The 72,089-nt window shown below is 37.8% G+C and overlaps 3 protein-coding genes across 3 annotated transcripts in view; 1 reads left to right on the top strand and 2 right to left on the bottom strand.

The window, feature by feature from the left end:
• LOC129100780 (spermatid perinuclear RNA-binding protein-like) overlaps positions 1 to 9,089 on the top strand; it is a 65,116-nt gene extending 56,027 nt beyond the window's left edge. The window contains exons 12-18 of the mRNA XM_054610262.1: positions 3,268 to 3,476; positions 4,957 to 5,106; positions 6,509 to 6,643; positions 7,999 to 8,139; positions 8,242 to 8,365; positions 8,702 to 8,752; positions 8,857 to 9,089. Coding sequence (XP_054466237.1) covers positions 3,268 to 3,476; positions 4,957 to 5,106; positions 6,509 to 6,643; positions 7,999 to 8,139; positions 8,242 to 8,365; positions 8,702 to 8,752; positions 8,857 to 8,942 — 896 coding nt within the window. The 3' untranslated portion in view covers positions 8,943 to 9,089. The remainder of the gene's footprint in view (positions 1 to 3,267; positions 3,477 to 4,956; positions 5,107 to 6,508; positions 6,644 to 7,998; positions 8,140 to 8,241; positions 8,366 to 8,701; positions 8,753 to 8,856) is intronic.
• Positions 9,090 to 41,347: 32,258 nt separating this feature from the next.
• On the bottom strand, positions 41,348 to 42,416 carry LOC129100875 (probable G-protein coupled receptor 21). The gene is given in 2 exon segments (XM_054610415.1): positions 41,348 to 42,383; positions 42,385 to 42,416. Coding segments are annotated over 2 exon segments (1,068 nt in total).
• A 14,823-nt stretch (positions 42,417 to 57,239) lies between these two features.
• On the bottom strand, positions 57,240 to 70,637 carry p2rx7 (purinergic receptor P2X, ligand-gated ion channel, 7). Its single transcript, XM_054611138.1, has 13 exons — positions 70,347 to 70,637; positions 68,921 to 69,068; positions 68,748 to 68,819; positions 68,582 to 68,654; positions 67,217 to 67,313; positions 65,952 to 66,032; positions 65,202 to 65,337; positions 63,246 to 63,382; positions 62,064 to 62,154; positions 61,637 to 61,702; positions 60,167 to 60,271; positions 59,918 to 60,025; positions 57,240 to 58,571 (listed from the first exon to the last, which is right to left on the bottom strand). The coding sequence occupies exons 1-13, from the start codon at positions 70,460 to 70,462 to the stop codon at positions 58,059 to 58,061; spliced, it is 1,743 nt and encodes a 580-aa protein (XP_054467113.1). The 5' UTR covers positions 70,463 to 70,637; the 3' UTR covers positions 57,240 to 58,058.
• Positions 70,638 to 72,089: the final 1,452 nt, after the last annotated feature.

Here is a 72,089-nt window from a genome sequence, read left to right as displayed (position 1 = left end):
TTTAACTGCCTGTTTTATCCCGTCACTAAACGCCTGCTGACTCCGTATTCAGTACTCTGAGACAGTAGTGGTGGTGATAACACAGCTGAGTGCATCACCGACTCCCGGCCGCTATTCTTGGATTGTGTGTTTGGCTAACAGCTAACAGAACTAGCAGTATGCATACTGCTGAGTCCCTCTCGGCTGCAGCTCACTTTAATTGTTTATTGTTTTGGACTGTATTTGGCTAACGGCTAACAGAACTATCGGTGCGTACACTGCTGAGCAGACAGACAGACAGACAGACAGACAGACAGACAGACAGACAGACAGACTGCATGCTGAGTTATTCTTTGTGTTTTGGCACAAATGTATGAAGTTTATAGTATGAAGACTTTGAACCAGCTTAAAGCTAATATCTCTCTCTCTCTCTCCCTCTGTCTCTCGTCTCTCTTTCTCTCACCCCTGTTTCCTCTCCAAAACATCTTTCTCTCTCTCTCCCTCTCCCTCTCTCACCACTCTCTGTCTCTCTCTATCACCCCTGTCTCCTCTCTTTTCTTTCTCTCTCTCTCCTCTCCCCACCCACTCTCTCCCTCTGCTGCCCTCCTCTCTCACCCTCTCATTACCCTCCTATCCCTTCTTTACCTCTTCCTCATCCCTCTGTCTCTCTCTCTCATTCCTTTCTCTCACCCCTGTTTCCTCCCCAAACATCTCTTTCTCTCTCTCTCTCTACTCTCTTTACTCTCCTCTCTCTCTCTCCTTTCTCTCTCTCCCCACTCTCATTACCCTACTATCCCTCCCTTCCCTCTCCTTCATCCCTCTCTCCCCCCCGTCTGTCTGTGGTACAGTAATTAAATCTTTCCTCTCCGGGACGTCGACCGTCCCCAGAAACTCTCCTCTGCTTCCAGGTTAAAGCAGAGATAGAGAAGGATTAATACTGCAACACACACACACACACACACACACACACACACACACACACACACACACACACACACACACACACACAGAGTGCATTAACACCTCCCCCTCTCTTCCTCCCAGCACCTGTCCATCAGCACCTTCACATCCATCTCCATCCATATTCATACTGAACCACACTTGAGTCTTTAAGTGTCTGTCGGAGTCGATGCTCACAGCGACTGCAGGACAAAAGAATAGTGTGTGTGTAGAAGTGTGTGTGTAGAAGTGTGTGTGGGTGGCTGTGGCGTAGTGGAGAGCAAGGTAGTTCTCCAATCAGAGGGTCAGTGGTTCGATACCCGGCTTCGGCAGTCGATGTGTCCTTGGGCAAGACACTTAACCCCAAGTTGCTCCTGAAGGCCATCGGTGTGGACTGGATGATGAATGTTAGTTAGAGTCTGATGGTGGCACCTTGATGGTAGCCTGTCATCAGTGTGTGAATGGGTGAATGATATGTAACATACTACTGACTGTAAGTCGCTTTGGATAAAAGCGTCTGCTACATGACTGTTATGTGATGTGTGTGTGTGTGTGTGTGTGTGTGTGTGTGTGTGTGTGTGTGTGTGTGTGTGTTCTCTCAGTGACACCTGTTATACAGGAGAGGACATCTGTGGGTGGCCATATGGAAAGAATTGATATGTCTTTAATTATTACAGCATTATCTTTATTATATATTTGAAGGTATTCACTGTAGTATTCTGACCTTTATAGACAGAAATGTGATAATTTAAAGAAAAAAAGCTTTAAGTTTGTGCAATATTTTATCAAATGTCATCGTATTTCAACTGTATGTTTGTTATTGCAGCTGAAATACATTTCTTAAATTATTTTATTTTATATTTCATATATTTTATATTCCTATATTTTAACGTCTGTACTATATTATATATCTTAGATGCCGTTTTTTATTTATATTTTTTCCGTTTTATTTTTTATTTTTAAACAACAAAACAGAACAAATGAGACAATCAGACACATATGGTCAAATTAAACAACAGAGATTATCTTGGAATGTTGTCCCAGCATAAACACATATATCCCTAAATAATAATGATAATATAAAAATAACTAAAATAAAACGTTATGTGATTTGTTCTTTACATAGTTAATGAGCTTTCTTGTAGCACGAGATCTAAGATTTTATTTGCCAACAAATGTCTCTCTCTAACTGTAGTTTACATTTAGTGCATCTCTTCCAAAGAAGCAGAACATGTCTACTGAAACAAGAAGCTGATGAAACCCGTCTTTATGGAGCTGGGTTTGTAAAAAGGACTGTCCACACACTTTTGACATATAGTAGTTTTAACTCCTTTGGTTTCTTTTGGAGTAAAACAACAAATCTGATAGGCTTATTGAATGTTAAGGTACTGTGTGCAGTTAACTGACTTTATCACAGGATTGTATGCAGCAGTAGTGTTGAATTATATTGTTTTTAAACCAGTTATACATTCAGAAATAAGTCTAAATGTGTGTTAACTTCTAACCATACAACAGCAGAACATCAGGCCCTCTGATTCAGAAGAGTTCCCTCCAAAGAAATCATTGCTGAAGGCAGATTTGATCAAATGCAGTTTATGTTTTATTTCTTTAGACAACAGTAACATTCATTCTTTTGGACTTTTGGAGTCTCATTTTAATTCAGTTCTTCTCTGCCTGTTATATTAAAGCGTTAACAGAACAAACGAACGCTTTTTGTATCTCGAAAAGTTGGACTCGCATTGGAGGGAATGAAGTCATTTATGATGGAGATTATAGATGTCGCCAAGTGTCACGGTTTGATTTCCAATTCCCCGTGAGATATCACCTCACGTCTGCTTGATGAGCATTAATAAAGAAATCTGCCCATGTTTTACTAAATATACAGTTTTTTCTATGGATGCTTTTTATTAAGCTGAATCTTGATACCTGGAATCATGACGTTTATTCTTCCCACATGAATCTGATTCATTCAACTTTACCTTCACTTTTCTGTTTGGAAATGATTGAACTAGATGACTCAATAACACTTCAAGAGCGTGCTAATTGATTTTCATACTGTAACGAAGAGAAGGGTAGCTGCTAACGGCGGTTAAACCAGCAGTTCTACTTTGAATATCATTATGAGGAGTTTGTTTGGGTCGATATTGACCTTGAATCACTCTTGAATGTCGTTGTCCTTCCAGATTAATTCAACTGAATGTCACATGTGATCTCTAAAGATTACATTTACGTTGATGTAGAGGTTGTGAAAAGGTTTTTATACAGTTTAAAAATCACCTTGAAAAGTTTTCTTCACATAAATCCAAATGTATGTTAAAAAACGCTAACATGTGTGACCTTCCTCTTTAGTGCTGGACTGGAGGATGACGGATCCAAACCACCCCATGAACGCTCTGATGCGTCTGAACCAGATCCACCCGGGCCTCCAGTACCGCCTGCTGTCCCAGTCCGGCCCGGTCCACGCTCCGGTCTTCACCATGTCCGTGGAGATCCAGGGAACCACCTACCAGGCCACCGGGAACTCCAAGAGGACCGCCAAGCTCCAGGTGGCCCTCAAGGTAATACGTTTAAAACTGTCACATGACACTTTAAATAAAAAAAAAAAGGTTATTTAAATGTTGGAGATTTAGTTTAACAGGAAGAATACAGCATAGTATCGCAATATTTTTTACCGAGGCAATGTTATATAGATGAATTTATGCCAAGTATGGATCTTTTATTATATATATACTTTTAATTAGGCAAATACAGATTAAACCTGTTGGTAACAATTGATATTTCAGTCCACTAGATGATTTTTCTTTATGGGGAAGTTGTGGGTAAAGTCAGCGGGATTCATTTATCAAAATAGAGATGGAGTGTTGCTCAGTCCGTCTGCTTGACTGTAAAAAAAACTATTTTGCTGCAATAGAAATGATTGAAAAGAGATGGATTTTTTTATCTTATGACTGCAAACTGATGTTGAAAAACTGCATTTTTTGCAATCGGAAAAAGTAATAAATCTCAATATATAGCTGTATATGTTATCCCGATACTTAACGTATCGCAAGATGTTTACATTGAAGATCGTATCTTGAAATGAAGTATAATGATAATATTGTATCATGGAACTGTAGTGATATATAGCTATAGTTTCACAACCTCTGGATTTAAGCAAAAGAAAAATTGTATGCAATGTATTTGCATCAAAATCATTGCAAATTTACTAGAGCAGTCACAGAAAATAAAAGTCTACTAAATTGAAAGAAGGTTTTAAAAATGACTCCTTATAACAAAAGCTGATACCCAATTATTTCCTACACACTGCCTTTACACAATATGTATTCATCTAGTATACAAGAAATGAATATACTATAATAGGAAATGACATAAATCGAACCGTGACCCTAGAATTCATCATCACAGATAGAAAGCTGAATGTAACACTGGGTTTGTTTTCTTCTTCATTTGTATGTTTCTGGAGCTGTTTCTCCACCAAACAATAGTTTTAGACTTTGTGTTTAAGGTATTTTCTTTCCTTAAAAACTCTCTTTCTGTGTCGCCTGCCCTACCTTTAGATATACATAAAATACATACATACATGGAATAAACATGCCTGACTGAAACGTGTAATCATTCTTTAGCAGCTCTTCCTCTCGTTGTCTTTTTCCTGCAGCTCGTCTCTCTCTCTGTTCTGTGTGGAGCGTCGGGTGTTTAACACAAACATCAATTTCAACAAAGAAAAAAGAGACAAAGAAACTCTTTTTATTTATTTTTTCAGATCGATGAGGGAACAAAAGTCGATGTTCTTTTCTGTGACAAAGTTTTTTTTATTGAACTTGTTAAGTTTGACTGCTCATGTTTTCTGTTGTTCACACACATTGATTCATTCAGTTACTCATTCACACGTCAGAGCTGCCCAGTACACCCAGTACACCCAGTCTTTGTGCTGCTGGTGGTGACGGTGGTGTTGATGGTCACTTAGCATGTATTAGTGCCTTGCTCGAGGACAGCTGAGTCATAGATGATGGATGTTAAACTCAGCGTTTTCCCCCTCAGGCGCTGCAGGCTCTGGGATTCGTGCTCGGCGGCGACGGAGACGTGGACTCGCTGAGCGCCGACGAGAAGTCAGATGGCGAGGGCAAGAACGACAGGATGTCCACCAGCTCCAGCTCCACCTCCATCACCTCCTCCACAGACACGCAGGAGGTGGGGAGAGCACACACACACACACACACACACACACACACACACACACACACACACACACACACACACACACACACACACACACAGATCATTAACAAGTACATGTGAGGTTGGGCTGCAGCACAGACGGACAGCGGAGGTTCCTCACTTTTGAACGGATGCCCCTAAAATATTCATCTTTTCTTGTTCTTAAAGAGCTTGAATGCACTAATTGCAAGTCTGTCAACTGTTTGTAATGTAAAATGTAATATTTTTATTCTTTCTGAGGTTTTTCCATCGTGAGAATAAATTATAGATTAATATATATTCCTGCAGGAATCACTGAATATTCCAAGGTTTTGGCAGTAAAATAGTCTCTCATTTCATTAGATATTCCGTCTTTTACTGAACAAACTGATCTTTTTCATGTTGGAATGTTTGGTTAAAAAAAAATCTAAAATAATAATCTGTATTTTTATAGCATTTTAAAAACAGGCAGTGCTCAACAGAATAACGATACAAAAGACACAAACTGTAATGATTAGATTCAACAATATTTGTATTGCATAAAGTGCAGTTTAATGTCCTACAGGAAGTGCAAACAGCACAGTAAGGTGTAGATATTAATGTCTTGGTATATAAATATATACAGTATCAATCTGAAAATAACTGCAATCTGGAAACTCTTTACAGACATTTCATATACCCAGTAACTTCCTTCCTCCTCTCAAGTTCAAGTTATTTATTGTCATATGCAAACAGTGAAAAAACACAGACGCTAAATCTATCTCAGGCTCCCTCCAACGATGCTCATTAAGTATGTATAAAAAGAAAAACATGTAAGACTGGAAAACATCAAATAGTAAATAATTTAAATTCAAATATAGAATATAATAATATGTTTTTTAAAATATGTGTTTTATAATAAACTTGATTTGTAAATCACTTTTCACAAAAGTGTTACAAAGTGCTAAAAATAGTCAGTTAAAATAATAATTATTACAAAACATTGCAACATTAAAAGAATAAAATAATTTTGTTCTTTTATAACATCATAAAAAAAAAAAGCCAGACCTAATTTTACCTTATCACAGATAAACTGGTGTTGTTTCAGCCAATAAGAAACAAGTAATACTGAAATGTCAAATATAAGTTCATCACTGACAAGTCCGTTGGTCGTTACTAATCATGTTCATTCTTTATTAACCAAATTTAAGGGTCAATATATATATATATATTTATATATTATATATATATATATATATATATATATATTTTTTTATATATATATATATTTATATATATATATATATTATATATATATATATATATATATTTGAGGCCTATATATATATATTTGGGATATATATTTATATATATATAAAAACAGATATGAGGCTTGACTCTCTCCGTCCGTCCACAGTCCAGAGCTCCAGGTCCGATCCTGACGGCCGGAGGTAAAAACCCGGTGATGGAGCTGAATGAGAAACGCCGCGGCCTCAAATACGAGCTGATATCAGAGAGCGGCAGCAGCTACGACAAACGTTTCATCATCGAGGTACAAACACACACACGCACACACAGAAAACTTAATCGATTTCCTGTCTTCCTTTCAGAGGCTCTTATTAGGAATGGATGAGGTGTTTGATGTTCGCTGCTTCCTGCATATCAAAACGTCTTCACACGTTTTAAAAAGAGACGGGAAAGACAGCTGAACACCAAACCAGCTTATCAATCTGAATGACACGGAAATGATTCTTTACATATAGTTTGTACAAATCTAATTTTATTGATTTCCAGACTGAATTTCTTGACATCTTGACAACTCTTTTCGTTTGTTTAGAAGGAATAAAAGAATATTGAGAAAGTATTGATGGAACAGATAAAGAAGAGAGTGTCATCAGCATAGAAACATATTTATAAAGCTGATGCTTTTTTCCAAAGTTACTTCTACTAAGTGCAATAAACCATGTGGGAATAACCCAAAATGTGCAAATAAATCATGCAAGCAACTTCAAATCAAACATTCTGCACTACTTTAAGTGTAACATTTAGAAACAATAAGAGAAAGAGTGTGTCGGGGTTGGAGAGTTAAGATTGAAGGAGCTTTTAGCTGCAGATGAGGAAGTGGAGAGATACACCATTATTTTTTCCATGATATTTGTCAGACACTACCATACAATGACTTTTTTTTTGTGACCTTTTTTTCGACATACTGTACTATGACCTTTTTCATGATATTTTTCAACATACCATAATTTGACTTTTTTTCATATTTTTTTGACATACTATTCTATGCCTTTTTTCATTTTTTAACTCACAACACTATAGGACTTTTTTATGAAAGAATCAGCATATGCTTTATTGACCAAGAATGAGTTCATATACCTGATATATTTTCTCCACCAAGGTTCTCATTTTACAAACACAGAAATAGAAATACAGCTAAAAACAAAGACAAAAAAGTTCACCAAACGTTATTTACATACCAATAGGCGAAACAACATGAATATATACAAAACTAAATATGTATAAACAATACAACGAAAAACAACAACATTGAATGTCCACAAGTCAGAGGCTTTCTGAAAGTTTAAACATTGATACAGTAGTACAATAGAGACAAGTGCCAATATGTTGGACTAAATATTAAATGACTTATGTAACAGGTTGCTTTATACACATGACTGATATACTTAAATGTATAATACGTGCATGTATACGTGTCAGTTTACAGTTTATTCAGTACATACAACAGCTTCAATTCATAGGCATATTTGACAGGGATTTCAATTAACAACTAATCATTTCAGCCTAACAGACAAACATCAAGACAGAAAAAACAAACCCATGAGATTGACCTCTTTTAAAGAGACTCCACTAGCAGACGTCCTCCTCTCTGTGTGTCGACAGGTGGAGGTGGACAAGCAGGTTTTTCGGGGAACGGGTCCCAATAAGAAAGTCGCCAAAGCCAGCGCGGCGCTCTCCGCCCTGAACAGCCTGTTCTCCGGCTGCAAGTCTACGAGCAGCAAGAAGAAGAGACCCAACCCTCCTGTGAGTTCATGAAGCGCTTCTACTATCAACCTTTTAGTCCTACAGCATCATGTTTCACTGCTCATGTGTACCTGGTGTGTGTGTTTGTGTGTGTGTGTGTAGCCAAAGCGTCCGGTGACCTCGGTGCTGACCCTCCCGGCCCTCGCTGCCAGACCTCCACGTGTCCCCGTCATCCCCAGAGCTCCCTACATCAGCACCCCACCCACACATCAGTACATCCCCCAAGGTGAGTCCAGCTTCTTTATTTTTTCTTTTACATGATTAATACGATTTAAAAGACTGATGGGAGAGAACGATTTATATATTTCAGAACACAGACTTTTTTTAACGGGAGAATATTTCTTCATGAGCTTTTGGAGTGCTGGTAGATTGATTATGTTGTTGGAGAGAGACAGGCTAGCTTTTTCCCCCTGTTTCCAGTCTTTATGCTAAGCTAACTGGCTGCTAACAGTAGCCAGAAAATATTACAAAAGATAGGCGATGAATCATCTCAGCTACATTCATACTCTGTTTTCTGTGCAGTAATTTCACAGTATCATACTTTCTCTCTTCTTCCTCCCAGGTTTTGGTGCTCCTTACGGTTACAGCCCTGCAGGAGCCCTCCCTCCCTACGGTAAACTCACAGTCACTGATCAATAATCCATCCATTTGATTTGTTCATCATTTCATCCAATCATTTGAGTTCTTTTTTGTTTCTTTTTCTTTGCTCTTCCTCAGGTTTTCCCTCCAGAATGCCCTCATTAGTTTACCCAGTCATCAGAGTCCCTACACCGTACCCCGTCACCCACCTCTACCCCTATTAGGACCCTCGTCACCCACCTCTACCCCTATTAGGACCCTCGTCACCCACCTCTACCCCTATTAGGACCCTCGTCACCCACCTCTACCCCTATTAGGACCCTCGTCACCCACCTCTACCCCTATTAGGACCCTCGTCACCCACCTCTACCCCTATTAGGACCCTCACAGGAACTCACTTATCCCCGTTCTTTTACTTTATGTTCAATATATAAACCTCAAACACCAAAAACAACAACACTGGACTTCACACACTTTTAACCAGTAAACCCAATCGTTACCATTTTTGAAAAATTATGTTCCCTCATTAGCAACCAGCTTGATTAAATTGGCCATAAACAAATGTGTATCAGAACACAGATGGATAAGCTCTTTGATCATCAAACTATTATGCAACAAAAAAAAACTGAATTTAGCAGAGTGAAAGACTGCTAGTAGCTTAACTTCTACTTTAGGGAACTAATTAATCACCCTCCATAGAAAACATCAATCAAACAACAAAGAAAGCAAACTATATAAACTGTCATTGTATGGGATAAGCCATTAATGAAAATAATCCCAAACCAGCTACTAAATATCTAAACATACTCTGTTAAGTACTAAAGAAGTAAGTTCGTTCCCTAAACCGTGATGAACTATCTAAATATTCAAAATAACTAGTCATCAAATTCAATGTCAGAAAATAAATTAATATCCATTATAGGTAATTACTGCAATTTATTTAGTTAGCAGTTGAATTTTGTTCCTTTTTCTTAAAGTTCCCTCCAGTGGCTGACTAAATATACACTACAGGGAACTAAAATATCCATCATACAATATTTAGTTTGAAGCTAAAGAACTTACTTCCTATTCAAAATGGAAATATCAAAAGGTATGGAACTAAACAGTCACTGTAAGGAACAAACAAAAGAAAAAGACATAGTAGGGAACCAAACGTCCTCTGTATGGGAACTAACTCGACAGCCACCAAAGCAAATTCAAAACCAACACTTAAGGGAACTAAAGAGAATCACTGACTACTGAATGTGGAGAGCTTAATAAACATCTGCTGTAGGGAACTAAAGAAGTAAGTAAGTTCCCTACACCGGGATGAACTATCTTTATATTACCCATAGCAAGGAAAATAACAACTGGTCACCAAATTCAATGTCAGAAAGTAAATGACTTAGTTAGCAGTTGATTTTTGTTCCTTTTTCTTAAAGTTCCCTGCAGTGGCTGACCAAATATTCAGGGAACTTAAATAACATCAACTGCGACAACAAAGTAGCCACGAAGGGAACTAAAATATCCATCATAAGGAACAAAGAATATTTTGTTTGAAGCTAAAGAAACACCAACCTTCCATACACAAACTACTAAATATATTATGTTGAAAATCAGGGAACTAAATAAATAAACTGCAAAGAGCGAACATCTTGAATAAATAATAAATAAATGACTAACTATTCAAACAAGAAATATCAAGGGTATGGATCTAAACAACTGCAAAGTAGGGAACCAAACATCGTCTGTATGGGAACTAACTCGACAACCACCAAATTAAATTCAAATCAGGAACTAAAGGGAACTAAATAAAAAAACACTGACTGCTGTAGGGAACTAAGAGACACCAAATACGCAGATAGAAAACTGATAACCTGTAGACTTTACAACTGAATTGATCAGAAAGCTTCTTTGTCAACGGGTTAATTATTCCTCTAAATGTGAACCCTGTTCTGTATTTTAATGTCTCTCTGTTTTCTAATATTTAAAGTTTATGTGGAGATTTAAAAAAAAAAAGATGAGTTTACAATAATCGGTTGCACTGAGAAAGATTTTCCTTTCGTTTGGAAGTTGAAAGTCAGAGTTTACAGTTACTGTTGTTGAGCTGTTGAGCCATTTTTTGTGTTGAGTGAAAAACACTTTCTTTTCAGAGAGAGATTTTATTTTGACCTGTTTGTAGGTTATATTCTGTTTGAATAAATTCATATTTTTGTCAACGGCTGAGTAACTTGTGGTTCGTTAAGGTTTCATCCAGATATGATTTGCGGTTACTTTTCAAAAATATAAAAAGATAGTATTTTACTGATGTTTTATAAAAATTTGTGGTATATTACGTTTTATTTCTTTAGCTTCCTCCGTTGAATCATTTAAACATAAATTAACTTAACTCCTGATACATAACTCTTTTTCCTCATGTGTCCTCTGACACAATACAATTCTGTTTTATTATAACTTATTTTCAATGATATGGCCATTAATTCTGTCAATAATTATAATAACAATAACAATTTACTCGCTAAGTTCATCGCTGAGATTTGGAAGTGTAACATCGTCACTAGAAAGAAATCAAGAAACAGCGATCATCCAATCATAGTTTAGCGGCCGTAACTAGGCATGTCAAAAGCTACGTTACCATCTTCCAACCTCTCCGGGTAACGAGTATCACCGATACCAAGCGTTTAACCATGACGACAAGCTCCAAATCCACTAAACCACGATAAAAAAGAAGAACATCTGAAACCACTGATGAGAGTCTCTGAGCAGAAGCGGATAGATGTCGGCCAGTGGTCGGAGTTTGACGATGCTACGCTGTGATTGGGAAGTCTGCATTCAAGTGGTTTCACACATTATCGTCAGTTCACAACAGCAAACTCTGAACCAAACTCCCATAATTCACCTGTGCTAGAGAGAAAACAACTCTTGTAGTGCTGCTGCCTCCATAGAGGTCAATAAAGTGACAAGGCTGCACTGAATCCCCCCCCCGAGAGCTAAGAACCCTGGGAGCTCCTTTAGGCCTCCAGAGAGAAGCTACGACAGAGTATGTGATCTGTTCTGAACATTCACCACATCCATCCATCACAAAAAACAAACATCTCGATGAAGTACTAATAAATATACATCTGCTGGTGTCTCCCCGTCTGTAGGCGGCCTGTACATCGACAGCGCCTACTACCAGCCGCAGACCATCGCCACGCCCATCATCATCCACCTCGGACCTCAGGATCTTTTCTGACCTCCGCCGGCGGACCGAGATCCAGACTCGGCGCTCCACCTCCACCTCCCGTTTAATCCCTCTCGCTCCTTATTAAACTCTGCCGGCGTTGCTCCACCCTCCACGCGAAAGCACAGCTGCAATATTGAAAGCAATATGGAGGAGAGGGAAAGACGACGCCTCGGGGCAACGCTGTCTGGTTTTTAGTGAAGACGAGACTTTGATGGACCAAAGCTCGCTCAGAAAACGTCAATAAAACACAAAGCAATACTTCTTCTGCCTCTCGGGATTCTCCAAAGCGACTCTTGTTGATAAATACAAAAACAAACCATCAGCAGCGACACATTCACAACAACGTGATCTACTGTATGTAAATATACCACATTTACCATCTGTATATATATATATGGATGTAAGTGAGTTTTGATTATACATATATAAATATATAAACATGTATAAATATGTTTGAATGTGTAAAACCCAACGACGGGTAAAGAAAGATATTCATAATATATCTCTGAATGTAAATACAGTACTACTGGAGGGGCTTTGTATTTAAAGCTACTTCAGATATATATATAAATATTACCAGTTAAATACATTTTACAAACTGTCCATAACGCTGTATTGGTATTGATGGTATATAATCCCTATATAAACATGATTACATTAAGTAGATTTAAAAGTAATTTTTTCCATTTCAGAGCACCAAGATCAGAGATGTCACAAACAATTTGACGTTTTAAAAGACGTATAATCCAACTAATAATATTTTAAATTGAAGTTTGTGATCTGTTCTTAAGCCTCCTGCTGTTTCTGATTAATCTGTGGTTCCCAGCCTGGGGGTGGGGGCCCAACGAGGGGCCGCAGGACAGATGTTTTGGGTCACAACAGAAGAGGAGAGAAGGAAAACATGTTTCTACTTCACATAATTATGTTTATTTCTTTTTTTTACAGACTGTTCTTTGTTTATAAGACAAAAACGTTTGAAACCACTGGTTTGAATTGGTTGTAATGTGAATCGCAATATAGTAAATATTATAAAGGATCAATTGAGGTTTATGAATTTAAATCTAATCCAATATTTTATTCAACATTTTTTGCAATATTGACCGCAATCAACCCCAAAAAGATTAAAGGGATTTATGAATAAATTCGATGGATGAATCAGTTTGCAAATGTAAATCCTGTATCGCAAGATCTGTAGTTGAATGCAAACAAAATATTAATTTTATCATGGTTTAAATTACTCTTCTGTGAATGATAGTAGATATATTTATTCAGAAAACAAAAGCATGATGTTTGAGTTGCAGAACAAAACGAGGCTGAAGAAAGAAACGCTCTGTAGCTCGGAGACTTCTGACTTTTATAAAGTTTGTTTTCATAGTTTTTCTTTTGTTTTTTTCAGTTGTTGCTTAATAAAACACAGAAAACTTTAATTATATTTAAAAAAAAAGAAAAATATCTGAAGCCCGTTTGGAAGAAATGTGGAACTTTCATTCATGAGAATTAATCAAAATGAATCCTAATTGCCAAAAAAAACCAGGTGAAAAACAATTGACTAAAAGAAAAATACAACTAAAGTAAAAAATATTGGATTTAAAGTGGCAATCCTCAAGATTTCAGTCCTGGTTTTTCAGGTTGTTTTCGAGTTTTTGAGTCAAAGGAATTGTGAGTTTACAGTCTGGAGTCTTCTGCTGCGTCCGAAGTTTCATACCAACATGCAATTCTTCAGAATTGTGTGCCTAGTTTCATTTTATTTGTGTGAATACAATAAAGAAAAACTGTAATACAGCATTTATTCTGCTAAAAGTTACCACAGAAACCCTGTTTTTAATACCGCAAATATATAAATATTGCAGTATTTTCATCAGTGATAATAACTTCATTTATTAATTCCAGATTGCCACTTTTAAAACTCTGATAAAGTTGAATTATTTCCAGACCAAACGACCTGCTAAGACGTTCTCGGTGCATTAAAACTCTGCAGCCTGAATGGAAAAAAGCACAAGAGTCCAAAGCAATACTCAACCTCAGGAAGCTTCAAACCAACGTCATCTGGTCATGTGACCAAAAAAACGTAAACAGAGCTTCTGTCCTGCAGACGATATCTGATGTAGTATTATGTGTTCCTGTGATGATGAATGTAAACACATTATACTTCTTCTGCAGAAGATTCAACACGATCCAAAAATCTCAGAGGTCAAGAGCCCAAAGAGTTTACTGTTCATGTGTTTATGTTTATTACTGTCAATTATTTGTTGTTTCCACTTTTATTAAAGGATTTAGTTCATGGATTTTAAGGTCTAAAGTTTCGACAATCTTCTAGATTTGGCTTTAAAAAATTGGATGAAATCAGAGATATTACTATTTAAGATCTTGCGTTGTCATCACAGTCCCGCTCTGATCGTACGGAAGTTCATTAACGACAAAAGTAGAGAAAAATGGAAATCGGCATCATATCTTCCGTGTGAGGAATATCAAAAACCAAAACAGAATAGAGACGTTTTAAGTCATATTTCATTATTATATGTTGTTTGTTATAATAACCAACATTATATCAATATTTATTTATAATTTACAATAAATAAAAACCACTACAAACTTCAAACAATCGTCTGGTTTTCCTGATGACACGACCCTAACCAATCATCCATCCCACACGATGAGATCATAGAAACATCGCTCAACCTGAACGGTGGGTGAGTTATTCCTCCACATTTATTCTGTGCTACAAAATAAATAAAAGAAATCGATCTTTGCTCGTCTTAAATCTTAATTTACTGATGCTCGTTTTACTTTTTGGTCTCAATAGTTTTGACGTTTCTGAACTTCCATACTCAAAGTTCTGTCCAGAGTTCTGGGATTCTTTTGTCTTCACAGATGCTTTTCTGATTTATAACGTGTGAAAAGAAAAGATGAGGCGTGAAAGACATTGTGTGTTGTGTTTTCGTTCCTGACCTCCTCTTCATCGGGGGTTAGTTATTTCTCCCGTCACACTCTGTTGCCGCGGAGATAATTACATCTGAGCGAAACAGAAAAGAAAAGAGAAAGAAAACATTGATTAATCAAACAACAGCTCCCAAAACAAGACATTCAAACAGATGTTTCTATGAAAAGCTGATAAGAGAGAAATACAAATGTTTGTAACTCTTCGGGAAGATTATTTGTTCTTTGATGTTCCCCAAAATCTGACCTCGGTGCCACATGACAAACTCAGAAATGAGAACATAATTCACACAGCGGAGGAAATAAAAAACACTCCCATCAGTCAAAGTGACTGAAATGTTTTTACCCGTTTGATTTATGACTGGAATATTTATTAAATCTATTAAATAAACTCTTCTCCTACGATAGTGGATATTGTTTTCTCTATAGCACTTCAGTCACATATTACTGAGATTGAATAACTTTGTCTTTTGGGGAGATCCTATAAATCTTTGATAAGATGAAAAAAAAACTAAAAACATTTCTTTAAAAACACTTAAATTAGACAGTTTGAACGTTTCTATAAATGCTCAACAGCTGATAAGTGGAGAAACAAAGTTTTCACCTCTCAACAATAATAAATAATGACTTATTTTCTACATTTTCCTTCTCTTGCAGAAAGGTCAAAGGTCAGTGTCTATTGAGTGACTATAATCAAGATCACGTGTCTTTCAGCTCAAATAAATGTTAGCAAAAACATGTTTCTCACTGTGACGACGCCAATGGAATGAAAGCAATGAGCTTTATTAAACATTTTGAGCTACGTTTATTGAATAAAACATCTGCAAAGTGTTTTAATTTTGAAGATAATACTAATTTAAAATAAAGAAATAGTAAAAAGCTCAACGAATCAACTGTTTTTAGCAGCGTCAGTTCATTCTTGAGAACAAAAAAGAAATAAAGTAATATTGCACATGATATGGATATTCTTGTTGTTTGTTCAGAGCAATAATAGAGGAAGAAGCTTTTTTTAAACCTTTTAGCTCGTCATTATTTAAGCAGCCATGCTGACCAAACCTGTTTTTACGTTAGCTTTTTATCTTAAAAATAAACTTTAAATCTCCAAAATGTCGACTGTCTTGTTTTTATCTTGATGTCAGAACATTTCTACATCATCCAGAAGCTTTGTGAAGGATTTATGATCCTAAAAGGTTTCCGTGTACGGACGGTAAAGAGTTTTTACTGATACGAAGCACTTTGTCAGATTTGTGATGCGGCTGAGAGTCAATTTGGACGTTGGCGTGTTATTTACTGATGTTTGCATCAGCATCAGATTCCACAGAGCTTCAGCTCTGAAGCGTCATGATCCTCCACACGCTGCTGTAGTAGTGGTGAAACATTAATATAAAACAGATATTAGAGATGAATTATGATGTATAACTTCCTAACACTACCTCTAAGATTATAATCATTAAAACTAATAATGAATAGATCTGTTTTAATCCATAAAAATACAATATTTTATCTCCTTATCATTTGAATTGTGTGTTTTCATGAAGGAAAAAAACAATATAAACTACTATAAAAAAGTAAAAGGATATCATTTAGAATGTAATAATGATTTTTTGGCCTCTAAAAGTTATATTTGTTCCCTTCTTTCATTTGTACTGATCCGATCTGTGATCCGATCCGAACCATGAGTCTACTGATCCGTTGCACCACTAGTGTCTGGCAGCATCTTCTTGATTCTTCTCTTTTCTCTTGATGTGAAGAAGTGAGACTCTGACTCGGCTGGCTGAGTGTTTGTGTTCTGCGTCTGCAGACGGTGAGGACGGTATCAGATGGAGGTCCAGATCCCAGACGGTATTTTTAGCGGTGAGGGAGAAGCCAGGAGGTGTCGGATTACGCAACGCCGGCAACATGTCGCCTTCACTGATGGCAGTTTGTCATCAGGACCATGATGCATTGCAGCTGCAGCGTGTTCACCTCTGACATCAGCTCAGAGGATGAAGGACGATCACGATGTTTACATTTAGTATTTATGTTTAAGATGATATGAGCATTATATTTATTATTATTATTATCATTATTAGTAGCAGTGATACATTTACATTAATCCTACAGCTGTTTTTATATGTTAATAAGAGTTCATTAGCCTCAAAGTAGTTTTTGCACATTTATATTTATAAGTTTATACGTGACTTGCTTGAAACTACATCCATGTGTAGAATAACTAATTATACTGCTTCATTTTTATGTTTTTGTTATTTATTTTCATCTGTTTTTGGTTATTAAGATGATCAGATCCAACTTGAACTTTTTTTATTTTTTTTATTTGTTATTTCAATAACTCAAAGCTTCTTGTCCAAAATAAATATCACACATATCCATTTCTATTTTCTGAGACACGAAAAGCCAATTTCTAATTATAAAAAAATGATAAATCAAATTTATTTGAGGATGTTTGTGTTTTTTCCTCCTACATTTAAAATATAGGTTCTGATTTTTACATAAGGCTTGTAAAAATGTCTTTTTTGTTTTCATTTATGATAGAAAACCAGAATGTTTTATGTCTTTTATGTTGAATTTCACTTATAGCATGTTTGTGAATTGATATCTTATCCTGGTGGTACTTACTTAAAATACTGAGAAGTAACAAAGGAACTAATAAGGAATTAATCAGTGGTACCCTTGTATTATATATATATATACATATATACATTATAATATTAGTGCAAATCACAGACTCTGTAAAAATAACTGATAAAGTTAAACATGTATTCAAATGTAGGAATACCCAAATACTTTTTTTTTCAGACCAAGTACAAGTAAAAGTACCTTCTGATGCCGAGTACAGATATGAGTATTTAATAATACTATTACAGTTCTAAAGAATAACTTCAAAATCATGTTCCTCACATTCTGGCAATATAAGTTTTTCTGATACAAAACGTTCTTTGCAGTAGTGTTAAGGGTACAAGTACATGAGCATAGTATTCCTATTAAAAGGGGAATGAATGAATTCTGTACACTGACAGCTCGGTCAAGTTGAACATGTATGAAAGCGATGCAGTAAAATGATCTGGAGGCTAAAATAAAACTAAAGGCATCTTGTTATTCCTGCAGTAGTGACCTCTGAAGACCTTTGATGAGTCCACAGCGTCCTCTGCTGGTGGATCTATCCAGGTTACTGTTACAGTATGTTGCGCTTCAGGTAAAGACAGTTCAACCTTATAACAAATGGTGCGTTCAGGAACCCCCCTATGCAAGTCTTAAAACAAGTTTATGAACTTGATTCTCCTTAAAAGGCTGAGAAAGTGATGAACACCAGAGACGACAGAACAGTTTCCTCTTCTCTACCTCTTCAAAGTCTCTCTACCTCTCTACCTTCTCCTCCTTTCCTTCCCCGTCTCCAACCTCTACCTGCTCATTTCCTTTCCTACATCTTTCCTCCTCCTCCTCCTCCTCCTCCTCCTCCCTGTATGTGCAATAACTACTCCTTTTTTCTCCTAATGTGTGAGTCTGGGTGTTTGTGTCTGTTTGACTTGACAAAGAATCATGTCGTCGTCCTGAACTGACATAGATTCAACTTCCTGTCAGTTTACAGCTCTTAAAAGAGGGGAAATAAGAGAATTGAGCAGAAGAAACGTAGAATAAACTGTTTAACATGTTGGAATCAGAATCGAGAAGGACTAAACGGAATCGGACCATCTTTAAAGGAAAAGAAACAAAAGGAGGAAGAATAAGAGGATGGAAGGATCAATTTTCTTTCTTTAGCCATATATATATACTGTATATATATAAAAATAAATTGCCTCCGAGGTCTTAATAAATCTGTGCAACATACAACATCCTCTGTCCTTGTAAATGAAAATAAGAGAAATGTTAAATCGAACCACTAGATGGCAGCAAACCTCTCTGACAGTCTGACCTGAGATCAGCTGCAGCAGCAGAAACACTGGCTGCTTTGTCTCTTCCAACACTGAGACCTTACTAAAAAAAACCACTTTGTCTCTGTGGGACAAACATATCTGAGTCCACAGCGGCTGCATCACACGGGGTTCTTATCTCCAGCCCATCGCTGCTCCACCGGCTGACTTATACAAAGGTGGAGAGAGTTTTAACCTCCAGCAGGAGAAACAAAAGCTGATTGTTCATCACGAGGACGCCTAGAATACTGAACATCAAGTTTAATATTAAACCACACACAAGGCCATCAATTCTGACAGATTTAAAATCTTAGTTAATTAAGTTAATTGGTTAATTAATAAATGTTATAAACTGCAGTCTATCTGTTCTGTAAGAGAGACAAAGGACATTAAAACCACTTTATAAAACGCTGCTGATGTGTGAATAAAAAGAAATATAAGTAAATCATTTGAATGCTGAGACATTCAAATGTTGTATTTAGAGAAATATAGAGCAAATGTGACTTTGTTGTCTTATAAAAGCCTCCTTTAAAAAAAACAATTAAAAAGTACATTAAGGGTGGGAGGGGTCAAACAAACAGGCTGACTTTCACCCAGGAGACCTCTCTTCTTGTCCTGTTTGAAACCAATCAGAGTATCCTCATACAACGGTTCGTTTGATATCTTATAAAAAGTTATTCCTCATGTTTCTCATTAAAATCGTACGCGAGTATCGACATGTATACCCCAATCAGAGAAGAAAGGTCTGGTTAATGAGTCATTATGTCGAATTATGGTTTTCTTTCAGTGCTTTTTTTAAACAAAAATCCCCAAATTATTTTATTTTTTTAATTTAATCTCTTTTAGTTTTCTTTAACAACGTTTCCTGTAAATAAACCAGCTCAATTATAGGAAAGAAAGATTTGCAGCCGTAACTGAAGACACGAAAGAGGAAATCTGGGGACGAGCATGAGAGCTGCAGCTTCACTGTGGATTCTGGTCGCTGGTTTTTAAGTTTCTGCCGCTGCACCTGCAGATCATGAGACGGACCGACAACGGCGCCGCTGTCTCCTCCACACTGAGCGGCTTTGTAGCGACGCAGCCGGAGGCTCATCGATCCAGACGAGGAGAGGAAACCGGACGGTCATGGACGAAAAGGGAGGGGAAAATAAGTGTTTGTTTTGTGTCAAAAAATAGATATTAATCAATAAAGAATCCATGAAAAGATTTCAGTGAAAGAAAAATGTTTGGGTGACGTCAAAAGCAAAAAAGTGGAAAATACTTATCGTGGTCTGTTTGACTCTAAATGGAGCATCATTTACTAAATGAACATCATGCTGTATTGAAGAAGACTTGAAACTAGAGATTGAGACCATAAACTCATGTTTACAATGTTTACTGAGGGAATAAATCAAGAGAGAAGTAGAGTCATTTTCTCATAGACTTCTATACAACCAGAGGAGTCGCCCCCTGGTGGACAGGAGAGAGAATGCAGGTTTAAGACTTGAAGCATCGGCTTTACTCGGCGGAACTTCTAGCTACAAAAAGGAAAACACTATTACAAGTATATAACTGCCCCAAAAACAAAGGAATTTCACCCACAAGGCTGTTGCGTCCCATGTGAAACCAAAAGTCAACATTGACTCACTTTACCTTACCTTTGTTACATAACAAACGTACTTATTTTACGCAACAGACAGTTTTTTTCACCGGAGCAGGACATGTGTAAGACGACGCACAAAAAAATGAGGACTACATTTTTAAGTGGGATATCATACAAACCGTTGTCTTTACGTGATATTATGTTCTGTCGTGGAGTTTCTCTGCCCCCTTGTGGTTAGAAATATGAATTCAGCTGGTGTAAATGCTGCGTCAGTCAAATAAAGTGAGTCTTAACATACTAATTTGCATAATTATGGAGGATAAAATCCTCATCACGAGTATGTTGTCCTCCAACAAAAACAATAGTTATACAGTGCTAATTTCTCCGTCCTGTAGGACATGAAAGAGAAAGGCAGAGTAGGGTTAATTTTAAATGTGCAAACGTTGCAAATATAAGAAAATGTTTATAACCGACTCTGGAGTAGTCATCCTCAATCTCTTTCTCCAGGTGTAAAAGTTGCTCCTTTATTTATTCGCCCTTCCATCAAAACTACATTTACCAATCTGATATTAGTGTTTTTCCAGCATGAACATACTTTCAAAAACATGTCAATCAGACAGAATGGCCAACGCATTACCACATGATGTAGGCAGTAATTCAGAGGTCTGAAGGCAGGCTAATATACTTAATATAAAATATTTAAACACAGTTAAAATTGTCATAATCCTGGGAATGTCAGCTTTTTTTGAGGGATAATTCAAACAGAAACTGAGGAAATTACTACATGTATTTATTTGAACTGCTGGTAAATATTTCCAGGTTATGTGTTAAGGGAACGTCTCAGGTTAAATCTATCACTGGGGAATAAATGCAGTCAATGGAAGAGACTAAATTAACCACATTAAAAATACATTTCTTACTGTTCGAGTCAAAGCCTCTGTTTCCTCTCCAGCCGCTGGCTGCAGACTGAAATATTAATACAACCTCTATATTCTGCTAACAGACTGATTCTTCACTCACAATGTTACTCAAAGATGAACGATGAAAGAGAACAGAAGTCATCGGAGGTCTCTGGGAGACAAAGACAAAACATTTATCATTCAATTCAATTCAGTTTATTTTGTATAGCCCAGAATCACAAATTTGCCTCAGAGGGCTTTACAATCTGTGCACATGCGACATCCTCTGTCCTTCCCTCACATCGGCACAGGAAAAACTCCCCTAAAAACCCCTTTAACAGGGAGAAAAAAGGAAGAAACCTCTGGGAGAACGACAGAGGAGGGATCCTTCTCCCAGGATGGACAGAATGCAATAGATGTCATGTGTACAGAATGAACAGCATAACAGAGATACAACACATTCAATGTATATGACATAAATGATTCATATAATAAGACTACTTATAATAACAGCAGCAATTATTACAGTAGAATTATAGTTATGAAAATAGGGATAGTAATGTGACTAATAATAATAATGGAAGTAGCAGTGGGTGTCAGTCGGCTCACAGCAGGAGGCACGACTACGGTCCAGGTACCACAACGATTCATGGAAACCTGCAGAACGAGAAAGCAAAAGGGCTTCAGGGTGGAAGTAAAGCTAAAATGCTTAATGGTACAGGTAATAGTAATAGTAATGTGACTAGTAATAATAATGGTGGTAGCAGTCGGTGTCAGCAGGGCCGTAGCAGGATGCACGACCACGGTCCAGGTACAGCCACGATTTATAGAAGCCTGCAAAGCGAGAAAGCACAAAGACTCCAGGGTACAAGCAAGTCAATAAGCGTAATAGTACAGGCAATAATAATAGTAATGTGACTAATAAAGATAGTGGTAGTAGTAGTGGGGCCTCAGCAGGTGGCACGATGACAGTCCAAATATAACCCCGATTCCTGGGAACCTGCGAGGCGAGAAAGCACAAGAACTCCGGGGAAGAAGCAAAATCAGTAATGTGCATAAATAGGAGATTAATACATAAAGATGGAGGGAGAGAAGAGGAGAGAGGAGCTCAGTGTATCCTAGGTAGTCCCCCGGCTGTCTAGGCATATAGCAGCATATCTAGGGGCTGGACCAAGGAGAACCTGAACCAGCCCTAACTATAAGCGCTATCAAAAAGGAAGGTCTTAAGCCTGCTCTTAAAAGTGGTGAGTGTGTCTGCCCCCGGACTGAAACTGGAACCTGGTTCCACAGAAGAGGAGCCTGATAACTGAAGGCTCTGGCTCCCATCCTACTTTTATATACTCTATAGGAACCACAAGTAACCCTGCATTGATGGACCGAGCTCTCTAGTTGGGTAATATGGAACTATAAGTTCCTTAAGATAAGACGGTGCCTGGCCAGTTAGAGCTTTGTAGGTAAGTAAAATAATTTTAAATTCTATTCTTGATTTAACAGGGAGCCAGTGCAGAGAAGCTAATACTGGAGTAATATGATCTCTTTTCTTAGTTTTTGTTAGAACACGTGCTGCAGCATTCTGGATCAACTGTAAAGATCTAAGAGACCTATTAGAGCAGCCTGATAATAAGGAGTTACAGTAATCTAGTCTAGAGGTAACAAATGCATGAACTAGTTTTTCTGCATCGCTTTGAGACAGGATTTGCCTGATTTTCGCAATGTTACGTAAATGAAAAAAGGCTGTCCTTGAGATCTGTTTTATATAAGAGTTAAAAGACAGATCCTGATCAAAGATAACTCCAAGGTTCTTAACGGTAGTGCTGGATGCTAGAGCAATGCCATCTAGAGAAACTATATCATTAGATAATTGATTTCGCAGGTGATCTGGGCCTAGTAGGATAACTTCAGTTTTTTCAGAGTTTAACATTAAGAAGTTACAGGTCATCCAGGTTTTTATGTCCTTAAGACATGCTTGAAGTTTAGAGAACTGGTTAGTTTCGTCTGGCTTAATTGATAGATATAACTGGGTATCATCTGCATAACAATGAAAGTTTACTGAGTGTTTTCTGATAATATTCCCCAAGGGAAGCATATATAAGGTAAATAAAATAGGTCCAAGAACAGACCCCTGTGGAACTCCGTGACTGACCCTGGTTTTCAAAGAGCTTTCATTGTTTACATATACAAGATCGGTCTGATAAATACGACTTAAACCAGCTAAGTGCGGTTCATTTAAAGGAAAAATAATAAGAGCCAGAAGGGAAGATAATTCAATCTTCATTTACTGATATAGCTGAATGTTGATATCTGCAGATCAGACGGCAACTTCCAGTTCTCAAAAGTGAAGCCAATGAAGTGTCTTAAAGCTGCATTCTCTCTACTGTCCACCAGGGGGCGACTCCTCTGGTTGTATAGAAGTCTATGAGAAAATGACTCTACTTCTCTCTTGATTTATTCCCTCAGTAAACATTGTAAACATGAGTTTATGGTCTCAATCTCTAGTTTCAAGTCTTCTTCAATACAGCATGATGTTCATTTAGTAAATGATGCTCCATTTAGAGTCAAACAGACCATAAAGCAGGGGATGCTTTAGGGCGGGGCTACACACTGATTGACAGGTCGACACCAGAGACGTATACGCCGTCTCTACGTCACTCCTCCTCAGTCCAAATATGGTCACTTCCTGTTCATTGGGTCCAAAACTTAAGGTCTTCAAAACAGCAGTCCACTAACTAATTGGCGACATCACGATGACAACGTCCACAAGTTATTTTGGGGTATTTTTGGTTGAAAATGAAATACTTCCTGATTATCAAAACAGTTCCAGATGAATTGCTTAAATCACATTATTTCCTGCTGCTAACTGAGTTATGAGAGTACATTTTGCTCCATCAATGCTGATGTGATTGTGACGTACACGTAAGTAACATGACGAGGGTTGAAGAAAAGCAGAGATGTAAGAGAGAACGGAGATAATTTGATAAAGAAATAAACTAATTATGTTGCCTTCAAAGTTCTAAATAGACAAACTAGATGATAGTGAACAGCTGACCTTTAAATACAATGAAATTTATATTTATCATGTTTGATTCAGCCAGCCTTATGGAGAAGTTTAAAGTAACGTTTTAAGAGTTCAAACAAAGCTAAATATTGAACTTTTTATTTTTTTAAGATTGGTGGCCTTTACAATTGATGATAATCCAATTGTGTTTAAAGGGATTAATGAAGTGGCCTTTAAATTAAGCTTAAATAGACTAATATTGGAGATAAGTGGTGAATGTGAGATTACACAACAGTTGACCTGCATAGTAAAAGGCTGTTTTGCTGAAAAACCGAGGCTGAAAAAAGCCATCTGTTCCTTGTTCACATCACTTTACTGATGGACAGTCAGTCTTGTTGGAAGAAGTATTTAGTAGGAGTACTAATACCACACTATGAAAATACTCCACGACAAGTAAAAGTCCTACTTTCAAAAGCTAAAGTTTGTGGATTTAGTTCGTATCTAACATTTTAGTTCGAAATATTAGAATTCTACATATATATATAAAAATATAAATATGCATAGCGACTGGTTGAGAATTGGAAATTGCAATTAAATGTTGCTATTAGTTATGCTATCGTTAGCGTACACATAACCCGGCCTTACATGTAAACTCAAATTCCCAAACGTTTATAAAGTTTATACTGTATTTCCCTTTACAGCACTAAACTAAGTATCCTCAATCATAACTACAGTCTGCATGCTGGCAAGTAGCGCTAGGAGTTAGCATTAGAGATTAGCATAAGATAACTGAATTCATCATGAACGGTAAGTTAAATAGATTTTTTCTTTTGTGTTGATCTGATTCTGATGATCCGTTGCACCATTGCCTCTTGCACGCAATGCATCCTGGTACATGTAGGCACATCTGCCACGGCTCTGCAGTAGGCGATAACAGCTTTTTATACAGCACACACTAGGGAATCTATGTCTTTGATGCGAACATCCCATTCAAAAAGGTGGTGAATTCTCCCTTTAAGTACAGTACTTTAAGTATATGTACTTAAAGTCAATGCACGCAGCAGCCCGTCCTGTAGGGGGCGCTACTACAAGGAGGAAGTCCTGCAGGTTTACAGTAAGAGTCTCCCTCCATCTGCAACCAGAAGATGTTGGTGTGATTACAGCAGCAGGAAGCAAAGCGGCCTACCTGCCTCCCACGCAAACCCAACTCTGTCTGCCCTCCACACACACACACACACACACACACACACACACACACACACACACACACACACACACACACACACACACACACACACACACACACACACACACACTGCATATTCTCCATACTGGTCCATAGATTACACTCCTGCTGCTTTCAATGATTAATTAGCTGTGCTGGTTCCATTATTGATGCTGTGTTTGTGTGCAGCAGAGAAGCCTCGCTGAATAATACATTGAACCCTCACTCTGCTGCTGCTGCTGCTGCTTTTTGGGAAGGCAGGAGGGGGTGGTTAGGGAGCAAGGAGGGTAGGGAACATATTAGGGTGGAAGGAATTGAGAAGGCAAAGGTCATGGGAAGAAGTCACGGTCCGCTATATTTACTTTGAAAACACAGAACGTCTTTGTTTAAATTAGAAATATTTTGGTTTAAATTGCATTTTTCTTTATTACATGTGATTTGATGCCTTTTCATTTACCCCCCTCCCTTTTACCCAGTTTTCCTCCTCATGTTACTCTTCTTCCCTTAAAACGGGATCCGTTGGTTTAACGTTCAGTGATTAGCTGAGATTTTGATGCATGATTTTTTGCCAAAAGGCGACTGATCTACACACAAAACTGCCCCTGAACGCATCATGTTTCTAGACACTGATGGAAGACCGGAGCTGCTGCTGTTAAACATGCTGCATTCACTACGCTATAAAAAAATTCAAAATCATACAATCCCAGTGAAGATTGCTGCCGTTTTTCAGGCTTTTCCACCAAAATTAGTGCGTATTTGTAGGTCGTTTTGTTTTAACCCTGAACCTCAAAACCCGGCGGAGTCTGGTAGCTTTGAGGAGAGCATAAAACAGCTTTTTCTTTTAACATTTAACTTGAATAAAAAGGTTAAATTTTGACCAAACCAGAGCTGGTGATTGTTGGAACAGTAGGGAAAACCAACCAAGAAGGTTTGGAGTTTTATGTGCGTTTATTTCGAGTATGAATAAAGTGTTTTTTGACAATTGGCAAGAAAGATCCCTGTTGTCTGATTGGAGTCTGGTGGCTTTGAGGAGAGCATCTTAACTGTATGTGTTTTGCATGGATATTTTATAATAATTTATTATATATTCACCTCTACACGTGTCAAAGATGTCGCCAGATGTTAGTAGGTGTTTGTGATTTATTTATTTTTCCAGTGGGAAAGGGGGAAATGAATTGTTAAAGTTCAAGTATCAACTTTTCTTCTTATATTTCAGTTGGATACGAGTTGTGTTTTTCTTAATCTGTGGAGCTGCTACAAACAGGCAGTTGACCGTTTTGCTAATACTCAGCTATCAGGGGAGGAAAAACAATGAAGTGATACTTGAAGCGTGTTAGCAAAAGGGTTTCAGAAAACACCCCCAAAAGTACTTAAGAATCATTCAGGACCCTCCTCATGTAAGGAAAACAAACAGCGGAGCGCCTCATGTCGTTTCTCTGCAGAAAAAGAGTCAACTTGGACGGAGTCGAATGTTATCTCAGCGTTTATTCAAATCGATTCCAAAAGCAAAAAACAGCTTTGTTAACGTGACAGCTGCGGTTCGACTTCTGCCAAAAGACGCACAACAATCTCGCTGGCGGAGTTTGGCAGCAGGATTGTGAGTTTAACGGCGATGAAAAGACTCATTATGGACCCTTAAAGGGCAGTCGGCCCGCCATCTCTGGCTCCACGGTTGTTCATTTGCAGTGTTTGTTATACAAGTGTTTATCAGATGTCTGCATAAGTTCCTTACGTTCCTCCTCTCCATGCTAGTACCCGTATGAGAGTGTTGCATAAGATACATTTCCCCTCTGACGCACTTCAATGATTCGTTTTAAATCAGACAGTGATGTCCATTACATTCCAGGAGTATGTGATGGTGTAATTTACTTTATCCATTTATTTTCTTGTTAGCTACCGCCTGAATAAGCTAGTGAACAGTACGGTGTGTCCAATAAAAAAACGCATGCCCATTTAGGTTGGAATTTAGATTTAATACAGCCGTAAAGTGTTCTAGGGCTGCCCTCTGAAAGTCGATAAATCAAATCATCCAAAGGAGTCTAAGTCGACTTGAAATCGATGCATGATTTGGTTTGGGGGGGCTCTTGAGCATCGGTGTGTGAATGAGCATCTTAGATTAGATCCTGATGGGCAGGTTGGCGAATTGTAGAGCCGTGCTGCCAATATGCAATTGATCTACACTCAAAACTGCACCTGAATGCATCCTTTTCTTTCTAGACACTGAAGCTGCTGCTGCTAAACATGCTGCTTTCACTACTAAGAAAAAAAACAGGTAATCCCAGTGAAATCTGGTGGCGTCTATAAGGCTTTTCCACCATAACTAGCATGTGTAGTTTTTTTTTTTTTAAACCCCTTTAAACCTCAAAACCTGCTGACAGGATGAAAAAGCAGGTTTTCTTTAAATAATTGGCAAAACGACAACGTTTATCAAAGCAGGAATCTGTCAAAAAAAAAGTCATAATTGTCAGATTTTCTTTTTTTCGACGGTCCATGAACAGAAAAACACTTCCATCAGAAAAAGAAACCGAACTAAAGTTAAAATTGTGATATTTCATCAAAAACATTTGATTCTACTTGTCTTATTTAAAATATCACCCTGAATAAACCTTTTGCAGTTACCTGACAATCAGTCTGATAACGATTAGCCTCTGGGATCAAGGTTTTATATTTCTGGGGTTTCCGGTGAAGCGAGCAGATATCCAGGGCCAAGGCTTCCTTTTCCGTGCGCTGATCGATGGTTTACGGTCGGACAAGCAACTCAAGACGTGAGACTGGACTCCAGAGACGAAGTGTACCACCAGATTCTTTAAGTAGCCAGTTAACAATCCAATTTGAAACCAATAAGAACTCAAATATTCATCAGACGAATCTCTGCCAATGCGTTCTGACTCTTTTGCTCTCCACACAGTTTGCTAGAATGTGATTGGTCAACACTGCTTGAACTATATACAGAAACCAGAACACTTCCGATGCTAAAATCTTGTCCTTTTGCCTCCAGATTGTAATGAGAATGCAGAATCTGTTTCAGTTTGATCTGTTAAAACAAACAATGCATATTTTTTATAATAATAATAATAATTATAATACATTATATTTATAGAGCGCTTTTCAAAGTTCTCAAAGACGCTTTACAGACATTTAAAATAATCACTAAATTAATTATTAATAAATAACATTACTTCATTTATTTACTCGTATTGCTTTTGTTTTTCTATTTTACCACGTTGTGAGTTTTATTTATTTTACACTTTATAAGGGTTATTATTGTTCATATATGTTTATATTTTTATTTTTTGCTATTCTTCTGTTGTATTCTATAATGAAACTCTGGCACAATAATTTAATTCGGGATTAATTAAATTCTATCTTAATTTATCATATGCATGCAGATTCTCGTTTATAGAGATTAAGATCATGAAGAACTTTGTGCTCTTGTGAACAATTTAATCATAAATCCATTGATTGTATTGATATGAATGGTGATGACACGGTAAAAAAAGAGTGGTAGACGAGCGGGCGCTGGACGGACTGAAAAGCCGCAATGCATTATGGGGCCGTTTGAGTATTTCCAGGGAACTCAGAAAATTCTTGGTAATCTAGGCAGAATCTGGAAAACCACATACTATGAACTACATACTTAATTTGACAAATAATGATATGTATGTTAATATGTGATTTATTTAGCATTGAGTTCAGCTGTAGTTTATCTAAACCACATCTCCTCCCTGCAGTCTGAACTAATGACCGGAGCACCACGTCCTTTCACAAGACACTTAAATCACTGCTGTTCTCTCGTTTACAGAATGAGCAGCTTGTTCATTCTATAGACGGCACACACACTACATCTCCAACATGAACAAACACAGCTACATCACTGTGATTAAACAGCATCCCCTACAGCTCTCTCTCAACTAGACGCTGATTATATTCTACGAACTCTTGAGCTTGAGGGCAGATAAGATGAAATAATGCATCGACATAGAATTGTTTGTTTGTTTCTGGGAAGTCGACATGTTGGATTTATGAGCTGCTCTCTCTCTCTCTCTCTCTCTAACACACACACGTTTGGAATATCTTCATGACACATTAACGTTAAAGCTCCTACATTCGTGCTGTATTTTCCCCTACATGGCGTGTTGGAGCTGTTAACACGCCTCATTTAAAAGTGAGAACCAGCTGCTGCTACAGGCTGAATGTTAAGAATGCGAACAGGCCACCTCAAGCTTTGTTAAATAAATCAGATTTCTGGTATCAAGATGATGACAGCAACAGCATTTTTTTTTTAATCAAGATCCAAAAATCTCCCCAAACATCTCAACAGCAGCCAAAGTGTGACTGTTGTTTCTGGCATTTACAGTAGAGTCACTGAAACTGTGCCAGATGTTCTGACTATACAGATGAAAAAGTGTGATGAGTTTAGCAGTGATGTGTTGGAGAGTAATTGTGCATTTTGTGTGTCACATTTTGTAAGATAACACATTCTAGTTATTTATCATTTAATCAGGCCCTATTGTGCTATTTTCCAGGTGCATATTTTTATCTCCAGTTACAGTTACCACATGTTTACATGCGTTAATGCTCATAATCCTCCTTGTTTTTCTTATCATTATGTCCTGCAGCACCTCTTCTCCCTCCAGAAAGCAAAGTCTGCTGTTGTGATTAGTCAACGTTGCACATTTCAAAAGAACTCTTCCTCTGGAGCTTCAGCTCCGTCTCTCTCTTTAGTTGTTTGAGGGCCAAACTAGCCGGAAGGAGTTTTACATCACTTCAGTAACATTATGACCTCATAAAGTTACGTTATTCTACACAAAATACATGCTTTTGTTCCGTCCTCCTTCCAGTCATGATTGTGCCGTCTCCAAAGAAGTGCAGGACTTCTATATTGCAGTGAAAATCAAGACCACAGAGAGAAAAATGTATGCTTCATACATCGATTGTGCCCGCATTTTGATCAGATCTTAATATGCAAATTACATAGTATACATAGCATAGTTGATCACGTCCAGGTGAGAGCAGCGTTCCCTATTGGGTCTTTTTATAAAGTCTGCGTGACAAAACGGACCCATAATCAGAGCCAAGAAATAAAGAATATTAAATGTTATATTAAACAACAACAATGGAGCGATTGATGACTTTTCTAAGAGCTGATGGTAAAACCACCCAGCAGGATGAAGATCTATTCATCTACAGAACTAAAATGAGACTCCTGTAACTTTAAGACTCGTTTTAGAGGTTCAGGTCCTGATGAGTGTAAAGTAGTTTGATCGTTTACACGGATTCCTTTCACTCAGTGGAAATTGTCCAGTAATGTGATGTTCCTTTAGGAAGCCCCTCCATAGATTAAAGTAGTGAACTTCCTCACTCTGAAACTCGGTCACTGAGTTCCTGCTGATGTAACTTCTTCAGAGTCGGCTGTAGTTCAGCCTCTCTGCTCACCTCTGGTTTGTTCGCATACACAACACAGTCTCACAGCAGTTCATGACGCAAACATGAAAATGCAAACTGTTGGTTTCGTGTACATGGACACTGTTATCTGATTTTTTCAGCACAACTGTTTTTAACGGGGCGAAATTACCTTAAAAGTTAGGTTTAGGAAAAACATCACGGTTGGCCTTAAAAGTTATATTAGTTTTAGGCAACAAAACACCAGCAGTTAGGTTCAGGCAACAACTAAACACCAACAGTTAGGTTCAACCAAACCAACCAACAGTTAGGTTTAGGCAACAAAACTACGAACAGTGAAAAAGTGAAAAACCGACAATTGCTGTCCCTGTAAAATAAACCGATATGTTGCATCTTCATTATATGGGCATACATTAAACCAAAACATAGCATAAGTGTAACGGGTGTGGACCCAAGAGCAGCGCGTCAGACACAGAGTAGTAGTGAGAAACTTTATTCCAGGCAGACACAAACAGCAGGAAACCAGGAACCAGTTGACTCACACCAAGAAGTCAAGCCGGGGATAAGCCAACGAGTGTTTGTGAGACAGAGGGTTGAATACTAAAGGGAGCAGGTGAGAGTGGTTGTGCTGATGAGGTGGGCGTGGCTAACAGGTGCACTGAATGAACAGGTGAGTGAGAGACAGAGTGGCTGGGGAGAAGGGGCAGAGCTGTGACAATAACAACAAATATGCTTCTTTATGTGCATTTGCTACCCAAATCATTTCTGCATTAAAAAGCTGCTTTTTTGTTTTTTTTTAATTGTGCAAAATTCCCCCAAATCCTAAGATTAACTTCCTTTGGAAAATGTCTGAAAAAAACACAGTATGTTAGGTCTTGTGTTGATTCTGGAGAAATTACATTATTTTGAATAAAAGTTATAGTTCAGTCCATTTTTTTCTCAGCTTCCCTGCTTCTGTAGTTACAGCTCTCTGCCTTTGTAGGGTAACAAATAAAATGACTGTAATGAAAATGTGAGTGTGAGTGAGTGAACGAGCTGGAGAAGAATGACAGGAAGTAAGAATAATGAACAGAGAGGGAAGCCGAGGAATTTCAGCTTTCTGTATCAGAAGTTCCCACCACACACTCACACCAAACACTGCTAGAAATGACAATAACGTGGTTCATAGAACTAATACCAAAACATTTTACAAAGTCTACTTTTACTCTGCTCGGTGATGTAAGTACATGCATCTTGATGTCTTTTCAAACCTATCATGGTGATGTTTTTTGGGGGTTTATTAATGTTAAAGGAGCTACAGTAACATTAGAGGCTGACATTTTTTGCAGCACAGTTTTCTTTGGCCGTGATAATCATCAGTGTTTTTATTGTCTCTATTTCTGGTTATCAGAGGCCCACACACACACACACACACACACACACACACACACACACACACACACACACACACACACACACACACACACACACACACACTACATCATGCTGCTATTAGGGATTCTATTTTTGTCAACTGCAATACAATTAACATTAAATGGTATAGAGAAGAAGTGTGTTTTCACTCTTGTACTTCTACTACTTTCCACCACTGATTAATACCACGTTGTACCAAAAAAGGTAAAAAGTACAATATTTACCTCTAAGGTGTAAAGTAAAAAGTACAATATTTATAGAAATACTGAAGTACATCATGTTTTGTACTTGAGTACAGTAAAGTACTAACTTACTTCCATTTACTTAGTTACTAGTATTATTTCTGCTTCTCAGATCTGTTCACATTATGTGACTGTAGTCTTTGTTTCTGTGGTATGCAGTATGTCTATCTGTGCATATATATCTGTCTGTTCTATGTGTGTGTGTGTGTGTGTGTGTGTGTGTGTGTGTGTGTGTGTGTGTGTGTGTGTGTGTGTGTGTGTGTGTGTGTGTGTGTGTGTGTGTGTGTGTGTGTGTGTGTGTGTTCTCAGTCAGGTGAGTCCTCCTGGCTCCAGGCTCATTTCCTCGGCTCTAAGAATAACCGGCACCACGAACAGGCTGTTTTCACTCTCTGATTACAGATAAGACCTCCACCTTCTTATCACACAGGTTCCCAACAACCAACCAGCCACACACACACACACACACACACACACACACACACACACACACACACACACACACACACACACACAGCAAAGGAAATGCGACTTGACAAACAGTTTGGTTTCATTTCCATGCTTACACTGAAAAGTTTGTATTTCATTTGACTTGACAAACAGTTTGGTTTCATTTCCACGCTTACACTGAATTAAGTTTGTTGTATTTCATTTGTTATTTAAAAAACTCATCACTTTCAGTCATTTTCTCATAGACTTCTATACAACCAGAGGAGTCGCCCCCTGGTGGACAGTAGAGAGAATGCAGCTTTAACACCGTCACATTTATCAGATCTCACGTCGGACATGATGTTGTGTGGGCAGATGAGAGCCGAGCTGGACCGTTCCAAGCTAAATACATGAAATCCATCCCCCACCCCCCCGACTCTTCCTGCTCTCAGTCCTGGTCCAAATTTGGCACTGTTGGAATCTGAGCTAAGGCATTTCCCCCGGGGGGAGTGGGGGGGGGCTCTGTGTAACTCTCGACTGCAGTCCCAGTCCGACGACATGGTGATTTTCCCACAGGAAAATAAAAACATCAACTTTGACATAACATGTTTTTGAATCAGAGGGATCAAAGCCGTGAGAGGAGAGGCTGCGTGGGATCCGCAACCAAACCCAGCGTAAAGCAGGAAGCAGACTCCAATGATCAAAAAAAGTAATCAGAGTAGCAATCAGAAGAAAACAATGTCAGACTGTGTTATCAGCAACTATGTGCTCAACTAACTAGAGAACGGACAGGAGGGAATATTAGATTGGTGCTGAATGTGCAGGTTTACACCATAGACTGTAGTTAAAAGTGGACGTTGTCATGTTGACGTCATCTATTGGTTCGTGGACTAATTTGGAAACGTCAAGTTCAACAATTTCGCCTTTGCCATCTTGGATTGAGGCCGTTGACATGTTGGTTTATTTTGCAACCGATTAAAAGAAGTGACCATATTTGGACTGAGGAGGAGTGACATAGAGACTCTGCTTTATGGTCTGTTTGACTCTAAATGGAGCATCATTTACTAAATGAACATCATGCTGTATTGAAGAAGACTTGAAACTAGAGATTGAGACCATAAACTCATGTTTACAATGTTTACTGAGGGAATAAATCAAGAGAGAAGTAGAGTCATTTTCTCATAGACTTCTATACAACCAGAGGAGTCGCCCCCTGGTGGACAGGAGAGAGAATGCAGCTTTACACATGTGAGAGGAATCAAGTTTTGAACAAATATTTATTGGACTGATATTTGCCTTAAAAATGAATCAAACCGTTTAGCTGCAAGTGCATTTTAAAGATTTTGGAACTTCTTGTGTTGCTGCTAAAAAAAGACTATTTGTTTTCATACATGAATAATGAAATGTCAATTATTTTCTAGTTTTTCTTACAATATAATGAAAAAGAACATTACATTACATTACAGTCATTTAGCAGACGCTTTTATCCAAAGCGACTTACAGGAAGTGTATTCAACATAGGTATTCAAGAGAACTACTAGTCACCAGAAGTCATAAGTGCATCTCCTTTCTTAAACAAGCATCTAAAAGCATAAACCAGAGCAAAAGTACAGAAACAAACTAATATGAATACAATAAGTGCTAAGTGAAAGAACCAATAAGCAGTGTCGATAAGAGTACTAGTATAGATAAAATCATAATGATACCCATCATGCTCTTTGGACAAGGACTTCTTATTTTCCTCTGACCAGAAATCCCCCGTCACACAAACACACTTCGACTCTCACAAACACACCCAAGAATATCTCTTCTAGGTCACATTACATCACTGGTATGATGTAATGTGAAAAAAAACAAAAACATTCCCCAATCTTAAATATGTTATTTTATTGTTTCCTCCACAACCATCTGGCGACCCCCACAAATTATCTCGCGACTCTGTTTGAACAAGTGTTTCAGAGAACTCGTCAGTCCACAAAAATATTAGTGTTGGCTTTTAGAAACCCCTTATTGATTAACAGTTACATTTCTTTTCAGAGAGGTCCGTATCAACACAAATCAACATTACCAAAACGTCCCTCACCGAAACAATCCCTCATTGTACAGGATGTTCAATGTACTGTTTCCCCCCCGATCAATAAACCTCCATGTGAGCCAAATCAATGGCATTAAACACAAACAGTCGCATCATGTGAGCGCGACAGGAACGGAGGCGGAAAGAGTCATGTGAGTCCAATAAAGCAGGACTCTTTCTGCTGAGACACGCAGAGGAATGCTTCAAATGTGGAGGGATTTCAGTCAGAACATTACTTAAAACATCTGTAAACAGCTGTCGTAGCATGAAATACAGTCACTTTGTCATATTGGCCAAAAAATACCTAATTTTCACGCGTGATTTTACACTTTTGGGGATTAAAATTTGGTGTCTGGAGTATTTATGGGCTTCCAAGAAAACCAAAATCAAAACAAAGTGATCCTTTAAGAAGCTTTTTGTGCACAAGACCGTTGTAACATCTTGTTCCTCCTTTTCTCTTCTAAGCGTTTGTTTTGTGGTTATAAAATTCTGAATTAAAGCCAAATAACAGCAGCTTTTATAACTGCAAATTCTTCAGCTTCAACAGATTTGCCCTCCAGTTAATCCATTTCCAATTCAATCCAATTCACAACGTTGACCAGAAGAAAAAACATCTGAACAGAGATGACCTTTGAAGGGAACAGATAGAACCCAAGATAAAGAAAGATACCATCGTTTCTTTGCTGCGTTGAGCCATGAATCAAACATTTTTTATGCAATTCTCCTGGAGCACAAACCAGAACAATCAAATGTTCTTTTGACCGGATTCAGTGGTACAAATACATCTTTAGAACATTTTAAATAAAAATGTAAACTTTATTTCACTGATTTTGTACGGATTGACTACGGTTTGTTACATTTGCTACCCATGCATTAGCATCCAAGAGCCCTAAATGTACATTTATCCCAAATGTATTGACAACTGACATTAAATGTATATTTTATAATGAACTTCATTTGTCTTTCTCTTACTTTCTTTTTGTCACTTTTTATCCTCTGGTCTAGTCGGTTTGATTTAATGCTGATATTCACTGTATATTAGTGTTAAAATGGATCGTAAAACTCTTGGATCCGATTGGCACAAAAGAAAAAATGGATTAAATATAACTTTTAGAGATCCCTGATCACATTTATTTTGCTGTTGATACTGATTGCCGATCATTGCTGCTCCATATTGGTAGACACAGATCCCTTTGTTGTTTGATTATAGCAGCTGGTCTACAAGGAGCCGGTCTATTCTTTTTTTTCTGCCACAAAAATCTTTCCAACCAGTAAACAGTTTTAAATGTTATACTTTTACTTTGTTATTGTAATTTATAGTGTTTTTTTTCTTCATAAAAACTAACAACTCAAATGATAAGGAAATAAAAGATTGTACTTCTTTCTTTAAAACAAATCTATTCATTATTAGTTTTAATGATGTATTATAATCTGCTTAGAGCTAGTGTTAGGAGGTTAAACATCATAATTCATCTCTAATATCTATTTTATATTAATGTGAAAACATCTTCAAACTACTGGATTTATTCTAGTTTATCACCAACACTACATTTTACAGATTACATGTGAACACATCATGATAACGTTATAATTTACCTTCAGACAATACTCATTTTTAATGAACAGAGCCTGAACGCATCATAACGTTACTGAAAGGAACATTAGACGTTAGCGGTGCTGCTAACGTTACTAGCTCTCCTCCTGTTGGCCGTTAGCGGTGCTGCTAACGTTACTAGCTCTCCTGTTGGTTTAAACACAGATTGGTTGTTTACAATGTAACATTATCAGAGATCAGAGACTATAAAAGCATAAATGACGTCCTGATCTCATATTTTACTGAATATCGGAGGATAACGATTGTCAGTAAAACTTTATTTAACTCTGTGATGGTAAACGTTAAACTGTGTTATTAATCTGCGGTTCACATGCGTGCCGAACCAGGAAGTAATAATTAATCTTGATCAGATCACTCTCAAAGAGGCCTTCCCAACTGCACTATAATAAACCAAATCAATCCAATACACAGAATCAAAACAATTCACTTTAATCAGATAATTACACCGGTCGATTTTACAATAATCTGCAGCAACCTGTTCAGATCACATGCTGGATAGCGAACGGCTCGACCGTAGTGGAGACGGTGAAAGCCCTTTTCATTCACAATTCATTTCTACTGTTATTGATTTGTTGTGGTTTGTGTGTGGGGGGGGCAGCAGGCTGTATTGCACCGACTCCCACAGCTTGAGCAGCAGTCGCACTGCCGCCGAGGAAAAAACGAAACAAAAAAGTAAAAAGTGTTTACCGTTGTTTGTATGTTAAATGAGACTGTTGGTGATTTAGCTCTTAAAAATCTGATTTCTGTAACACGTTTGTTGTTTTTAAGCCCTTTTAAAAAAAAAAAAAAAAAAAAAAAAAAAAAAAAAAAAAAAAAAAAAAAAAACGTCACTTTTTGCAGATTTGCGTCATTTCCTCCCGACGGCAGCGACAGGAGAGGATCACATGATCACATGATCACATGATCACATGCAGGCCAGAGGAGGTTTGTCTTGACATGAACAGGAACTCTCTGCCCTCATAAGAAAACAATGATAACCAGCCGTGTTACACACACACACACACACACACACAGCAGTGAGGATGCTAAGACAAGACGTACAGTCGGTAAATTGTTCTCAGTGGCATCATGAGACGGAAACATTGAATCCAGACTGAACCAGAATCATGCAGGAAAAAGTTTGTCTGTCCAGCATCTTTCACATGGAACCAAACATGTCCGTCGTTTTCATATCAGTTACATAACACACACCGTTTATATAGAAAGATGTTACATAAATAGAACATATTGAGGGTTAAATGCCTCCCAACGACAGCAGCTGGTGTGTTTGTTGCACCGGAAAAAGGTCCCACCGTTAAACTCTGACCTCACTCTGACCTCTGACCCCCCTGAACCGCTGTGGTGAAATGTGGCGTCTCTAGAGGGAAATATATATAAATACTCTCAACACCTTATAGTGACAGCTGCTTTTAAAGTCACAATGAAATAAAACATGAGTTGACATCGAAAAGTCAATGAAAACTGGACAAACGTCTGCTGAAGATCATGTGATGCAATTGAAAGCTCCACATCAGCTGCTAAATGGATCTTGTGTGTTTCAAAAAGGTCAAGAATGTTCTTCCTCTCTTTTTTGTTTGTAAGTGATTTGCCTTGTGATAAAACATATGTTTAACAGTGAAAGTACATTTTGAAAAAGTTCCTGTATTTTTATATCAAAATCCTCTCTAGAATTTCATTTTAATCATATTAAATTTTATGACCAAATGTTTGTGGGCGCTCTGCAAAAAAGGTTTTACATGTTCAAGCCAGCCGAGTAAAATGAGATAGAAGAGATGAACAGACTTCATTCTTTGTCTTCTTACCACCAAATTCATTGAAACAGACCAAACATAACTTGAAGAAATGTGTAAACAAACAGTGTATATTTTCTTGCAATCAACTATTTGTTCATATTCACCCTGAAATCAACCTCATATATTAAATAGACCATTTAATATAAATTAAATGTGATTTATAAGTATCTCTATCACATTAAAATCATGTGACTTCCAGTACAGTTTCAAGACTAGTTTAGTAGGTGTTACGTATTCATTATCATGCTTGCATTAGTCACAGCCTCAGTTATGTTGGGTAACAAAGTAATGTTATCAAGACTTATATACATCAAAACTGTCATTTACACATACTAGTAAAAGTACAAAATGTGGCTTAAATGAATCAGTCATCCACAAAATGATCATTTGTATATCATAATCCTCCTTGAACTCGTGAAGAAAACTTGATCTGGATAAATGAGACTTGGGTTTTTGCTGTTGATAAACCTGGTTTCTATTTAGATCTGGGACGATTATTTAGTTCAGTTGATCAACTTAGTTGTCAACTAGCCAATTAATCGTCAACTATTTTGATAATAGATTTTATTTTTAAAGAAAAAGACAGAAAAATGATCCCATTGAACCTTCTTCTTGTGAATATTTTCTGGTTAAATGTGAATATTTTCTGGTTTATTTACTCGTCTCTGACAGTAAACTGATTATCTTTGAGTTTTGAACAAAAGGGACATTTTAGGACGTCATCTTGAGCTTTTGGGAAACTCTGATGGACATTGTTCACCATTTTTCTGACATTTTATAGACCAAACAACTAGAAAAATCAAATATCATCATATTCTTTGACCAAATACCTTGATATTGGTATTGCAATGATATCTTTGGGTTGACTATTGGTGATTTTACAAAATATTTTCCCAATGAGATTTTGATAAATAATCAACAGTAATGTGGACATAATAGCTGACAAGGGCAAATAATTAAACAGCTAGAAAAATCACTAAAACCAGGAAAAGACAGCATTTTATGATATCAATGTAATATCGATTTATGGCCCAGCCTTACAAACAACTAATTGATTAATTGAGAAAATAACTGACATATATATCAGGCCAAATTTGTATAAATGAGTCAAAAACAAAGTTTTCTTCAATGATTCAAGGTAACACAAAGTGAGTGATTGATCTACAGATGGTCATTTTAAGGATGAAGTATTCCTTTACGCTTAAGGCTAACTTCATATAGCTAACTTGCTAAGTTGGCGGTTTATGTTGCAGTGAATGCAACATAAAGTTGTTGTTTTTTGCTATTTCTGGCTCGCTGGCAGCAAAGTTTATTAAGACTGAACTCTCCCTGTTGGATAAACCAACAAATAAATAAATAAAATCACAGCTCCAGGGTGTTGTAAACTGTGGATTGGTTTTCAGTTCAGTTTTATGGTTTACTGATCATTTAGCATGCTGTTTTCATTGAATCGTGGTATTTTTGTATTTAAAAAAGTGTCTGCTGTTGCTTTAAAAAAATCCCCTCATTGGATTTAAGCAACCAAAACCTTTAAAAACAGACCAGATAGGAACACAAAGGGTTTGTGGTCCTGGGTCTCCCAAACAGTTTCTGTCTTTTTCTGTTCCACAAATATACGTCAAATTCAGAAGCAAGACGCTCCCAGAAATACCCTTTCATTGTGACTTTAAATCCAAACTCTTCATCTAAAAATCTTCCTGCAGCACATGAAGACGAAGAAAAGCGTCTTCTTCTCAACGCTGTTAAGAAAAATGTGGTTCAGTCTCGAGTGCGGCATATTGAACCTCTTGGCTGTGACAAATAAATTATCTTATATAACATAACACTTCACCCACAAGATGATTTGTAATCCTGGAGTTGTTTAAATATTTAAACTCTGAAGTTATATTTACATGGAGCCACAAGCGCTCACTGACAAACGCTCCTCTTCCACTTTACATCGATCTGAACAGCCGTCAGCTAAACAAACAAGAGAGACAAAAGGTTACAGATCACAGCGGAGTGAGTCTTTTGCGTGAGGCCGAGTTGATCCCGGCGGCCAGCAGATTTTGCGGTCAACACCCCAACAAGTCAGGAGGTGATTATCTGAAGACGCTGCATGGCTTGTGATTTAAGAGTCACACTGTTTCATCTGAGATCCAAAAATTCCCAGAGGGCTCAAACGAAAGAACTGCTGATCAAAACCTGAGGAGGAAAAACGCAAACAGAGAGCACAACTCTGCAAATAAATACCATTTATTGTCTCTGTGACGACGGCCGGGGGTCAAAAGCAACCCTTAGAAAGTAAAGCAAATTCTTCAAATCGACAATTTCATGTGGAAAACCCGAGACTGTGTAAACATACTTGGAGCTTCCCGCTAAACAGCCAGCTTCAGAAGGAGACAGACCTCTTCTGATAAAGAAACACACACAAGCCCAGAAATAAACATCAATCTTCTAAAGTCAATCAGTTTTTTCATTAACTCATTAGCATCGGGAGGGAAGTGTTTCGTGGTTTTTGCATCCCCTAATTCTACCCTGAAGGCAATTTGCAGATTTTTTCAGTTGGGATTGAAAAGATTTAAAGTCATGCTGTGCTTTTCCTGTATTTATCTTTTTTTTTTTTGCATCTGGGAGTGTTTTTATGAAAATCCTCTGTCGTAATCCTACAGTCCTCTTTCTTCATCAATATTTTAAAAAAACCTCTTTGTTCCGGGTCGTCGGCTTTGTGACCTCTGCAGCCGTGAAAGAGCAGCGTCACACTGAAAAGCCTTCGAGACGGCCGACGGGCATCTGCACGGGCAGCTCTCCGTGCTCAGCACATTTAACAGCGGGACCAAAAAGACCTGTGTCTTGCTACGAAGCACACACACACAGAGGGCCGACGCCTCCAAAGTGACAGAAATCGAGTGCGTTGTCGTTGCAGTCGGGGCTCATACTTGGCGCTGAGGGTTCGGTCGCGGGTTGGCGGACAGCGGGGCCTTTTTGGCGTCCGTGCAGCCCAGGCAGGAGGGAAACAACGGGCTGAAGAGGCGCCCGAGACCTTTCCGGAAGACGCTGTTGGAGAGGCTGTAGATGAGGCAGTTGCAGAAGCTGTTGCTGATCGCCAGCCACGTGGTGAGGAAGGACGCCACCTTGTGGTGGTACAGCCCGGCGCTCTCCAGCAGGAAGTAGAGGATGTACGGCATCCACAGCACGTAGAAGACGCTGGTGATGCGGAACAGCACCATGGCGTAGCGTTTGTCCGGGCAGCCCTCGCAGCGCTCCCCGCGCTCGCCTTTGTCGCCATCCATCTGCGAGCTGAAGCGGGCGTGGCGCTGCGTGATCTCCTTCGTGTGCTGCCGGCAGATCCGGAAAATGCTCCCGTAGGTGAAGCAGACGATGAGCGCCGCCGGGGCGTAGAGCATCGCCGCGATGAAGGTGCTGAACCCCGGGTTGGTCATCCAGGACTCGGCGCACCACTGGAATATGTCACCGTGGTAACCGGGCTTCCCCCAGTCGAAGAAGGACGGCAGGAAGATCAGAGCCGAGTAGACCCAGATGAGGACGATGCAGGCCCTCAGGCGGCACGGCGTCACCAGCGTGGCGTAGGACAGCGGGCGGGTGATGGCGATGTAGCGGTCCACGCTGATGCACGCCAGCGAGGCCATGGAGACGCTCTTCAGCACGGAGACCATGTAGCCGAACGCCTTGCACGTGACCTCCTCGTTGAGGCCGCGGAGGTAGTGGAGCAGCGACAGCGACGGCACCAGGCAGCTGACGCCCACCAGCAGGTCGGCGTAGGCCATGGTCTGGATGAAGTGGCTGGTGGTGTGGTGGTGCAGCAGCGGCGCGCAGTGGAAGACGAAGATCACCACCAGGTTGCCGGCGATGATGAGCACGGTGAGGAAGAGGATGACGACCACCTCCAGCACGCAGGTGTCCAGGCTGCGGGAGTAGCCCGCGGCGCCCAGCAGGCAGAACGGGGGAGCCGCTTTGGTTCGCGTCGGAGGAGGAGTTCATGTTTGAGGGGGAGGGGAGAGGGGGCGGGGTGGGGGGGAGGGAGGGCGGCGGTTTCAGCTCAACGCCGCCGTCATCCCAAGTCTCTTTTCTCTAATCCAGAAGTTGCCGTCTTCTGTCCCGTTGATGAACCGAGCGCTCCAGATCTTCTTAAATCAGCATCTTTCCTCGCTCAGCGTCCTTGAAGTCGCAGTAATCCATCTGTGAGAGCAGAACGCCGCCAGGCTGCTGCTGCCGGGTGTGAAATGTGTGCATGTGTGCAAGAAAAGAAACGTAGAACAGGAGATGCCGGTCTGATGCTGCAGTGCAAACCGTCCCCAACCTCGCAGCCGTTTATCATACCCCCCCCCCCCCCACCCCCACCCACCCTCCCCAGCCCTCGACTGCAAATCCTGAGGTAAGCACTCTGCTCCGGCACGCCACCACCGGAGAATCCCACAATCCACTTCAGCTCTTCAAGGGAAAAAAGGCAGAGAAAAAAAAAAAGTGTTCCCACTCCTCCGTCTCAGCCAAACAAACAAACAAACAAACAAACAAAAAAAAAAAAAGCAAGAGAGTCCGAAACAAGCAGATCTGGAAGTGGAACACACACACCAAGCAGGAAGAGGCGAACATCCAGATGTGATGGATAATGTCACCGGGATCTCTTCTCAGTGAGGCTCCGAGGCAGCCGGCTGGTTTCCATTGTGTGTGTGTGTGTGTGTGTGTGTGTGTGTGTGTGTGTGTGTGAAAGTGAGTGAGTGAGTGTGTGATAAAGAGAGAGAGAGAGAGAGACGGGAGGTAATCTGCCTCTCCTCTCTGCTGTGGTGGCAGTAGTGATGATGCAGCGCTGCCACCGCTGCTTCCCTCTGCTCGCTCACATTTTTCCCTCCCTTCCCTTTCTCCTCACTCCCCCCCCCCTCGTCCTGCCTCCCCTCCCTTCCCCTTTTCTTTTTTTTTTCCTCTCTTCCTCCCTCCACCTCCTTTGACTCTTTCTTTGGCCGCAAAATATTTACTCAAATGTACATTTTTAACACCTACTGTTTAAAAAAACTAATTATTCTTAAAAGAAATGTAATTAGTCCTTCTCTGATGGACAAGTTTTAACCACAGACATGTAAATAGTGATTTTTTCCGACGGACGTTATGAAGCCTCGAGTTCGGCCATTTTGCCGTCGCCATCTTGAAATACGGCCGTCCACATGTTGTGTTTTTGGCAACCAATTAACGGAAGTTATCATATTTGGACTGAGGAGGAGTGACGTAGAGACGCCGTATACGTCTCTGGTGTCGACCTGTCAATCAGTGTGTAGCCCCGCCCTAAAGCATCCCCTGCTTTATGGTCTGTTTGACTCTAAATGGAGCATCATTTACTAAATGAACATCATGCTGTATTGAAGAAGACTTGAAACTAGAGATTGAGACCATAAACTCATGTTTACAATGTTTACTGAGGGAATAAATCAAGAGAGAAGTAGAGTCATTTTCTCATAGACTTCTATACAACCAGAGGAGTCGCCCCCTGGTGGACAGGAGAGAGAATGCAGCTTTAAGAAACTTTAGCATTGGTTTCACTCTGCAGAACAGAATGTTGCTGCCTGGTTACAACCAAACTCGTCTTCACTTTCCTGGAGTCAACGAGCAATAAAAACTGTCTAAAATGATCTTCCGTATTTAAGAAAGATGAGCTGATACAAAAACTGTTGCAAACAGAACTGAAGTATTCTTTGTCAGAATTGTAAGTATTGTAATGAAGTTACATCTTAACAGAAAAAGCGTGAAAGACTGTTGTTATCCTTCAAACCAATACCAGTACAGTATAGAGAGCTGGTTTGTAGACCAACAAACAATGACCAGAGGTGAATTTTCAGATTGGTCAGTGACAAAATTTGAATCTTGTTAAAATAAGAAATAACCTGCTTTAGATTTTTTTTTTTTTGTCGTTGTTGAGGTTCTTATAAAATACACAGGACGTAAACAAAAAACAATGTGACCCCCCACTGGCTTCCCACCTGCATATCTTTGCAGCAGTGGATGTGAATAAAAAGCCACTTCAGTGAGAGACAGGAGGTCCTGCTACTAGAGAATAATCATTATCTACTTCCTTCTATTATTTTAAAAAACATTCTTTAAAACCATCATTCATACAGAACTGGGTCATGTTAAACAAAAAAGCTTGGTTGTCATTTTTAATTTTTCTGTGGCTGTTAATGTAAATGTTTACTTTTTTATAATCTAAATTGAGTAGCGTATAAAAAAGGAAAATTCCCATGGGAGAAAATGTGATGAAATATGGATCATCTATAGATTAGGAAAGCTTTTGGGATAAATTTCATTATTTTCCATATTTAGGAAGTAACAAATCTTCTAAACATTTCACTCTAGATTCAGTACATGTTGTTAGATATTGAAGATGAATATCAGAGCCTGTTTGGCTGGTGACTTTTTTTATTTGTTTATTTTACATATATTTAAAATGTTCCTCTCATCCTTTCCTTCCTGTAAATGTACATCTCATGTCTCCGCATCCACTCCATCCTCGTCTCAAGCCCCTCCCCCTCCGCATCTGTTAGCCAATGAGCAGCGAGCAGGTTTCCATCTCCACAGAGACCGCTCAGGCCCACCCACGTGCAGACAGACAGACAGACACACACACACACACACACACACACACACACACACACACACACACAAACACATCGGAAGAGAATAGAGTGAGGCGAATTGCTTCATTAGGAGAGGAGAATCCCTGCAGTCACTAGCGTCTAATGAAAGGAGAGATGGATGAAAAGACGGAAGAGAGAGGAAGAAAGGTTAAACTGTTAAAGGTGTGAAGTGACTGATGTACGCACACACATATATAATATATATATATATATATATGAGACAATATTCAGAATTTGATATGGTTCATGTAAACATCAGCCTCTTAAGCCCGGTTACAAACAACATGTTATTCAATCAAAGATTCATATTATTAGACATGTCACATGTCCAAAAAGCACCAAATTGGACAAAGCATTTTGTGTGGTCTCCAGTAAAACACCAACAACAGTGTGAAGAAGATCTGAAGAGCACACAGACTGCTTTATAATGTGTAATTTAGCATATTTATTTTTGCACAAACTCTACAGTGTGCCATGGATTATTTTTGAAAGACACACATGCATTTTGTCCTTTTTAGATCCCATATTCCAACCATGCAATGGGCCCCTTCATAAGACAGAAAAAAAGCAAAACATATTTACAGATACAATGTCCAACTCGAGACAATCCACAGATCTCTCCTTGTTTCTGAAAATCATGTCACAAGCAGACGAATATCAAAAGTTTGGGTGCAAGCGTCAACAAGGAAGAGAGCTGCATGTTTACATAAAACAATCAGCCTATAAATGTATATTTTAATAGCATTTAACCTGTCACTGGTAGCGTGCGTCTTCTTCATGGCGCCATAAAATCAAAAACACCAAAGCACTGGTTCTACGGGAGCGTGCGTCACTACCAACCGTTTGCCGTCTGCTGATTCACCACATCAAACCACAGCCTCTCCTCTGAAATCGGGTTCAGAGGGAACCGGAGGGACTACCACGAGAACGGCGTCCCCTTCCAGGCCGGCTGTCGGTGGGGGGGGGAACAGAGACAGCATTCAGGCCACCGTTTGTTTGTTTTTCTTTGTTACAATATGGTGAGCGTTGAGTTGGACATTCACCGCCGTGTTTACGTGTCCAGGTCAAAAAAGGTCAGAGGTGACACATCTGCCCGCCTTATGAGGCCGAACGTGGAGGCGGCTGAACAAGCAAGTCGTTTTTGTCCGACATCTTGAATGTTAAGAACACGGCGGGGGACGTTACCAACGTCAACACACAGCTCTGAGTAAACAGCAGGCCGGCCGGCGGGGAGAAGCCACCTTGTGACCAAACGTTGGGAAAAGGAAGAGCTTGTGATGCGGCGGTTTGAGTGCCGGTGGCAAAAGATCCAAAAATCCAAAACACAGCCCTGAAGTGCAGACCGCTACAGAGGGCCACAGACTCTAAAGAACTGAAAGAGCAAAAAGGGCTCTTGTTGTGGAAATTCGCAATATTCTTTAAGTTTACGTTTGCAAAAGCATGACCATGTTATTTATGAGGAAGTGAAGACGATTTATAGGCTGTGAATCAGATGTTTTATGTTCTCTATGAAGGCCACTGTGTTCAGACATTTTTTTGTTTGAACCAGTTATGTATTGTATATTTCTATAAAAGTCAGGTGGCACTGTTAAGTTGTATTACCCTAAAGGTATAGAGGGAAAAGCACAGCAGACACTTTGATCATATTTCCAAGAATGTACTATAAAGAGCAGGAGATACAAAATGTTCTATACTCACCAAAGGAGAAGAGCAATAAACAGGTTTTATGAGTTTATCCTTATTTCCGTTCAGTCCCATGAGAGTCTGAAAATCCCTCTGAATCGGCCAGAAGTATAGTTGATGAGAGATATATTTACATAATTGACACTATGTCTGAAACATTTGTGCTAATAAAACATTTTCACATTAATAGATAAATTATCAATATTATTTTACCACAATTTAAATCATAAATTGGATTGTTGAGGAATTTATTTGCAAACAGAATATCAATAAATGCAAATAACTATTAAACAACGGAAAAAAGCTGTTGCTGCCAGTAGTGATTTGCTCATCGAGTCTGAAATCACGGATGACGTCGGTGTAAACATTCAGAGCAGAAACATCAAAACACACCCGACCGTTGTGCACTGTTCACGACCCGACAGGTTCATGTATAGTTCATCTGCTCATGCATCATTCATGTGTTCACAAATCCTCTCTCTGGTATCCTTGCTCCACTTCGCAGGCTGCGACTGATGGGTGGGAGAGAAAAAAAACTATAGATAACTATAACAAAGTAAACGATCTTTTAGAATTTTTGATGTTGAAAACTGTCTTCTAAATTGAATCAACCTCAGTCACATGGTTCATTAGGAAGGCCGGCCTGGTGACCCCAGCAATCAGCTTCTACACTGTGGGTTTCGCCTCTCTGGTATCCTTGCTCCACTTCGCAGGCTGTGACTGATGGGTGGGAGAGAGGCAGAATCAACCTCAGTCACATGGTTCATTAGGAAGGCCGGCCTGATTTAGTGAACGAACACAGCTCCTCTTTAACGCAGCGGCTCTGTTTGAATCCTGTTTGACTGGCACACATGATCAAACCCCTCATTTTTTGTGTGTTTTCCTACAAAAGTCCTGCAACACGACTACATTTTTGTTTGTTGCATGCATACAATCTTTTCAAAACAACATGTTGTTGTAACAGGAAACAACGGTTAGGTTTAGGAAACAAAACTACTTAGTTAGGTTTAGGAATAAACCTTGCCATTAGGGCTAAAATAACCACAGAAGTGCCTTAAATTACATGAAAAACTTCTTGTTTCACACTTGGAAAAACTGTGGTCTCCTGGATGAAAGATTGCTGGATGTTGAACCCTGACTTTTTAACAGAAAACTGGATGGTAAGAGGTTATAACTTTGCTTTGATCTACATTTTTGATGCATCAACATAATATAAATATTTGCTGCCAAACACAGAAACATAAAATATCACAAACTTGTAATTCAAAAAAATATATAGTCTTAATGTAAGTAACCAACTGGGGAAGTTCCATAGTGCTATCTAGTAGTTCATTATTTTAACCCTATTCACCTGAACAAACAGGCATGAGTCAGCTAGAGTCAGGTCAAAGGTCACCAGTGATCTTAGCACACTAAACAGAACATGAGGCAGCAGCAAACCAGTCCTCTCCAGAGTTCCTGGAGGTTTCATAAGAGCTTTCCAGACATTTAAATTGCTGTTAAAAAACGGAAAATCGGACCAATTTCATCCTATAAAAGGCTTAAATCAGATAAGAACTGTGGACAAAAACAATTTGTTTGCCAATTAGACACCAGAACCACAAAAAGGAGTCTTGGTATGTATCATAAAATCATGTATATTATTATGAGACTCATGTTTCCTGTCTACCTGGTTGAGTGAATTAAATTAAAAAGAGTGGGTTCATCCCGTGGAGAGCATGACCTTCCTCCCCAACAGTCTCATTACCATAAGCTGCAGTGAATTCACTGAGGCAGGAACTAGAGTCAACGCTTTGTGACTGCATATATACACACACCCATTCACGCCAATTATTACCAGCAATTGTTTCATTTCTCCTTAATTTAATTAAAGCTGTGTACAAAACTTTAGTCACACATCTCTGCTCCTCTGGCATTCTGCTCTTGTTTTTGTTCAGAGAAAGTTCAGTTCACTAGTACAAAGGCAACGTATCCTCATACAACGGTCCGTTTGAAATGTTATGAAAAGTGACTTCATTTTTTGGTCTTTTCCAACGAAAGAAAACCAAATCAATATCCGTTTGTTACATGAATACAGTCTTTCCAAAATAAACTCACGTCTTCGTAAGAAACACAGTTGGGTTTACCTGACTATTAGTAAGGTTTATGGAAAAATAAAACATGAAATACTTAAGTTTAGGCAACAAAACTACTTGGTTGGGTTAGTATGGGACAATTAGAGGATTTTATCATGGTTTCATATAACTGTGAATTTTAACATTAGCAGGATTATCGTGAAAATCCTCGCGAGTGACTTGATGTAGAGAAGTGATTAATAGAGTTTGATTTTTTTAAAACAGGAATAATCATGTAAGGAAGAACAGACGTACAATGTTGTTTCTTTCATTTCAGTTATTCTTCATTTATGCACGGCTACCGTATGATTTATGCTGACCTTATTGAAGATTGTCAGTTTGTCACTTCAAAGAATGTTGATTAAAAAAAGAAGCGAGTCCTATCAGCAAAGCAATCAAAATATATATACACTATATCATTTCTTTTTTTTACACAATCTTAAAAAAGTTACCCTTAACATGAGCTACAAAAGTCAGTTAAAAACAGTTAATTGTTTCCTAAGCCATGCCCCTTTAGCTGCCAGCTGGACTCTCATTGGTCCGTGCACACTTGAAGCCCAACTAAATGGATTTTATATTATTATATATTTTTCCATGATCTTATGACATCGCAGGGAATCCAGCAGCGAGAATGTAACCGCCACATTTTTCTGTCAATAAAGCACATATTTCTGCTCCGGTGGTCAGCGACCTCCATCTGAGGTCAACGCCGCCTCAGGGAAACGTTTGCATGAAGTCCAAAATAAGGTCAAAGGTCACGGGTTTGATGCAGATATACGTCAGTTATTCTGTTGACGTGCCTTTGAAAACTCTGGATCCCCTTTCACACTGACAAAAAATATTAATAAAGTAGGTTTGTGTGTAAGATGTAGAAGCTTTTAAAACACCTTTACTTGTAGACATACACGTAATTGAAACAAGTCATAAAGTAAGAGACCCAATATATCATATTGGTTACGTTTGTGATATTTCTCATGTTGTTTCTATCTTTCTTGTAAATTTCAGACGTTAAACGGAGGAAGAACGATTCAATAAAAACATAAAAAAGAAAACTAAAAATACGTTTGGTTTCTGTTATTCTTTCTGTTCAAATATTCATTGATTTAGTTTTAGCAGTCTGACCTTGTGGCGCCCCCCTTTAAACATTCATGTCCCATTAATGCATGTTCCTGAGGGGTCTTTGAGCTTTCTGGTCTGGCAGGGATCCAGGGATCGGGGCTAAGCGCCTGCTGCCGTGGCCCTGCTATACTCCCACTGCTACTGTTATTAATAGTCATATTGATATTACTCTTACTGCTTTAACATTCTATTATAGTATAAATTAGTTTTCCTGGCCACTGTGCTTCCACATGATGGAATGTTGGGTCTCTAAATTATAGAGTAGGGTCTAGACCTGCTATGTATGAAGGAGTCAAGAGATAACATGTTATAATTTGACACTTTATTGATTTGACGACGAAGGCACCTCACAGTTTGAAAACATTAAAATGTTGTCGATAACACAACAACTTTTATAATTGATAATAATAATATATATATATATATATATATATATATATATATATATATATATAAAAAATCATTTTTACTACTTTTTAAAAAGGTGCAAGATCCGATATTGGGAGCATATTGATTGCCTCTTTATGGCTCTCAACGTGTCGACAATGAGCCGCCAGCTTGCAGCTAACAGTGCTAACCTGCGCTAGCAGTGCAAATTACGGCAAAGCGCTAACAGTGTTTCTCTGCAGGGGAACCAGAGGATGAGTGTCACTCTTGCACAACGAAGCTGTCCGTATGAGAGCGGTGCAGAGCGGCGGCCATCTTTGTCAACCAAGCAAGGAGAGGCTCTGTTAACATCAACACACTTCATGCTCTGCTCAGGTGGACATTACTCCACTATATCTTTACATAGTTCATAGTTTGTTGCTGCTATATGTATGTTCACAATGTTGAATACGGCTCCTGTAACAAATACATTCATTGAAACTCTTCTGTGGTAGTTCCTGCTCCAGTAGTTGTCATTTAGCCGTGATGACACACACACAAGGTGGAGACATTACCGCCGTCGCTGTCGTAGCTGTCGTAGCTGATAAATTCAGACAATAAATCTGAATATACTTCCAAAGACCGGGCCTCGATTTTCCCTGTGAGTCACTTCATTTGAAAGCGAAATGCATTTGATTTAATCACAAGTTTCTGCTCCAACACGAGTGGCCCCGCTGTGGTTGTAAGCCGCTCAGCCAACCAGCACAATAACTTCATATTATCATAATTACATTCCATTGTTTAAGCAGAGGGCTGTAGATTAGCGCTCTCCCTGCAGGTTAAACACACTTTTCCAAACAGGCATTTCAGCTAATGGCTCCCTGGAAAGATTCCCACGCTGCAATCAGATAAACAAGGGCCTCCACTTACCAACGCAGCAAAAACACACACACAGCGGGCAGAGGAACGCTAATTTTAGCTTTTAATTAAATCCACTGCCTCTTGAATTCATCTCAGGGTTTGTGATTAAGCACAAAGCTGCTAATGGGAGGAAGGAGGAAGGAGGAAGGAGGAGGGGGAAATCAGTGGCGCCAGATTTTTTTTGTGTTTGTTCCTCGGCACTTCACGGCTTAGAGCTCTGACAGATAGCAGATCAGAAACACCTCATCCCCCCCCCCCCCCCACCACCACATGATGATTTTCTCAATTAGCACGGCTGAAGTGTGCAGCGAGGGGAGGTGTGTGTGTGTGTGTGTGTGTGTGTGTGTGTGTGTGTTTTTGTGACTTTCTTTAGCGAGTGTGCAGTAAACGCGTGTGTCGCCATGTGTTCATACTGTACGCCTGTTATGTACAGTGTGTCTGCATGTTTATCCAAACCGATGCACAATCTAAGCGCTTTTGTCTGCCAATTTGATTACATTTTTAAAGCTTTTCATCTCAGAGTTTCCAACAGGATCAGAAGGAGAACAATCTCATAGTTTTCACAACCTCTAATTAAGTCATACAGTTGATTCGCTCATGAATATAATCAGATGATGCCAGAATGATTGTTATTGTTGTGTGACTGCAAAAAGGGGGAAACCAGAGAAGGGAAATAGAAGGAGACTGTAGTGAAGGATAGGACCTCTTTAAATGGTGTTAATGAGCAACTAGCAGCCATTCATCACGGCTGTAGTGAACAGGGAGGGAAACAGGAAACAGAGGAGACGCCGGAATTTAGAAGGTAGAAAATAAAGGATTGTATTCAGTTTTTTGTAGGATTAAGTGTGAAAGCTGCTAAATCTGCTTAAAAACTGACAAAAAGATTATTGAAGCCTGCAAACCAGACACAAAATGCCTTTTTTAAAAGAAACATAAACCATTGTTTCGACATTAAAACAGAACTTCAAGGACGTGATTGCTGAAGTGGTTTTAATGAACGCCAAAGTGTTTTTTTCTACACTCATGAAAGAAACATTCAGACTAGAAAAGTAAATAGATTTATATTTATTTTTAAAGCCTTCAGCGTACGTTACAGCTTGTGAGTTTTCTAAAAGTTCCCACTCAAACTTTATAAAATATAAAAAAATATGATGCATTAGTTTTCCTCCATTGTTTACAAACAGAAAATGAAACTACTCTCACAATTGGATATAAATACTGCTATATACTTTCATCCAAAGGCTGCAATCAACATTGTGCTAGCACCTTCTCTGATATATTTATTTTAATTGATATTTGTTTAAGTCAAGATTGGCACTTTAAAAGTCTTGAGAACATCGCTGCTAGGCAACAGCAACACGGACGTTAGTGACGTAGTCTAGAAGCTAGCTAGCTAACGACGTAAATCAGAAAATACAAAAGGCATAATGACAGAGAATAAATATGAGGCCGATAAGAATATAATTATTATCCAAAGGAATATTAAAAAAATACTAATAAAACTCTTTGCTGGTCAAATATCCATATATCAAGTTATTATCCATCGGAAATGAACTTCTATGGCCGCCGCCATTTTTGAAAAACACCAGCAAACATCACAACTCGTTTTACGCAGAGCTTTTTTTTATTTTACCCCATTAGAAGCCAGCATGAGTATCAACGACTCCACAAAAAACAGTCTGCATTGTTTAAAGTCAGAATTATGTCCCAACAACACAGCGACAGTCAACATTAAACTCATAACTTGATTAAAGCTTAACCCTGTAGTTAGTAGTCATGTGTCCTAAATTAATCAGCTCATTGAATCCACTTTGTGAAACAAACGAAGTGTAATCAAGATTTTATACCTAAGAAAAACTCAATTTCTGTGTTTTCTTGGTGTCCGTTTCACGTTTTGTTGTTTTCTTTAATTAGTTAATAGCTTCGATTTGAATTATCTCCCTGACCCGCCATTTTAACTACGTCACCCCTTCTTCTTCTTCTTCTTCTTCTTCTCCTTCATTGCTTTTTTTGCCATTTTGTTTTGGTCGATTGCAAGTTTGATGAGCATACCACCAACTACCGTATCAGATTATGTAGAACAGCCACTTAATTACATTAGTCTGTAATAAAATAAATAAATAATATAAAACAAACAAACAAACAAAAAAAGCTAATTAGATTAAACAATCCGGTGTTAATTGGCGATGCACTCTTTGTGCCTTGATAACATTCAACCTTTAGCTAACTGTCAAAATGTAAATTAATCAGCAAAACAGGCTTTGTTACTGGGGGGTTTTTAAATTGCTTTTTATGAATTATTTTTTTTAAATAATTCATAAAGTGTGTGAATACAACTTCATCTAATTTGCAATTACCTGAGCAGGACAGGTGTCGAAAGTGCATAATATTCTGTAGAAAAAGAAACTTTTAAGATGGAAAGACATGAATCTGCAATTATTCTTTAATTTAAACTGGGGTCGGATCTGGGTTAGAAAAATTGAGTAAAAGTACAAAAGTATTTGCATCAAATATACTTTAATTACCAGAAGTTACCGAAAGTAAAATTACATTAGAGGCCATTCAGACATTGACATTTTTAACTTCAAAAAGAGACGAGAGCTAAATATCTTTCCTGAAACATTATATGTCTTTTTTATTTCTTTTTTGTGGTCAGTTTCACCATCAATTACAATTTTTGTCAGTGAGCACTTCCTCCATTTCCTCCTCATGTTTCCTGGCCGTCTAACTACACTGACTGTAAAATAAGAGCTACAAAAAGACCCAAAGTAATCTTTAAAACACCTTTTTAAATGAGAAAACAATAATGAGTTTGGATCTTGGACACACGTTGACACTCTTGTTACAGAAGCTGAAAATATCACCCTGAAAAGTTTGAAGAACCTTTTTTTCTCAGCTGATTCACTTATGAAACAAGCAGTTTTTCTCTCAGAATGTTAAACTCAGACTGAACTCGTGTCCTAGAAACAAAAAAAAGAAACAAACTGCCTGTTTTTACATAATCCATTAAATCCCAGAGTAAACAAAGCTGCATATTAATATTGTGGAGACTCCTTTACATCTTGTTCTTCATCATGTTTTATGTCTTTAAATACATATAGTCCTCACTGATGTATATCTTATTTCCGTTCCACATTATTTGCACTATATTGATGGATTCTATGTTATTTATTTATTTATTAAGTTTTTTTCTGCCTCAGAGAAACATTTGTGTGACTAAAACCACCATCGGTGCATAAAACATCAACAACAACAAACACAATGTAACTGCTGTTCATTCAGAAACAACTGGCTGACTGATCCCTCCATCCACCCGTTTAATCTCTCTATCCTGTACATGTGTCCATCCATCCATTAACCCATCTGCCAATGTGCATCAGATCATCCATCCACCTCCATTAGATAATCCATCCACAGTGACCTTCAACCCCACTTACACCCCGCACGACACATCCATCCACAGTCGGTTAAAACTGTCGGCGTGCAGAATCAGAAAAAAAACAACGATTTATATTTCAGCTGCACAAGCTCTCTGGAAAAACACTCACCGTCTGATGTAAAGAAAACACACAGAGAGATACTACAACGAGATACAAAAAGACGACAAAGAAGCATCAAACAAGGGGCAAAAAAAACAAAACGACAGCAAAGAGTCCAAAACAACTACAAAGAGACAAAAAACACCTGAAAGAGACACAAAAATACTTCAAAGAAACACAAAAATACTTCAAAGAGATACAAAAAAACTACAAAGAAGCATCAAACAAGGGGCAAAACATACAATAAATGACTACAAGGAGACACAAAACAACTAAAAAGGGTCAAAAACACCTACTAAGAGATGTAAAACAACCTGAAAGACACACAAAATACTTCAAAGAGACACAAAAACACTTCAAAGAGATACAAATAGCAACTAGAAAACGGCACAAAACAGCTAAAACGAAAAAACAACCTCAAAAACAGATAAAACAATGTCTACAAAGAAACACAAAACAAGTAGAAAGAGACCAAAACAAGTACAAAGAGACAGAAACACCTACTAAGAGATGTAAAACAACCTGAAAGAGACACAAAAATACTTCAAAGAGATACAAAAAGACAACAAAGAGACACAAAACGACTGCAAAGAGACACAGAGCAACTACAAAACGGCACTAAAAAGTAAAAATAAAATGCAAAACGACCTCAAAGACAAAAAACTACAAGGAGAGGCAAAACAACTTCATTTTTTCTCACAATGTTCAAATATATTCCCCTCATGGAGGATATGAAATAATCTAATTCACTGGAAGTCACACTAATAGGTCACTACTAATGAGATTAAAATGTTAAAGAAAGACACATGCTAACAGATTAGCCACCTGTGGGTCTTCTTGTTTAAAGTCCAGTAGTGAGGGGGTCAGTGGATGAGTAATGGGAGGAAACGGGGACGTCTTCCCCCCTGGAAACAAGTCGTCAGGAAGCTATTTCAGGCCAACAAAGAGCTCTTATTTCATTTTTTATCAAAACAATGGTGGAGGTCTGGAGCCGGAGTCGGGAGAGTGAAGGGTTTAAAGTGCTCGGAAATGTCAAATAGGCCACCTGAAGAATGGCCTCGGGTGCAAACGGCTAATATTACTCTCTACTGTTATTGTGAAGGATCTGACGGAGAGGAAGTGTTGAGCCATTTGTTAGAGCTGAAGTAGATCTTTTAATGGGAAATATTTTCATTTAATGGGCATAAATCCAAAGTGGAGCTGCAGCAAAGGCCAACAAACTCCAACCAGAGAGATTTTATCATAATAAGAAATGTCTTTTTAGTTTTTGAGCTTAAAGAACAGCACATGCATCATTAATAATAATAATAATACAATAAGCTAATAAATATACCTATGATAAGAATATATAATAGTATGAAAGGGACCCTTCTGCATATTTCGTTGATGATAGTTATCTGCTTTTACTTGATTTTGAAGATGCAGGACGTATTTTCTTAAAGGGACAGTGTGTAGGATTTAGTGACATCTAGCGGTGAGGTTGCAGATTGCATCCAACTGAATACTCCTCCGCTCACTCCTCCTTTTGCACAACCTAAACTTTATAAAAAGGCGTATAAATAGCACAACATTTTAAGGACATTCCACGTCAGGTTAACGCATTTTAGGCTTATATCATGTCATGAAACTGCTGCAGTTTGGTTTAGGCAACAAAACCACTTAGTTTACATGTACATGAACGAAGTAAAACGTAAAAAGAGTAACATAAGTATGGAAAACACATCACAAACATCACTAACAAACTTCCAAATAACTCAACAACTCTTTGTGACACGTACACCAGTCTCCCCAACACCCCTCCCATTTCTTTTATTTTATTCTATCACTTGCTCTTTACGTACTGTGGTAGATATGTAGATATGATGGGCTCATGTTTACACATACAAACACGTTTCTTAGTTTCAGGTGATATAAACTGTAGAATAATATATTCTATTTCTATTAATAGATCCCCTAAAATGCTACACTCGCCCTTTTTGAGTCTTTTTTTTTTAGTTCAGGATGGAGAAAAAGGTCATTTTTGTTCTTATCAAGTATATTCTAAGAAAAAATAAATTCCTCATATGACTGATTAGAGCCACAAACACATTGTGTAATATTTTTTATGTGGAACTGGAGCACAAAAGCTTGTTATTAAAAGGTCCATGAGCCGCCTCCTCCTGCTATCACACTGAAAACATGCCCTGATGTGATGAATGGAGCTCCTTATCTCGGTCTGGAGACGTGTGGACTTATTTTGGATCACTTTCTCTTTTCTCAGCCAGAGCAGCTGCTCAATGTTTCGTAAGATGAAACTTTTAGTATCGCTGAATAATCAACCAAACTGAAGCTCCAACAGCAGAAACCATTCAATGCAGTTAGACCAACTAACCAATGGGAACAGGCTTAAAGGGATAGTTCAACAATCTCATCAAAGGAAAACATTTTGGGAAATGCATTTATTGTCTTTCTTACTGAGAGTGAACTCAGAGGATCAATACCGTTCTCTTGTCCGTACAGTAAATATGAAGCTACAGCCAGCAGCTGGTTAGCTTAGCATAAGAGACTGGAAGCAGAGGGGGTAGAGACTCAGAATGAATACAACGAAACATAAAATGACCAAAAAGAGACACAAAAAAGCCTACAAAGAGAACAGAACAACTACAATGAGACACAAAATGGCATGAAAACCACCACGAAGAGACACAAAAAGAACTACAAAAGAGGTTTAAGTACGATAAAGTCTGTGAGTCTTGGTCCTGTGTAGTAGAGGTGATGGGGCCCTTTCCTTCTTTGTGCCCAGGGGCCCATTATTGTCTCATAATCCGTCAAAAACACTTTTTAAACAACAAGAAATACGTTCAGCACGTGACTCTCCATGAAGCCACAAACTGTTGTTCTTACATTTCTGTTTGTGTTCGGATTAGAGAAACGAGATGAGGCACATTCCTGCAAACAGGGATGGTCAAGGTTTTGTTAGGAGCTCTATTAGATGTTAAAAAGTTAAACTCTTCATCTTTCCATACGATATGACGGATGTGAACACATTCCTGGCAGGAGAAATCTTTTGTCTGAGCATGTTAGTGATGTTAAAATGAAACTTCTGCCCTAAAAAACAGGAGTGAATCTGAGAAAAAGTGCAGCCAAATGACAGATAACGTTAGAAAGGGATTTATTGACTCCTCCTATCGGAACGCATGCCGACGATTATTAGTGATTGCATTCTTTTTAAGTAGATTTAGCACAAAAGCAGTGTTAGTGGGTCAGTCGGTCCTGATCTCACAGCTCCCCGTTGGCACAGGCCTTCATGGACGCCACCCCGGCGGGCCTGAATCCGGCGTACTGTCCGTCCGGACTCGGGTACTCCTCCCTCACCCTCCACACGCAGCAGCTGGGGATGGCCGGGTGGGCGTCGCCGGGCGCCACCCCGAACCTCCAGCTGACGTACTGACTGTAGGCGCAGTGACGCAGGGCGGCGGTGAGGCCTCGGCCGGCGGGGGGCGGAGTCAGAGGGTCCCGGTAGAGGAGGACGGCCTCCAGCAGGGAGCGGCGCAACACCAGGCGCTCGAACAACGGCGAGGAGGTGATGCAGGCGCCGTCGCTCCGCCGGCAGCACAGCTCCTCCTGGGGGAGGGAGGAGGGAGCGCAGCCGTCGCACCGGCACCAGGCTGGGCGGCGGCGTTTGGGGGCGGGGGTGGGGTCAGGGGCGGGTTTATGGTCGGGAACGTCGGGATCCACCCCGATACCCGGCTGGAGCAAACAGACAACGGCCCTCAGATGTCCACTGTCCTCCTGTCAGGACAAAGAAAAGATTCAGGCTGTTATTTTAACATTTTACACGTTTTACAGTAAAAACATATCTTTATGCACAGGAACATTTAAAGATTTTGTTCTATTTTACTTCCATAACATCTTTTCTTTCAGACTAGTGGAAAGAAAACCTTTTATTTTACTACTTTGTCTATTTTAGTCTGTAGATTTCTCCCAAATTCACCAAAAGTTACCATTAGATAATGCCTCATTTGCATTTTTAAACATAACATTTCAGAAAACTTGTAATACCAAAAATAATCATCTTAATATCAATAATCAACTGGTGAAGTTTCATCATGATATCTATTAGTTTATTTTTTTACCCTATTCACCTGTAGTGTCTTCAACATGTATGTAATTTAACTAAACATATCTTTAAAGGACGTTTTCTTTAAATGAGTTTTTTCTCAGACTCTGATCCATAAATCTCCACTTCAGTAGCTCTTACATACACCAAACTTTACAGCTTCATTCCTCTCTATATTCTGAAGGTTTCTACAGAGGGGTTTGTTCATATATCATTCATAACCTGATTTATACAACATTGTATTACTGAAAACATGGAGAAAATTGTTTTTTTTATGTCTGTTTTCTGATTTATGGAGTGATACAAAGAGATATCCAAAAATCCCTCAATGAAAACATTTGACTATAGTACGTCAACAAAATGACTCAAGAACTTTGAACCTGGCTTTATCCAACCTTCAGATTTCTGTTCTGGAAATGTATGAAAATTTGCACATATTTAATAAGATAACACTTCATTTGCATCATTTCACATAATATTTTAGAAAACTTAATCAACTTGGGAAGTTTCATGGTGATATATATTAAAAAATTCACCTGTTTTCACCTGACATATTGTCTCAATAACCTCTAGTGATATCTAACAATATAAATATTATTTTTTGTACAGGTTTAGAGATGCAGTATCTGTTCCGCCTCAACCACAACACGAAGGAAGTAAATTAAGTTAAAAAACAATCTGCATTTCACAATTTTATTAATACAACAATAAATCAAAATTTGATGCTGAAAAACTGCCATTTATACCAGTAAAAAAGTATCAATCATAATGTTTTTTGCATTCAGTTGATAATCTGATGCTCTTCTGAAGGTTTCTTTCATTTTTGGGGCGTTTTATTTATTTAAATTTGATTTGGATCTAGAAAACTACAATAATGCTTCATATCATGGCTCCAGATTAAGTCACCACAGATCCTTCAACCCTGAAGGTTTTCATTTTCTTTGCAGCTATAATGTTAGCTTATCAAACAGAGTTTAGGTTTTTATTTCACTGTGTTTAATCTCTGCAGCGGCTTCACCTTCTGCGGCTGAACAGACATCGGTTTGACGTTCTGTAAACTTTTCTTCTGAGATTTCTTCACCAGTCGAATGTGGCTCTCATCCACGTACGACACACAGAGGATGCACTGCAGTCACACAAAAACATATCAATAATCTGGATTATTACAGGGATTACACTGTTAATAAAGTGTGTGTGTGTGTGTGTGTGTGTGTGTGTGTGTGTGTGTGTTGTGTGTGTGTGTGTGTGTGTGTGTGCATCTCGTCACCTTCTGTTGGTCCGCCACCGACTCCACCTTCTTCTCAGAGTAGTTCTGTCCGACATCCGTGGAGTAGCAGCTGGTTCCAATCAGCCAATCGATCATCACCGTCGTCTGGAGGAGGAAGACACACACACACACACACACACACACACACACACACACACACACACACACACACACACACACACACACACACACACACACACACACACACACACACACACACACACACACACACACACACACACACACACAGTTTCACACCTCATCACACACATATACAAACATCAAATATGTCTTTATTTTATTGAGATAAACTGTATTTATCTGAGAATATGAGATATACTTTATTGTCCCCAAGGGGAAATTAGCTGCAGGGGAATATAATAAACTATAAAAAATATAATAGGTAAAATATAAAAAATATATAAAGTCAAATATAATAATAGGTAAAATATAATAGGTAAAATATAATATAGAAAATAAAATATAAAAAATATATTAGGTAAAATATAGAAAGTATAATATAGAAAATATAATTTAGAAAATGTATAAAGTCAAATATAATATAGAAAATATATAAAGTCAAATATAATAATAGGTCAAATATAATATAGAAAATATAATTTAGAAAATATAATTTAGAAAAATATAATATAGAAAATATAATATAGAAAATATATTAGGTAAAATATAATATAGATAATATCCATCCATCCATCCATTTTCCGTAACCTGCTTATCCAGTTAAGGGTCGCAGGGGTGCTGGAGCCGATCTCAGCTGTATAATAATAGGTAAAATATAATATAGAAAGTATAATATAGAAAATATAATTTAGAAAAATATAATACAGAAAATATAATATAGAAAATATAAAATATATTAAAATATATAATATAGAAAATATAATATAGAAAATATAATTTAGAAAAATATAACATAGAAAATATAATAATAGGTAAAATATAATATAGAGAATATATTAGTAAAATAATATAATATACAAAATATAAATTAGAAAATATAATTTAGAAAAATATAATACAGGAAATATAATATAGAAAATATAAAATATATTAGGTAAAATATAATATAGAAAATATACTATTGAAAATATATATGGTAAAATATAATAGTTATTTTGATCAAGCAACAATAGCTGATGAAACCAGTCAAAAGTTATAAAGTTATATTCATTCTATGAGGCAACCTGAGAAATATACTTTAAGAACATTGAAAATACTTATATGGTATTTCTAAATACTGCTACTTTTACTACAAGTACAAGATCTCAAAAGTACTTCTTCCACCTTCTTCCTCTCGTCTTCACTAAAAAAGCGAGTGAGTATATTTACAACATTTCAAACTATTTATTTAGTAATTAATAAATAATAATACAGTTACTGTTGTTTATCAGTGAGGTGATTGGAACTACTTTCTGATGACAGCGGAGGATGAATACACGCGTGACTCACCAGAGCGTAGTACGACAGCGTGGATCCGATGTAGATGATGAGCTGAATGAAGCTGAACTTTCCCGCCTGAAATAAAACAACAACATATAAAACTGTCACTTTATGATAAAGGTAAATTATGTTATTTTTATTTTATTGATCGGATAAAATCATCTCAAAACATAAATAGATGAACAAACTAGGACATTTCACAAAGAACTACTGCTTTAAAGTAAAATAAAAATAAATAAAAATAATAATAGATATTAAGAGGAGTTAACAGGGTAAAAATAAATAACTACATTTTTTTTACCTGTTAAATTGACCAGTGCATGAAAAACAGATGTTGTTACCTGTAATTTCTCCCTTTAAGTAAACAAAAAAAGAGAAACCCGAACGCAACAATAAAAGAAATGATGAATGAAAAGTGTAAAATAAAAAGACGCACCTGTCCGAACACCATGACATCGAACCGGATCCCGAATGCTTTGTACAGCGTCCGCTCCTCCACCCCGTTCACTGTGTTGTACTTTGCAAATCTGATCAGAAGACGGAAGAAATGAAAATGAATATAGACTCTGTAGCCCAGAGTGAAACATGAAGATGGATTATTTACCCCAAATAAGGAATAAAACAAAAATCAGATCACTGATTTAGTTTTTATTTATTTACTTTAATTTCTGCACGATAAACTTGATATTTAACGCCTCTTAAATCATGTATATAAATGATTATGATATATTATTTTATGGATAGTTATGGTTACAGACCCTCTTCACCTCCCTACACTCGTATTTTGAGTATAAATACAAAAAAAAGACAAAAAGCCCAATAAACCATGTTAAAGATGAATTTCTATAGATACCACAGTAATATTAATTGTTAACTTTAATTGTTTTGGCCACAATTATTAAATGTAAACTTTCATTAAACCTTAATTTAACCTGGACAATCCCAATTACATGTTAAATCTCTTCTACTAGAAGGTCCTGGTCGAGACACCAGGGTAAAAGATTTACAACATAAAAACACAAATAACAGATTTAAAAAAATAAAAAATGCCAAAAGTTAAAAACAACATAATTAAGAATTTATTTTACTTCCTTCATTATCTCTACTGTATTTATTTTTGTCCTTGTTCTGCTGCAACAACCACATTTCTCCTCTGGGGGTCAATAAAGGCTTAGGTTATCTTACAGACATACAGTGATTTATTATTACTATTAATCTAAATAATAAAAATAATATTAATATTACCATTACTATAATTATTAATAATAATTAATAATAATATTATTATTATTATTATTATTATTATTATTATTAATATCATAATTACTATCATTATCATTCTATCATAATGATTTTAATAATTATTATTATTATAATAATTATTTCAGGAGGGTCAAGACTTGATTAACAGAAAAACAGAAAACCTTTATTGTTTTTATTTAAATTAATGGATATAAAAGTTTTTCCTTTTTTGAAGTATATCAAATATAATAGTAACTATTATTATTAATAACAATAATAATAAAAGTAGTAGTAAAAGGTCCTATGACGGTCCTATGATAAGGAACGTGTAAACAGTGGGTGAGGATGGTGAGCGTGACCTTTGACCCCGGCTCACCTGAAGTTGAGCCCCGGGTAGAGCGTCCTGTTGCTCTCCTTCTCGTCCAGACGTCTGAAGGAATACCTGGGGAGGCAACGCTGCATCAGCCGGTCCAGGTTACAGTCCCACTTTATCAGGATGCCGATGACGCCCCCTGTGGTCAACAGAGGATGTGCTGATTATAATGTAGTTATTAATTATTATTATTATTATTATTATTATTATTATTATTATAACCCTTAAAACCTCACTGGAGGTTGAGGGAAACCCAGAATATCAGTAAATATTCCAGGTTAACTGTCGTTTAACTCAAAAGGGGACAATTTTCTTTATTTACTGCGTTTATTTGTAATACTTTGAGGCAAGACACAAAGGTAGTTCTCTAGAATTGTATGTTTAATTATGCAAATGAGGCATTATCTAACAGTAACTTTTAGTGAATTTAGGAGAAATCTACAGACAAAAAAAGACAAAGTAGTAAAATAAACACCTAAATGTGTATTTTAGATGTTTTCTTTCCAGTAGTCTGAAAGAAGACGTGTTATGGAAGCAAAATACATCAAAATATCTAAATTGATCATTGCATGAAAAACACTGTTTTCACCTGTAGTGTCTCTCCTTAAGTACATTTTGTTAATAATACGTATGTACTTTTACTTTGCTGCAGAACCTTTACTTGTAAAATAGTATTTTCTACATTGTGGTATAATCATGTTTACTCAAGTAAAGAAACTCAAAGTTTAAGACAGAGTTACTAAGAAAAATATATTTATATATATATATTACTGTTACGAGTCAACAAATGGTAAAAAGCTTATATGTAGAATATAACATTCATTTTTTTTTGAATAAGCTTTAATAAAAGTTGGACAGTAATCATTGTTGTGAGATTTATTCTGCCTTGTTTAAGTTTATCATTTTATGACTTTATAACTTTATAACCCAGTTTAAAACATTTGTTAGAGAAGTTACCAAATGTAATAAATTACATTAATTTAATGAATTAACTAAAATAGTTACATCACTTAATCTGTGACCTTTTTCATTTCTAAATTAACCTTCCACTGCTGGTTTTTGCTCATAAAAATATAAACACAAAAAAAGGGATAAACATTTTATACTATATATATATATATTTTTTTTTTTTTTTTATTTTTTTTTATTATTCCTGTCAAACATATTCAGTATAAAATGCTCCTAAGCAGGAAATGTATCCCACAATTCACTGCAACACAAAGTTCAGGTCAGACAGAAGTGAGACGATGTTTAAATGGTGAAAGTGAAGTTTGTGCATCTTCTGCTTTTGTCTTTTTTACATCTGACTCACTTCTATTCTATAAATGATTCCTCAAAGTCTTGTTTCCTCAAAACAAGAGAATGAAATCTGCCAATGCAGTCAAAGTACTTCAACTTGTTTCCAACAGAAATAAGACTTTTGTTGAGATTTTTCACAAGAATGTAAGATGTGTGTCTGGAAATAAGAGAAAGATGATCTTCACCGGAAGACGGATGAAATATTCTAAAATAAAATAAAATAAAATAAAATAAAATAAAATAAAATAAAATAAAATAAAATAAAATAAAATAAAATAAAATAAAATAAAAAAATAAAATGATAAAATAAAATATGATAAAATAAAATAAAATAAAATAGAAATGTAATAAAATAAAATATAATGTACCTACACTTGAAAGGGAAAAAAAGGAAAAAGTTTTAATAAGGAATTCTTGTTATCAGTTGAACGATGTCTGACTGTATTTTGAACTTTTCACTTTGACGCTGATTTTCCACACAAAAGATTTCAGAGGCAGAACTTCCTTCTTTTTATTTTGGGCTGTTTCATTTCAGTTTTTCTTGAAACTCTTGTTGATGAAACTCAAGAAAAACAAACCGGTCCGTTGTCAGCAGTGAAGTGAGTCAGTAAAATGTCATTATATGATGTTATATACAGAGAGGAAACATTTGAACATCACCTCCACGGCCATCTCAGAAAACTTCTCTCCGGCGTCTCTGACGACGTCTCCCAGTCTGAAGATGGGACACAAAGGGTCTTTGTCTCTCTGGCAGCTCTTCAGGTAGCCTTCGTTCATCTCCGGGAGGATGTTCCTCCTGGAAAAGGAAAGAAAAACAAAAGAAAAACAGACGCTTTATTTTACATTTTTTGAAATGTCATCAGTCTGTTTTTCAGCCCAATCTGAATCTACACACTCACAGACTTTGAGTTCCTTCAAAATCTATGAGGGTTTAGTTTTTTGTTACGATGTCAAATCATCAAGTGTTGGGTTTTTTTCATAACCAATTCTGCAGACTTTGCTTAAGGGAATTACCCAGAATTCATAGCGTTGTGGCGTTAAACACGGGGTTACCAGGGGGAGAAAAAAAGGTAAACAAAGAGGACGACACATTTGTGTTCAGACTGGAGAACAAATGGAACATAAAAACACATGAAATCACATTTATTCATTAAACGTCTCATTTTGTTAATTTCTTTACTTATTAAACGAGAATAAAAAAAATGCGGGAAAATAAATAATCTATACAAAAATAAAAAGAATCTCTGTGATAAATGTGACAAGACAAAACATGACAGTAATACAGTAATTAAAACCACAAAGAGAGGAGAAAAAACACTACTTTGTTGAAATAATAATATATATGAAAGGGTTTCTTAAGGGTTCTAGAAATATGTAGAAAGAGTAAAGCATCACATAAAGACGTCTCACCGGGTGAAGTTGAACGCTGGGAAGCGGATGTTGTTTTTGATGAGGACCGTGAAGTTCTCAGCTGCTGCTAACATAGCAGGTCTGTAACATGGGGAATAAAAATATATATTATACACTAAAGTCAATACGATAAGTTTTAATAACTCAAATTCACAGTACCTCCATCATAGTGAGACTCAAAAACATGTAAGAGACAGTTAAATAAACTTTAAAAGGTTTATAAGAACTATTAAACCACTTTTCACGAACTGCTCAGCAGCAATTAACAGATAGACTCAGTCAGAGATAAGCTGGTTAACAAACTGGAGCATTTAGCAGCTAAAGAAGAGCTGGTGGAGACCAAAAACAGAGCTAAAAGACGCACGCTCATCAGCTGACAAAAACACGGAGACTCCTAATGAATCAGTTCTAAGTTTAAATATGCAAATTAGGTATTATCTTATTATTAAATATGTGGTTACTTCATACATTTCCAGAACATGGAAAATGTGAGTATTGGATAAAGCCAGGTCCAAGATTCTTTGACATTTTACGGTCAGAGCTTTTTACAGAGGGAATCAAATAAAAAAGAATCCTCCATGTTTTCAGTAATACAATGTTGTATAAATATATAAATCAGACTATGAATGATTTATGAACAAACCCCTCTGTAGAAATGTTTGTATTACAAATTTTCTGAAATGTTGTGTTTAAATATGCAAATGAGGCATTATCTAATGGTAACTTTGGGTGAATTTAGGAGAAAACTAAAGATGCAAATAGACAAAATAGTAAAATAAATGTTTTCTTTCGACTATTCTGAAATAAAAAATGTTATAGGAGCAAAATACATACAATTTCCAAATTTATCAGTGAATGAAAAACAATGTTTTTGCGTGAAAAGTCTCATCATGGCAGGAAGTAAAAAAAAAAGATGTTAGTTTCCATCGACTTGTATGTTTTCGTGTGTTGTTTTTTTTCCCCCCAATAAGGAACAAGTTGAAAAAAAAGCGTTTTTAGTTATTCTTCTTTAATGCTAAGTTCTTTTGGGGGTTTTGTGTCATGATACTAATTTGAGTTGTTGTGGTTTTAAATTCCTATAAAAATCAAATTAAACTTAAATGTGATGATGTTTCAACGTTTTGTTCGAGACTTGTTTCTGCTGCCCCCAAGTGGCCAAAAAGTGTTATTGCAGGTTAATGTTAACTTTTGACCCATTGATGCCTCAAAATTTATTTTCCAGAAGTGAAAAATTCCAGATCTGACAACGAAACATCAGAGTTCACCTCGGAGGGTTGGTCCTGGCTTCCACCGGACACCACGCAGAAACCTCGCAGGTTTTCTTCAACACCCCAAACCTCAGACACGATCCCGTCTTGATTCCTGCAGCGATAAAACAGAAACAGAGCTGCTGAGTTCAGTCTGATTCTGTCACAGCTTTAGTTTAGCAGAGAGCCTCATGTCTGAAAGGTTAAACTACAACACCTGAACGTTACATTCCTCTGCTGCGACGGCAGAGAAGTGAGAAAAAACATCCTCATTCCAAAACCCAAAGTCACAAAATGATTCCTCTGCACGTCTGAATGAGTCGGTTTCATCAGTTAGAAGAAGCAAGTAAAGCCTCCAAAACCAGGCCTGTAATCATCAGTTCTGGGGTGAAGAGGAATCTGGCTCCAGATCAACTTCATGCAGCTTAGAAAGTACATTTACTCAAGTAAGATAAGATAAGATAATCCTTTAAGTACTGTGCTGATGTACAAGTCCGATGTACTTGTACTTGAAACCTCTGTTCTGCTGCTACTTTCTCCTTCTCAGATACAAATAATGGACTTTTTACTCCACTGCAGGTGTTTCTTTCCTCCTCTCTTTTCTTTTTCTCTCTCTCCTCCTCTCTCCTGCTCTCCTCCTCTCCTCTCCTATCATCTCTCCTCCCTCCTCCTCCTTCTCCTCCTCCTCTCCTCTCTATTTCTCTCCTCCTCTTCCTCTCCTCTCTCCTATCCTCCTCTCTCCTCCTCTCCCCTCCTCCTCTTTCTCTTCTCTTCTCTTCCTTCCCTCCTCTCTCCTCCCTCTTTTTCTACTCCCTCCTCTCTCCTCCTCCTCCTCCTCCTCCCTCCTCCTCTCCCCTGCCCTCTCTTCCCTCCTCTTCTCCTCCTCCTCTCCTTTTTACTCCTCTTTCCTCCATTCATCTTTACTCCTCTCATTTCTTTTTCCCCTCTCTCCTACTCTCCTCCCTCCTCCTCTATTTCTCTCCTCCTCTTCCTCTCATCTCTCCTCCTCCTCCCTCCCCTCCTCTCTCCTCCTCTCCTCTCTCCCTCCTCTCCTCTCCTCCCTCCTCCCTCCCTCCTCTTTTCTCCTCTCCTCCCTCCCTCCCTCTCCTCCCTCCCTTCTACTCCTCCTCCTCCTCCTCCTCCTCCTCCTCCTCTCTCCTCCTCCATTTTTAAAAATGAAAAGCGTTCTGTCGACCACCTGATCCATTACTGGACTGATGGTTTCAGCTTTACTCAGGTTACTGTTCTGTAATGTTTCCTGGAGGCTCTATCGACCCGTCCACAGTGAAACCCGGAACACAAACAGCTTAAAGAGGTGAAAACCCTCCGACGCTCCCTGAAGGCAGCGTTTCTGTGGCCTTAAAGCAGGAGAGGAGCGAGTACCGTGGCTCTGCTGGTCCCAGCCTCCTCTCTCACAGTCCTCATCGCGGAGACACAACCCGCCCTTCTTAGGAACCTGGAACAGAAACACTGCTGCAGCATCAGAACACTCCTCCTCACTGCTGCTTCATTATTAATGATGATGATGATGATGACGAAGGACGAGCACCTCGGGACATTTCCCCTGCTTCTGGTTCTTCGTCACGATGACGTTGGTCACCACAAAGAAGGAGTTTTTCTCCTGAAACGAACAAACAAAATTAAACATCTTTAACTTTTTCACTTGAGGACCAGGAGGTTCCAGGAGGTTCCAGGAGGTTCCAGGAGGTTCCTGGTTCTTACCTGTGAGGGGCCGCTGTAGTCCACCACATCCCAGACCACGTCCCCGACCCCGGGCAGGTGGGCCTGAGCTACACCCTTCACCTTGGTGGTGACGGAGCTCACCACCAGGTCAAACTCCTGGTAATTCCTGTTCCACAACACCATGATGCTGCAGGGAAATGAATCACACAAAACACAAAACACAATTAACTCGGCTTTTTTAAGGTCACCAGTTTTGTTTATTCCTTTAACCCAACAGCTTTTTTCTTTTATGCAAATCCAGATGATATCGCTCTTCAACATTTGATTTATTTCATTAACTTAAATGACTCATTTTTCATTCATAAACAAAAATTCTGTAATTCGTTCTCTAAGTTTCTACACTTTCTCTTCAAATTAAACGCTTTTTCTTTGCGTATATTTTTGTTTAAATTATATAAACAGAGAAAAGCAGCAAATCTTCACACTACAGAAGAGACAAACAGAAGATTTCTGTCATTTTTGCTTAAAAAACGTCTTCAATTATAAATGTTTTCTCATAATTCAGGGGTTGCAGATTCATTTTCTGTCAATCAACTAATCATTTAATCAACTGATGGTCAGTTTTGACCGTTCAGTTTAAAAATATGTTTCTTTTGAGTCGCCCAGTATCCAGAAAAGTAACATTTTAAAGTAGAATGAAACAAAAACTAATGAAAAAATATATATTTTCTCATATTTTAAGATATATACAGAAAACAATGTTTACAGAACTGAAAGTAATATATTTTACATCACAACTTCAAGTCCCCATGAAGATGTAATAATAGTACTTTTAATGTCAAGTTAAGAAAATTATATCTTTAACATTATTTAATTAAGTTCACCAGAGTGAGTATTTTAAAATTATAAATAAATATATATATATATATATATATATATATATATATATATATAAATATATATATATAATATATATATATATATATATTTATATTTATATATATATATATTTATATTTATATAAATATATATAAATATATATATAAATATAATATATAAATATATAATATATATATATATATATATATATATATATATATATATATAATATTAAATATGACAGAGATCATTGTAAAATACAAAAAATAAAACACTTTTTACAGAGTATTTCTTCCACATACTCAGTTAAAAACTCACAGTACTTTATGGGATTATATATGAGTATAAAAGTAATAAGAAATACCGGAAATTATTTCACAATAAAAGCACTGGAGTACCAAAAAAAGGGGCTGTTCCTACAAAATAAAACACATTTGAATGATTTGCATTCAAACACTAATAAACAGCTTTACTGATCATCACTTAGTGTCATTTGTGGTTTATTTAACTTTAAAACAGCAGCTGCTCCTCTGCGCATGCGCGGTTCTGCAGGGAATCTGCGGGATCCACATGTGCGTTCACTCACCTGGTGAACAGCAGGATTGTTGCGTTCAGGGTCCACTTCAGAGACCCGAGCCGGACGCTCTGGATCCGGACCAGCTTGGTGGTTTCATACTGACAGAGGATCCTGCAGCCTGCCATCCTCCTGCGGTGGTTTAGTGGTCCTGGTCTGCGTTTCTTCACTGGAGGAGGATTCTCTGACTCATTTCTTCACTCTTCTTCCTGTGTGGAAGGTCACATGTGCAGAACCAGTGCCAACAACACACAGACTGAGTTCTGAGTCCAGAACCCAGTAAGAGAGCAGTGCTTCCAGCTCTGATCCTGCAGAATGAGCTTTAATCTGAGTGTTGCATGAGAAAAAATAGCAAATACTGGAATAAAAACATCTTAAATGTGCAACTTGAAGCACAACAGAATAACAGAAACATAGATTGTAAAATGACACTTCCTTTTTGAAACATGCTTTCACTTTTCTTTTTTTTTAAGAAAAACACATTCAATAAAGGCTTTTTTTATTGCTCATTTGCTTATTTATAATTCTTATTTTTTTTTACTATGTCTCTTGTTTGCACAATCCTCTGCTGCTGTAATCCTGTAAATTATCTTATCTTATTTTAGTTATTAATACCAAAAGGTACGTTCACACTTCACATAAACACAGAACATCTGATTGTTTTTAATCCACTGACAAGTTCAATAAAGTTTTATTCAAAAAAGAAGAGGGCCAGATCCTCAAAATTGTTTTGAAAAAAGGAAAAAGATGTTTTAATTTAAGAGAAAGTTTTTAGGGGTTGAGTGGTCCGGGTCTGCGTTTCTCCACTGGAGGAGGATTCTCTGACTCATTTCTTCACTCTTCTTCCTGTGTGGAAGGTCACATGTGCAGAACCAGTGCCAACAACACACAGACTGGGTTCTGAGTCCAGAACCCAGATAAGAGAGCAGTGCTTTCAGCTCTGATCCTGCAGAATGAGCTTTAATCTGAGAAAAAATAGCAAATACTGGAATAAAAACATCTTAAATGTGCAACTTGAAGCACAACAGAAACATTGTAATTTGGAAATGACACTTCCTTTTTGAAACATGCTTTCACTTTTCTTTTTTTTAAGAAAAACATTCAATAAAGGCTTTTTTTATTGCTCATTTGCTTATTTATAATACTTATTTTTGATTTTTTTTTTACTATGTCTCTTGTTTGCACAATCCTCTGCTGCTGTAATCCTGTAAATTATCTTATCTTATTTTAGTTATTAATACCAAAAGGTACGTTCACACTTCACATAAACACAGAACATCTGATTGTTTTTAATCCACTGACAAGTTCAATAAAGTTTTATTCAAAAAAGAAGAGGGCCAGATCCTCAAAATTGTTTTGAAAAAAGGAAAAAGATGTTTTAATTTAAGAGAAAGTTTTTAGGGGTTGAGTGGTCCGGGTCTGCGTTTCTCCACTGGAGGAGGATTCTCTGACTCATTTCTTCACTCTTCTTCCTGTGTGGAAGGTCACATGTGCAGAACCAGTGCCAACAACACACAGACTGGGTTCTGAGTCCAGAACCCAGATAAGAGAGCAGTGCTTCCAGCTCTGATCCTGCAGAATGAGCTTTAATCTGAGTGTTGCATGAGGAAAAATAGTAAATACTGGAATAAAAACATCTTAAATGTGCAACTTGAAGCACAACAGAATAACAGAAACATAGATTGTAATTTGGAAATGACACTTCCTTTTTGAAACATGCTTTCACTTTTCTTTTTTTTAAGAAAAACATTCAAT

The sequence above is a fragment of the Anoplopoma fimbria genome, chromosome 13, assembly GCF_027596085.1.
Source record: "Anoplopoma fimbria isolate UVic2021 breed Golden Eagle Sablefish chromosome 13, Afim_UVic_2022, whole genome shotgun sequence".
Taxonomy (NCBI): Eukaryota; Metazoa; Chordata; class Actinopteri; order Perciformes; family Anoplopomatidae; genus Anoplopoma; species Anoplopoma fimbria.
The sequence above is the reverse complement of the archived record's forward strand: the minus strand, read 5'-3'. Positions and strand labels throughout refer to the sequence as shown.

What these genes read in the sequence shown, in the direction of transcription:
- p2rx7 (XM_054611138.1), bottom strand. Translation starts at nt 70,462, where the DNA reads ATGGCAGGCTGCAGGATCCTCTGTCAGTATGAAACCACCAAGCTGGTC. An exon ending in ACTACAGCGGCCCCTCACAG is followed by an intron (nt 68,820 to 68,920) that starts GTAAGAACCAGG and finishes TGTTCGTTTCAG; the next exon opens with GAGAAAAACTCCTTCTTTGT. An exon ending in CGCTGTCGTACTACGCTCTG is followed by an intron (nt 60,272 to 61,636) that starts GTGAGTCACGCG and finishes TTCCTCCTCCAG; the next exon opens with ACGACGGTGATGATCGATTG.